Here is a 69,712-nt window from a genome sequence, read left to right as displayed (position 1 = left end):
AGATAGTAGGGGGTATCAAAGCTATTGCAGGAGCACAAAAGTCAGCATTGAACGGCACGTGTCGAGCAGTATCAAGGGACGATGTTCCCCAAGCCATGGATCGGAATGATGGCCAAATCAGAGGTCAAGCACTCACGCCAATCACTCCATCATCAACGAAGAGGACAAAACAGGGCAGGAAAGGGAAAGAATTTGCTTACAGTCGACAAAGGCAATGACCTTCCCGGTTCTTCCACCGACCTTCCTAAGAGCGCTACCGAGACCCTGAGCAGCGTTTGAGATCGCAGGACCAGCCGTCGAAGTGACACGGGAGAGACCCTCGGAGGCCTTTGAGGCCGCAGAAGAGGCAGTCTGACTGGCCTTCGACGCGGCCTCAGAGGTGTTGGAGGCATATCTGACCGCAGTTCTGCGAGTCAGGAACTGCGATTGCCGCAGCACGGCACGGGAAGCCGTGACGGGCATTGTGATGGCGACTGGAAGGGAAAGACGGTAGAAAAAGAGAGACAACTTTTGAGGGTCACCGGCGAGGGACAAAGTAGTCCAATGGCGGGAGGTCAGTAGCCAGAAACACAGGATTGTCGCGCAATTGCAAAGACCGAAGACTGAGATTTGACGCTCGGGAACTTCAGGGAATGGAAAAAGGCCGCCGCTTTGGTGGTCACGTGACGATCGTGCACTTTCAAGATTTTGGCAACGTGACTTCCATTCATCCCTACTTCAAGCAACACCACGTATGGCATTTTGCCATGAAGGTTTAAAGGCTCTCATCGTTAAGAGGATGTAAATATCTACTTTAATGCCAGAAGGATCTTGGGGACATCCCTTTTGAGCCCTCGCTTGCATCCCCTCAATGGTTTCGTACTTACTGCTGAGAGATTCAGCATGAGATTATCCTCAGAAACAGGGGAGACTGTTGCTGTGCAAAAGTTACAGTTCGTGGGCTGAGTGTCTGAGAGATACCCAGACCCGATGAAGCTTGCAGCACAAGTTTAGCGAAACATAGAATCTTCTGACTTGTTGACTCAAGGATGTCTGATTGAATTACTGAACTTCTCTAGCCTTGGACTCGCGGAAGGGCTAGATATCCAGGTCTATCTCGGTCGTTGTCAGCCAAGATTGCAGGTGATCTTTTCTACGAAGCTCTGCATATGCTATCAGAAGAAATTTGCAATGAACTCTCTTAAACCTGACACAGTCTCTGGCCTTGAAGTTACGAGCTACGACTGAGACGTAAATCAAAGTGCAATACTTGGTGGTTCGCTTTGAGGTCTGTACTCTCTAGAGGCAAGTCGACTCACTGGCATAGCGCGACTGACACCGGTATTGACTTACGGAGGAGCAAGATTGTTTGCACGTCGTCACCTTGGTGCCAGACCCGTTCTCGAAATCGCTGGCACGACCAGAAACTGTCTATTTATTAACAGTCGAGTCCGTTTTGCGGCTGGTGAAGATTCTATTAACCATCCGCATGCTTAGCCTCGAGTGACTTGGAGTGTACCAATCACAAGTACCAGCACACCTGCAAGAAACGTCATACTATCACTATGAAGATCCACAAGCCTGCAAACAAATGCTCAGTTGGGATTGGGCAGATGGCGAGACGACGCGCCCAATGTCCATGTGAGAGGCGCGGGGTCCTCGGGTAAAGTAGCAAACGGCCCATGAGATTTACTTCTTCTATCCGGCTTGGAGTGGACACAAACAAGATAAGCTTCTTCTGGAAGATATAGAGGGTTTCGATATGCGGTTGGTGTCAATATCGGCTCTGTAGCTCACGTCTACTCGTCGGTTGACCAACACCTAGAGTGGGTCTCTGGCTCGCTGACAGACGTGTCACTTACAATGCTTAACGAGTCTCAGTCTGTTCTGCCCTGGTGTGCCAATCATCCTTGTAAGTATCTTAGTTCATATTCGATGTCCCGCTGCAGATTATTCATGAGAGTCTCAGCCGCTTGGTTCTGCAAGAGCGCGATGGGTAGGCCTCAGCACAACGAGGCAGATTTCATGCTGGTTCGGACCTTTGCACAGCTGTTTTGTGTGCGGCTTCTCATTTATTGGTTCCATCTACCAGGGCTGGCTTCCTTTTGCATGTCGAAGATGACGATCCACGTCTGGTCACGTCTCAATCCTGTCAAGTAAACCCTGGTCATGTGAAGATCTGAATCTTCCATACTGCATAGCTCAGAGCAAGGTATCACTTTTTTGGCATGCTCCAGTCCACCAAAGACATGAACCGTCGGAAAGTACGGAGTAGCCTGGCTTGAGTATCATTTCGATGATGTCGGTAAGAAACAGCCCGACGCGAATGATATTCTCCACCAAAGGATGACGAGCCCGCCGGAGAATTGCCACTCTGGGCCGCAGTCCACGGGACAGGAAGCGCATTTTGGGATGGACCAATGAAACACCGAGATTTTGAGGTTCTTGTGCGACTTTTGAATGTCGTGGTTTGTTCTTTCTATTTCTTTTTTTCTTTTTTTCTTTTTTGTTCCGTAGTTGTTGGCTTTCGTGGGTCATTGACGCTTTGAGATCCACCGGGAGGCTAAAATAACCTTTTGTAAATTAATTTAACCGAGTGGGCGTCTCAATGACAGTATTCAAGATCAGGAAGGTAAAACTGTGTTTCATGTCGACTGAAGATACCCTGAGACGAATATATTGAGTAGCCAACTATGGATACTGTTGCAGGACAAGCAGGATTCTCTCCATCGGGCTATTTCCCTCATGGATCAGGGTCATTGTATAGGTCTACCATACAGCAGTTGTCGCAAAGATCCTCCGGAACTAGGTAGCTTATATTACACACTATCTACTGCACTTGAGGCACAAGTATTCCGGGACAATTCCTTCCTTCCGGTGATGTCTCAATTTTCCGACACCATAGTGACCTACCCCAAAGCAGGCCTTTCAGCAGTACCATAGAGAGTAGAGAAAGGTACTCCAATTGCAGATGGATCTTGCGTCTGGTTTCAACCAATGAAGAGAGGTCCAGATGGAAAACCCCCGCGGACTGCGGGGACAAGTTGACAACAGGAACAAAAGACACCGGCTAAACGGACCATTCGATAGAGTCCGTTCCATCCATCCCACTCCCTGTCCCGCAGGAGGTTACAACACTCAGGAGCTGAGCTTCGATGCTGATTCCTGCTGGCCACCTATGGATCTTCGATAATCATAATCATGGAGGATTATCATTCGGCCAGCGGTAGCTGAATATCCGTCATGAATTTTTTGTACTCTTTTATTTCTTAGAGGGGCAACTCGAGTATTAAAGCTTGTTGGTCCCCCTACTACCCTCCCCTCTATCCCCTCCTTGCACAATCTTTCCCTCACTCTCTATACCCTTTGATTTCCTCTTGCTTGTCTTTTCCAGTCCTTCCACCACGAGTCGGATACCATGGCTACCGCAACCACAACTGTTCTTGAGAAGCCTAACATCGGCGTCTACACAAACCCCGCGCACGATCTGTGGATCGCGGACTCAACGCCAACGTTGGAAGATGTCAAGAGCGGCAACGGACTGAAGCCTGGTGAGGTTACAATTGAGGTTCGCAGCACAGGTATCTGCGGGTATGCTCTTCTTATTCCTTGTGTGCGTCCTGCTTCCTCAAGTCGTGCGCAGTCAGCTGACCAATGACTTTCGCAACACAAAGATCTGATGTACACTTCTGGCATGCGGGTTGCATTGGCCCAATGATCGTCGAGGGCGATCACATCCTGGGTCACGAGTCAGCTGGTCAAGTGATTTCGGTCGCCCCCGATGTTACAAGCCTCAAACCCGGCGATCGTGTTGCTATCGAGCCCAATATTCCTTGCCACGCCTGCGAACCCTGTCTGACTGGACGCTATAACGGCTGCTTGAATGTTGCCTTCCTATCCACACCCCCCGTTGACGGACTGCTACGACGCTATGTCAACCACCCCGCTGTCTGGTGCCACAAGATCGGCGACATGAGCTTCGAGGATGGAGCCTTGCTGGAACCCCTCAGTGTATCTCTTGCGGCAATTGAGCGCAGCGGACTCCGTCTGGGTGATCCGTGCTTGATTACGGGTGCTGGTCCCATTGGTCTGATCACTCTGCTCAGCGCGAAAGCTGCCGGTGCTACCCCGCTCGTCATTACGGATATTGACGAGGGACGTCTGGAGTTCGCCAAATCTCTTGTCCCCGAGGTGCGCACCTACAAGGTCCAGTTTGGTCTCTCTGCCGAGGACCAAGCCAATGCCATTGTCAATGTGTTCAACGACGGCCAAGGATCCGGTCCGGATGCCTTGCGGCCCCGTCTGGCGCTGGAATGCACAGGTGTAGAGAGCAGTGTGGCCTCCGCCATCTGGAGTGTCAAGTTCGGCGGCAAGGTCTTCGTCATCGGCGTCGGCAAGAACGAGATGACGATCCCGTTCATGCGCCTCAGCACACAAGAGATCGACCTGCAGTACCAGTACCGCTACTGCAACACCTGGCCTCGCGCCATTCGTTTGGTTCAGAACGGGGTGATCAATTTGAAGCGCCTGGTTACCCACCGGTTCGCGCTGGAGGATGCCCTCAAGGCGTTCGAGACGGCCGCGAACCCCAAGACTGGAGCAATCAAGGTCCAGATCATGAGCTCGGAGGAAGACGTCAAGGCTGCTTCGGCTGCTCAGTAGCCTGACTTGGACGTGTCCATACTGGTGGCGTTTTTGGGGTTGTTTTGTTGATTCTTTTTCGATGACACCGCACATACCTGTGATGTTCTTTGCATTGCGATGATGACCATGCCATGTACTGATGTTGATGATTGATATATGTGCATCCAGGCTGGAATATAGACATTTTGAAAGTTGTCAAAGTTTGGTTGACGTCGGGTGGCTCTTTGATAAATAATGCTCCTTTCTTCATATGCGGTAATGAGAGCAAGTAGGACAGCGAGGTAGCTCATGTTAAACAACTAGGCCATGTCTTGGCTCAGGCTGCCTGGGTCTAGAAGCCTTGGGTATAAGACGTTGGCTCTAATTGATCGACTTTAGAATATCCTGGAGACGCTCTGTGACCGTCAATAGATGAATCCAGAAGTCACATTCGAGGCCACTTGAAGACATGGTGAAACCAAAGATGCCTGTTACTATATAAACTAAAATTATAGCCACGGTCGAGGTCAGGGTCCATAGGCAATATATCGCTCCCTTCACGATTCCATTCTTGTACTGTTGATGTCAATGTGAGTAAGTACACAGTGGATACAAAACACCAAAAGTACATATTTGCCCTACAGATATCGGAGATTTTGCTTCCTACTCCCAGAAGAGAACATGTACATGCCACAAGGGCCAACAGGATAGAAATCAGGAGCGATGATGGGATCTATATACGCCCTTGAAATGAGTGCCCATGTAATCTTATGCGTTCATGTTGAGTCCATCTCGGCCTGCCTGTACTCCTCGTTGCAGTATCAGGGTCTAATCTCTCGATGATTTTGGCTGACTCGAATACGATCTCCGACGAAACCGTGCCATCACTAATGCGTACTACCCTGCTTAAGCGTTCAGAGCCCCGGCCTCGACCTGCCACCACGGCCATCACAGGCTTCATAGCGGGGAGACAAGCGGGGAAAGCTCCTCTTGGCAACTGGTGATTTGTTGCTCTCCACCAGTCAGCGTGCCTGTGTAGATGCTTGGCGAGACGACGATTTTGATGTCGGGCCGGCATCGATGGCCTTGAAGCTTCCAAATCATTTGCATTTTGCAGGTTGGGAGCTCCTCAGCCTCTCCACGTTGAGCTCGCACAACTTCGTTTGACTCAAAGCTAACATATATGAAGACATGAAATCATCAACACAATGACGCATGAACAAGTCTCAGGATCAACGCGGGTGCTAATAATAAGAATAACTACTGACTGGGTGCATGATCCCTACAATACGCCAATAGAGTGCATGCTATAGTGCATAATATTCACTATGTAGTTCCCATTCCAGGACAAGATCAGCATCATCTGCACCAGAAACGGACTGGTTGGATCCCCGATATTTGACCGACTGTCCAAGACCCTGCAAATGAAGTAATGCACTTGATGACCTTCGTGTTGCTCCATTTCTTCCCCGCTAATCGACCTCATTTTAAAAGAATCCAACTGAGCTCTCTTGCCCAGCCCCAAGCCGGCCAATTGCCGGGTACTTGTAGACTTTGGCCCAGGCGTAATCTCCGCGCAATCGTCCCGCGTACTTGGATCAGATTGATCTGATGTGTCTGCTGTTTGTCATACAGTGAGATGAACGCCCGCGCCACCGGCCGTGCTCCGGGAAAGTGTAAGATGCATCCGATGGAATGTTCTGCCGCTAAGGCGCACGTCAAACGCATATAAACCTGCGCTCCCTCATTCTCGATTCACTTCATCCTCAGTAACGATCTCAAGTCTCAACCTCAACATGTTGAGATCGCTGCTACTCCTTGCCCCCCTTGTGGGCGCTGCTGTGATCGGCGTCAGGGACAATACCCAGAAATGTCCTGGTTACAAGGCCACGAATATCAAGGAGGGCGGCAACTCATTGACGGCGGATTTGACCTTGGCCGGTAAACCGTGCAACACTTACGGCACCGACTTGAAGAACCTGAAACTTCTTGTGGAGTACCAGACTGGTAGGTTTTCAGCTTTGAACGGCAATGATTTGTAGCTTACTCCTTTCTAGATAAACGTCTGCATGTTAAGATCTATGACGCCGATGAGGAGGTTTACCAGGTCCCCGAGTCGGTTCTCCCTCGCGTGGATGGCAAAGGTGGATCGAGCAAGAAGTCGGCGCTCAAGTTCGACTATCAGGCGAATCCTTTCTCCTTCAAGGTCAAGAGAGGCGGCGAGGTGCTCTTCGACACCACCGGTTCGAACCTCATCTTCCAGTCGCAGTATCTGAACCTCCGCACCTGGTTGCCCGATGATCCTAATCTCTACGGTCTTGGAGAGCACACTGATTCTCTTCGCCTGGAGACCACCAACTACACGCGTACCATGTGGAACCGTGATGCTTATGCTATTCCTGAAAAGACCAACCTGTATGGTACTCATCCCGTGTACTATGACCACCGTGGCCACGGCACTCACGGTGTCTTCTTTCTGAACTCCAACGGCATGGACATCAAGATCGACAAGACCGAGGACGGCAAGCAGTACTTGGAGTACAACACTTTGGGGGGTGTCTTTGACTTTTACTTCTTCACCGGTGCTACCCCCAAGGACGCCAGCATCGAATATGCGAAAGTCGTCGGTCTTCCCGCTATGCAGTCCTACTGGGCGTTCGGTGTACGTTTCCTCTTTCGGTCTGCCGGTCATTTTGTCTAATTCTCTTCTAGTTCCACCAATGCAGATACGGCTATCGTGATGTCTTCGAGGTTGCTGAGGTTGTCTACAACTACACCCAGGCGAAGATTCCTTTAGAGACCATGTGGACCGACATTGACTACATGGACAGACGTCGGGTGTTCACACTTGACCCTGAGCGGTTCCCTCTTGAGAAGATGCGTGAGTTGGTGACATATCTTCATAGCCACAACCAGCACTACATCGTCATGGTTGACCCCGCCGTCAGCGTGAGCGGTAAGTTACCTTTCCAGTATGGAGGGGAATCATATTGACAAACGCCTAGACAATGGCGGCTACAACGATGGAATGGAGCAAGGCATTTTCCTGCAGACTCAAAACGGTAGCCTCTACGAGGGTAAGTCTCACGTCAAACGAACGACACCCAGACGACTAACCTATACAGGTGCCGTCTGGCCTGGTGTGACTGCGTATCCCGACTGGTTCCATCCTAACATCCAACAGTACTGGAACGACCAGTTTGGCAAGTTCTTCGACAGCAACACTGGCGTCGATATTGACGGTCTGTGGATCGATATGAACGAGGCCGCCAACTTCTGCCCTTATCCATGCAGCGATCCCGAGGCCTACTCGAAGGAGAACAACCTGCCTCCCGCCGCTCCCCCCGTTCGTCCCAGCAGCCCGCGCCCGTTGCCCGGATTCCCTGGTGATTTCCAGCCCTCGTCCTCGTCGAAGCGGTCCACCAAGGGATCCAAGGTTGGTCTGCCTAACCGTGACCTGATCAACCCTCCGTACATGATCCGCAATAAAGCCGGCTCCCTCAGCAACAAGACCATCAATACCGACATCATCCATGCCGGCGAGGGGTATGCCGAGTATGACACTCACAACCTTTATGGTACCAGTAAGTAGCGTCTCTCGGCTGGTGATGAGCCCAGTTAACATGTAACAGTGATGAGTTCTGCTTCTCGCAATGCCATGCAGCACCGACGCCCTGAGGTGCGGCCTTTGGTCATCACTCGTAGCACATATGCTGGTGCTGGCGCCCACGTTGGACACTGGTAGGGGCAATCCTTCTCAATCTGCGAATCTATACTAAATGGCAGCAGGCTTGGTGACAACATCTCCGAATGGAGCAAGTACCGCATCTCCATCGCGCAGATGCTTGCGTTTGCCTCGATGTTCCAGGTGCCCATGATCGGATCAGACGTGTGCGGGTTCGGCGGCAACACCACCGAGGAGCTCTGCGCTCGCTGGGCCCGTCTCGGAGCCTTCTACACCTTCTTCCGCAACCACAACGAAATCACCGGCATTCCGCAGGAGTTGTACCGCTGGCCCACCGTTGCCGAGTCCGCTCGCAAGGCCATCGACATCCGCTACAAGCTGCTTGACTACATCTACACGGCCTTCCACCGGCAGACCCAGACCGGCGAGCCCTTCCTGCAGCCCATGTTCTACCTCTATCCCAAGGACACGAACACCTTTAGCAATCAGCTGCAGTTCTTCTACGGCGACGCCATCCTGGTCAGCCCTGTGGCCGACGGGAGCCAGACCTCGGTCGACGCATACTTCCCCGACGACATCTACTACGACTGGCACACGGGCGCCGCGCTGCGCGGCCGCGGAGCCAACGTCACCCTCAGCAACATCGACGTGACCGAGATCCCCATCCACATCCGCGGCGGCAGCATCATCCCCATCCGGTCCGAGTCCGCCATGACCACCACCGAGCTGCGCAAGAAGGGCTTCGAGCTCATCATTGCCCCAGGTCTCGACGGCACCGCTTCGGGCAACCTGTACCTCGACGACGGCGACTCCATTGAGCAGCGCGCCACCCTCGAGCTGGACTTCACGTACCGCAAGGGCCGTCTCCGGGTCAAGGGCAAGTTCGTCCGCACGGACGTGAAGATCAACGCTGTCACCCTCCTTGGCCAGTCTGCGCCAGCCTCCAAGTCTGGAAGCCAGGCTTCCTTTGGCTCCGGCCGCCAGGCAGTCACCGTCAAGACGAGCTTGGATCTCACTGGTCCTTCCGAGCTCGATCTCAACTAGCATGTACAGACAGTGAATTCGTCTAGTACTTAATTGATCTCCGCAAGGGATAATAAATTAGTCCACTCATGTCTCATACTTGTAGTCCTTGACATAGCAACCCGTATGTCTTGGAGGCTACCACACTTTGACAACCACGTAAAACATGATTCACTTCCAGGAAGGAGAACGCGGATCATTATCTCGTGCCACACCTGCATAGATGACGATGATCCATACTTCATCCACGAGCCACATACCACGCCATCTCAAACAATGCAAGGGACCGGCCACATAACGCGTCCGCGTCAATCCATCCCTAGTACACTTTCATCTATTTCAACAGACTCAGCATCTTATCACCTGCACATCCCATCTTCATCAAGTCACAACCACAACCACAACCAGCAACCAGCATATCCAAAAAAACCACACCAACAGAAAATACCAACAGAAATACCAAAATGAAACTCCAATTAAACCCCACAACCCTCCTCCTCTCCACCCTGACGCTCACCTCCCAACTCGCCCGCGCCGATTTAAGCTACTACTGCGAAATGGCCACAGACGGCAGCAGAATGATCCAACAAGCGTACTGCTGCGACGATCTCGCTCCGGCGCGGTACGCCCCGAATTTCTTCCAGGGGGAGAAGTGTATGTCCTCATCCCAGCATTTCCCCCTGCAAATGGAATTGGAAATTGGGACCGGACTAACGGACTGATGTGTAGGTACGCTTGCGGATCCGAAGACGGTGGGGGATGCGTGTCCGAATGATGGGATGATGCCGGTTTGTTGTTATACGATTGTAAGCTTTGCCTCTGGAGTTGATTTGAGTGAGGGGGGTGGGCTGGGCCGGGCTAATGTGTGATAGTTGCAATTGTTTACTTGTACTTCGAATGGGTATATTCAGGATTTGTAGGGAAAGTGGGAGGGTATGGTGGCAGGGATGTGAATTGACTGGATATGAATTGTCTATCGCTGCTTAGCTCAATAGGGCTACTGATCTAGTACCTACTACAGACACAAGCAAGGTCTGGTACTTGTACTTGAACTGCTATGCTTTATCGTTGTCTTTCAGAACCTTCCAGCCTCTTTCATCCAGATCAGGATACCTGGTCAGGGCGTAAAAATCCAACCAGAATTCACGGGCATCGGCGTGACAAGGCATGTACTGTTGCAGCAAGGTCTTCCACTCTTTATCCCCCCTGCCCAAGCCGATTCCTGCGCACGTGTATTCCCACCAGACGGGAAAGTATCCCGAAGATTCCCAGTCGATTATGCCCGTAAGTTGGCCGTTTTTGACCATGATATTGACGTAGGTTAGGTCGCCGTGGGTGAACGTGTAGGGTGTTGCGGGGGGCATCCGTTCTCGAAGGCGCAAGCGAACGGCCTCGGGGACACCCTTCAACGCCATCGACATGTCCGCCCAGAGTTCTTCGTCAGATGAAAACGGGCCGTGAGGAAGACCGTAGCCGGTTGGGAAAAGAGAGGCAGAGTAAAGCGGTTGATCACGAAGGGCGTGCATCGTCTCAGACTGCAGCTTGCGAAGCTGCACCAGGTAATCGGCCGTCTGTTTTGCGATATTTTCTCTCTCGGATGCGGGCATGTTCTCCCAGACACTACTCAGAGGCACGCCAGGGACGCGGCTCATCAGCAGGAAGTAGCGTCCATTGTCCTCCGTCCAATCGTCAAGAACATCCGGTAGAGGAATAGAAGTCTCCTTGCGCAAGAATTTGAGATTTGCAGCTTCAAAATTGGGAGGACTGTTGGATCTCTCTTTCAGGATAAATTTCGACCCTAAGGACCACACGCCACGGTCGCTCATTTCGTAGAATAACTTCACGTGGCTTTCATATCGGCAGCCTTCCTGGCGCTCAAGGGTCCAGCTACACGCTGAGCAAGAGGCTGGAATGTCCATTTTGGATGCAGAAACTGCAGTGCTTGAGAAAAAGGCTGTAATTGAAAGCTGTCTGCGGTGTATGAGCAAACAAGAAGAATGAAAATACTTTTGTCCGATTTATACTGTGGAACGTAAGGGAAGGTCAGGCATATTTACATATAGCCTGCTCCTGCTCCAGCCCCCCAGGTGAGGGAGTGAGGGACTATGGAAGTATGACTAATCAGCGCCTCATTTGTGATTGTGAAATGATTCCACTTATTCTTTTTTTTATAAGCTTTATGTAAATAGTTATGCTTGAAACCTAATAAGGACAGACAAGTCTCCAAGTTCGATAGTTATCCGGACAAAAGAGTGACATAGAAACCTTGACAGTACACAAAAAGGAGTGTTTGGGGTCCCCTTTTCCCCCAGACTGGATAGACCAAAATCGCGACTACCTCGCCCCCTTGAATCGCAAAAGATGATTCACGACGAGTTCATCTGGTGACAGGAGCCTAGATATTGCCTTTCTGTGACCAGTAAGTTTACGAAAGATCGACTGAAAGTAGGTACCTAGCAGAGTCCATACCGTTGGCAAACTAGGACGATCCATGGCTCTGGGGAGCTCAGCTCCACAGTACTCGCAGTGGATCCTCTCAGTCATGTTGCCTTTGCCGCACTTAGGACAGTTCATCGTGAATAGGCTTTTGGTCAAAGTATAGGTATATATAACCTTGCAATGTGTTTAAATGAATTGAACGTTGACTGTGATTCAAACTGGGGGCTATCGACCCAGTACTTATATATCCCAAGGACAACCATCATTCAATGTCACTTGTTCGAGCAGCTTAAGGAGCTGATCAGCTTGCGTCTGATACTTATGCGACCTGAGCGCATCCTACATGTCGCTTGAGCCTTATGCTCTATCCTCTCTAGTTAGATAGACCAGGGATTTATCCTGATGGCGCATTTGAACTCGGAGCTAACAATGAGCCAGCCGGCGAAGACGAACATAATTGGTTCGCAACGAACCCCATCACTTAAGCTATGACCATCCCCTGTCCACAAATTTTCCAGCGAGATGAGGCGATCAGGGGGAACGAGACAAGGCGGAGGAGGAGGACGAGGCCGGACAAGAAATGATGGGGCGGGACGGGACGAGACGAGACGAGAGGCTCAATCCATCCATCATTTGGTCTCGTCCCGTGCAATATCATTGGAGTGCATTTCTCAGCCTTGTCCCTGCTTGGAAGTGCATCACTGGCTACTGATCTCCCCTTGGTATGCAGATACTTAGCCAATGCTATCTAAGTCCGCCCAATGGATCAGATCTGTCAGCGCTGCCTTGACACACTTTGCCAATCGGAGGGCTGAACTATACTCCTAAATACAAAGTACCCCCAGAAACCATCACGTGTAGCGAAAGATAAGATGGAGCCATGTCCCCTGCAAGCTCGCACTGTCCCGTCTCGTCCTGTCCCGCTCCTCCTGTCGTTCCCAATCTCCAGACAACGAAAACCCGTTGTTGATCCACCAGGAAGATGGAGGAGAGCCAAAAACTGCTCGATTACGAGGTTAGGCCACGTCTCGAAGGCCAGATGCTAAGAATACATGATCCGCTCACCGACAACCAACAAGAGCAGGTCCATTCGTGGATTGAACTTCTTGCAGAAACCGAACAGTCACTTCAGGCGAGATCTAAACAACGACGAAGTGTTAGACGCCGTGCACGTTACTTTGCCATGAGGGTGCTTTCAATTGCTCAAGACCTATTCATACTAACTTCTCTTTCTTATTTCATTTCTAATTTGCCCCCCATTCCGGCGGATGCGCTTTTCTACGATCGACTTGAGCAATGGTGGGGATCAAAGGAGACTCCGAGGCCTCTCAGAAAAGTCACGGGCAGACTTTGTCAGAATTTACCGCGAAACATAACTGACGATCGTGTGGCTCATGCTCGATCTTCTTCATGGATGATGTCAACGGAGGAGTCTTCTAAGGCTCCGGAGACAGAACGTCTCGGCGGCCAAAACTTGTCAGCCAGAGCGCAGAGGGATAGGTTGTCTTTGGAAGGTTCGTTAGACCATCCACATCCCTCGGTCATCTACATCATTTCATGCTAACTCATGATATGCCCAGAGCATGATCGGAATTCAACGCAGATACATTCTTCGAGCCAGGAAGAAGCTTCAGTGCACACAACTCGGCGAACATCCAAGCACACCAAGTCAAGATATGGTGACATCGACATATCAGGCAGGTCGACTAAACGCCCACGGCGAGAGTCAGAGATTCCGGGTGCGTTATACTGAGCGTTCAAATATGAAGTGAGACTCATAATATTCAGGGCATCCGGCGACTTCCGTGGACAGTCCGTACTTGTCGTTCTCATTTATGAGGCGCCACATGATCGAAAAGCTTCCCGAACCGTTCCAGACAGGAATCCGTACAAGTAGACTTTGGAGGGACGAAAGGGAAACAGGGGGCCTGCAAGTCACCAATTGCTTGTCTCTCTATTTACCAGAAAGGGTTAACGAAGACACTTTCTTAGTTATCAGGATGGGCTACTGGGACGGGTTTAATGTCTCCAACATCTTAGGTCTAGGAGATCCAGAAGGGTTGAATGACGTGTAGACCAACGAAAGAGAAGGGTAGCCCCAAAATTGAAAAGAAAGAAGTCACTCACGTTTAGACGCTATGAGGTCCTTTTCTCAAACATCACACGTGCTAGCATCACATAGCACCTGTAGCCAGGAAACACATCTTTCTTGGTCAAACCATCGCTTTGGCCAAGCTCGCCGTGGGGGATAGGGTTTCCCTGGCTGTCTGTGATGTTACACGATCGCCCTTCGAAATGCATCACCATATCTTCCTTTATCTCAAAGCATTTATTTGATATCCTCTCCCATTCTCCATTGAGTGCTTTTTCCCCCACTTCATCGGACATCTCTTTCTTGGCGAACACTATGCAACGGCTCAGATTCAAGAGTGTAGAGTATGCTGTCTCAAAAGGTTCCTAACCGGCGAGGTGTCAGCTATCTACGGCATACGGAGGCGCATGTAACGGACTCACTGATCCTGGAGCAACAAGTGTTCAGCATTGGAAGTTTTTGCACTCGCTAGCGAGCACCCAAACTCGGAGATGTCATTAGAGACGTGGGGACAAAAAATGGTTGATGAGGCTTGCGATAAGCTACCTAAGCTGTTTCATGCCCGACCCCCACTTGGCCGGAACTTCATGCAGAATAGATTTTCCGATCAGACTACAATTGCGGAACGGGACGGGATGGGGCACTCATAAACCCTGACAACTGACATCCATTTTGGTTGCAGGATTGCAAAATAGCTGAATGTCCTTGGACCTTGGGTTTAGCAAAAGAGGTCATTACTCTTACTCTGTTGTAATGTCTGCTAACCAGTTTTTGTTTTTCGGCTAAGTACGACTGCGCCACTTGAGAAACTGAGCTCGAAGGGGACCATCACTGAGGACCCCACCATAAGTAGTGAGGAATCAGATGACCAAAGTGTGGGCAAGCAGAGCGACTTCCAAATGTGATAGTCCTGGGGGCCGTCAAGTTTGGCAGTGACCAGAGCGCCACGGTTGAATCCACCACATGGGAAATCCACTCCCAGTCAAGGAAGGAGTTCCGAGGATGCGCCTACCTATGCCACTGGCACATAAGTGACAACACAAGGTTGCATGATTGTTGGATCCAACTCCAGTCAAGATCTGTGGTTGGACTAGATCAAACTGCGCTGTGTGGACAAGGCATCATCATGTTCAAAGTTGTCATTCTATGGTATCTGATAAGAAAATTAACAATATCTACAGCCTATGTGGTGTGAATTATAACCATGAGAGCAGGTAGAATAACAGGTACACAGCATTCCCCCACTCATTCCCGGAAGGACTTTGGAGGAATCATCCACGAGATACGCCCTTCTCTATTAAACATGAAATCCTTCTGTCTTCTATCCACCCCTTCAACTCGAAGTGAGGTGTTCCGCCCTGCTTCCCAAACTGCTGCCTCTACAGCGACATCAATAGTGCTTACCCACCCCTTTTCCCAGCCCGTGTGATACACACTCGTGGGCTTTTCCCATCGCCAAACACTGTCTTCATCTGCAAACAGCGTGTCTGCAGTACTTCCAATTACCTGTGCACAGCACAGCAGCACTTCTGTGTCCATATCAAAAGACACGTCTTCTGTATCCTCTGGTGGTATTGCTGATTTTTCAATTTGCTCCTCTAACCTTCTCACTAGTTGGAGAATTGCTGCCTGATGACTCTCAGCATCATCACCTGCCGGGCAAAGTGCAACAGGTGTCTCCTGGATTAATAAAGACAGATAGTCATGTATCTCCTGCGGGGAGGATTGAGATTGAGGCAGTTTAAGACGGCTCAGCTCGCGGAACCCTTCAACGTAGCTGAGACTATCTACAGATAATCCAGTCTGGATCATTACAGACCGGCTCCGAGCTTGGACAGGATGGTCCCAGTGGTGTATCGTGCAGTTCTCAGTAGGCTGTTGCTGGCCTGAGGTTGGGGTGGTGATCAGGACAGTGTGGAGGAAGGTTGATAGGTTCTCTTCTGGAAATACGGGAGGTTCAGTCAAGAATTTCTAAGCAACCGGAAGACAGGCAGAAGGATGCAAAATCACAATATTGCTGATAGTGCATACCACAATGATTCCGCGCCCTTTGCGCCCTTGAGCAGGCCTTTCATTATCAGCAGACGCCATGGTGTTCCGAAACAGCTATTAGTTTGAGGATTTTCAAGATGCAAGGCATATACTGATAAAGTGATTGCAGTATAGGAGGATGGTTTATGTGGGCTGTCTTAGTCTAGTTAATAGTGAAGCTTGTGATTCATGAGGAAACAATGTTATATATTATGGTTCTGCGGGGGAGTAGCCCTTTATTGCTAATGTGTCCACCAATTACATAACTAAAAGCTTGGTCTAATGCAAAGGCCTGATACCCCTCAGCCATGCTTAAGCTAGAGTGCATTTACAGAGTAGGCAACAGTGCTTCCTGCTCTCTTTTAGTCAAAGCTCCGCAGCCGCGATTTGATTCTACAGATGATGAATATCCGCATCCTTGAAGATATATAGCATAGACAGATCCTAATACTTGGTACTACAACTTAGCTAGCAAGTTTGTAACCTCCAGCTCCATATTGAGACCCTTCCCCCCAACACAATCCCACTTTTTTTTTTTGGCTTTCACTGAGGTGAGCTGTGAAAAGGGTCTAACAGCAACTAGGATAATACAAAATGTCCGATAAAGGCGAACCCGAACAAGCCAAAGACGCAACTGTTGGCCTGAAGTCAGATTTGAAGACTCTCCGACAACTGACCTCCTCATCCGAAGCTGCCAAGAAGCATCGAGAAGCTTCTAAAGATGAAAGAGCAAAGCGCAACTTGGAGGAAGCGGTTGAGAGAACCTTAAGACAGCAAGACGAAGGACCCAGGTACAACTCTAGGAAATGAGATGCTAGAGACTGATCATTCGGTGGTAGTATCGCCTTCAAAGGCTTGCTGTAGTCGGATGTCATACTCTTTCCTGTCTGATAGTTTACTAGCTGCAACCTTGACCCAGTCCTGCGCCCAATACCATGGCATAACCTGTTGGAAAGTATCATGCTCAGGACAATTCTCGATGAATCTGGGCTGAATTTGCTTGTAAAAGACCGCAAAGAGACCGGTAGGGCTGGCGAGTGCAAGTGTATACCAGAATGTTCCCACCCTCCAGTTCTCTTCCATAATAGCTGACAGTTGCGGGCTTCCATGATTGCTGGCCAAAGTCCTGCTGAGCCTTTGTTCTTCAGCGACCAAGATATCCATGAACTCCCTGCGCATCATGTCATACTCCGCCGGCTCTTCAGCGATCTCATCCACGGCTTTGTTCGTGAGCCAGGTCGGAGTTCGAAGCATCTCAATTGGTCGAGTACATGCCCATTCAAGATCCACCAAAGAGGTGATGTGCCAGTCTTCATCAACAAAGATATTGCTTTGGTGAAAATCCGTAAATGTAAAAGCAAAAGGGCCACGCCGGAGTTCCGGGTTGAAAAAAGATAGAAAGACTGTTCGCATTGCCGCCAACGCTGATGTCTGGTAGATATAGTCCCCTGTATCGTTAATTGCATTTGGCTGATGTCGAAGTCGACTGTCATGGATGCGAAGGATATCGGTCACATACGAATCAACCGTGGAATAAGTGTAGTCTCTCGGTATATTTGTCGGAATCTCCTCGTTTTCCAACTCCTGAATTTCGAGTGAAAGTGGGCGATTTGTCAAGCATAAGAATCCATTATGGTCAATCACAAAAGAGCCAATCTTTGGTAAGGGAATCCTTGTGACACTCAGTATAATCCGAGACAGATCACGAAAGAAATTGGTTCTCAGCCTAATATCATGCTGCTTCTCGGGCCAAGTATTCGAGAGCATTTCTCCTTGTTCTTCTTCGATGTACTCTATTAACAAGTAGCCAACGCCCACCACTCTGTCACTAGATATGTGGCTCGAAGTTTGGTGACGAACAAACTGTGTAGGGACAGGACGACCAAACCATGATAGAAGCCGACGACGCATGTAATGAAAGCAGCGGGTGAGAAACGGTAGGTTTTGCAATCGAGTAAACTGAGAAGACCATTCTAAGTCAGCTCACACGGAACATTAGTTGCGGTTAAAAACCATACAGTTTCACCAGTAGATGTAGAAAAGCCGTATAGCTTCGGTATAGGGACATCTGGGCAGTTCTCTTGAAGCCACGCATAGGCTCCCGCCTCACATCGGATCTTTTCGTCCCCATTTCCAGGTCGAAAGGCATCACCGACCCGATACGGAAGAGGGAACCGAAGCAAAACGCGTCCGCCAGGCTGCTGTTTCCGTTTCCACCCGCCAACAACGACTGGGACACATAGATTGAAGCTTCCATGGTGCCAGTTCTCAACATCATCCATACAGCAGGAGTTGGGAGACCCTAGGTTAAGGTGATGAGCAACTATGGCTTCGATCCAGTTCCTTTTCTCATAAACATGTGCAAAGAATTTACGTCTTTCATCATGGTATCTTAATCGATGGAGAATGTTCACCTCTTCTCTTTGAGCAGTTGAGTATGTGATTTCCCCGCGAAGAAGAGGGCGCGTCTTCGGCATGTTGAGGAAAGAGGGGGCGTCACGTAATGCAACTCAGGCAGGTTTGAAGCATCACAGCTTGCGTCCTCTGTTCTTCATGACTGAGGACTCTTTCCTTTGCGTGACCTTGTTTCTACACCGCCTGGCAGATAGAAAATAAGGTAGCTAGGTAGCTGTTCAGGGGGAAACATTTTGGCCAGTCAGCATTTTGGCGCTATCCCTTGACAAGGGGCGGGCGTTTCTTTTTCTGGACAATACCCCACAAAGTAGGCATTTTACAAATGAGAACCTAAATCAGCCATGGATGATGGGACCCATTGTTTCCCGCCATCCTCGGCTTCTTCATGTCCACGATGGCTATCGCACTCGTCATGGGATTCAATGGCGCCGGTGACTAGAGGAAAAGGTGGAATCAGACGGCAACATACTCGATGGCTGGCGAGATACATTACCTGTGTTCTAGTCTCGTGTCGCCGCATTCCAGTGTGGTATTTAATTTTGATTTGTTCCTAAATTCCGAATGCCAAGATTAGTGATTACCATAGCCTCTTGTAATATGATAAACCCCCCATTCAGATCTACTTGCATATACATTTGATCCTTTGATCATCTGTTAGGACACATTTATGAGTATAAATACTGTAATCTGTGTAGCATCCTACACCCGTTAAATTCAACAAAGTCAAGTACTTAGGTTAATTGAAGCTTTGTATGTAGTATGTAGTCACTAGAGTCTGGATAAAACAGAGATATGAGTGAGTGTTGGGCATCCATTCTCTGACAAAGAGAAGTCAATCAATGGCCAAACATTCGAAGTTCTTGGATTGTTTTCAAATGTTTCTTTTCACTTATGGGTGCCATAGATACCGACTCCTTCTTTCAACCCAAAGTGCCCTAACTTCCTGGACAAGTCCTGCATCATTTTCTCACAAGCTGCAATGCATGAAGACAGGGCCGAGTTGCTTGCAAAGCCGTCCTTTGGCATTATTGCCCTTGAGAAATCCGTCAACCTTCGAAAGGGGATTGCAGTGTCTCTAATTTAGTGATCAGCAAAAGTGGAGATTCGGAAATCCCCCATCGCCATCTGCCGACATCTCGGCAAATCCATCCACTACAATTAAGGACAGAAGGAGACTAACCCACACACCGGATGACCGGATGACCGGCTAAACGGACTCTAACCGAGATTATGACGGTCTCTTTCCGTTCTTGTGATGGGAAAAATATAGGCAACTGCAAATACATCAAGTCGTAAGTCGTATATCGTATCGCCCTATCCATGCACACACATCAACTCCTCCGCGTTCGATTTGAACACCCGCTCGGTAAGTCCAGTCTCTCTAGCACATAACCGCAGGCACAGCTCTGTAAACGGCCCAACGTCAACACCATGAAACCGCGTATGCGGCCAGTCTGTCGCGTAGATTACCCGCCTCGGAGCCCTGCGTAAAAGTTCCCGCGTGATAGCCCCAAGGTCGCGCAGTTGTTTGTCCTTGCTGAGGCGGTACGGGGCCGAGATTTTGACGTAGGTCTGCCCCGCTTGAAGGAGGGAGATAAGCGTCGAAAAGCCTGGGAGGGTGTATGGGTTGAATTGACTATTGGCGATGATCGAGGGTGGAGGGAGTTGAGGAGACCCGAAGTGGTCGATGCAGATTTTGACTCCAAGGGACGGAACGATCCGCTCGAGCATGGGCATCATGTGCAGAGGCAAGTAAAGCTGGATCATCCAGCCGAGGGGACGGATGGGCTCTGCGTGTTGCAAGAGGGTCTCGGCTAGCTCGGACTCGGAGAGGACTTTTCCTACTGATTTGAGGTTTACTCGGACGCCCCGCACGCCTAGTGTATGCCATGTGGAGAGAGTCGTGGGACAGGTCGTGGCCGGGTCGATGACAACCACTCCTCGCCCGTGAGACGGGCCGATGCGTTCCAGGGCTTCGAGGAGACATGAATTGTCGGTACCGTAAATGGATGGTTGGACGAGAACGACGTTCTCGATCCCCAATGTAGATTCAAAGGCAAGCGCTTCCTCAAGGGTGTGAGAGGAGGGTATGTATGCTGCGCCTAGGGAGACCGGGTACCGACTCGGTTCCACGACGTGCATGTGGCTATCCCATGATCCCCGGGGGATACGGTGCTTGAGGGGGATGGGATGTGTGATTTGGTCATCTTTGATGATTGGCTTGGCCTTCCTAGCAGCCAGGTAAATTGAGGCTCGGGGTGAGCTGTCCACAATGCATTGCCTAGACTGGAGGGGAATGAGTATGGTTGACATGATCGGATGTCAGGTACTCCAGCGAGTAGATGCTGACGAGTGTGAACTTACAAGTGTTAAAAGTCGAGATTTCCGGACTGGTCGTCTCAGCAGATCAACGCGTAGGACTGTCATCGCGGAAACCAGCTTCGAGAATCCACGCAGTGTGCCACCTCAGCAAGGAATGTGGCTAGAATCATAAACATGAGAACTGTCCCACTCCCGTCTGCTTTACCAAAGATGCATGGTTATTAGAGAGGATAGAGAGGAAGGGGAAAAGAAAGAATTTAAAAGGTAGAAAGGCACACAATTCGCGTCAGTGCTGTGCAACACATGGAGCGGAAGGTGTCCGTGTCTGTGAATCAAGGGCTCAGCACTTCATATCGCATTCCTTGGATCCTTCCATTGACCGATGATCCATCGCCCATTCGACAGTTCCATTCAGGATAAATTCGGTGTAGCGGAGACTAGAGTGGATTGCCAGCGGATCCATCCACCAGATCTGCCAGCCCTGCCAGGCCCAACCACTGCTAAAATCGGAGGGTTCCGACGATTGATGAATTTCGAAGACTCTCCTCTTCATCAATCAATCCTGCTGATGCCATAGTGTTCTCAAGAACTGAATCAGAACCATCACACAGACGTACTATCCCTGTAAATGATGCTGCCTGCATGGGACACTACGTATCATGATTCATGAATAAGATCGGAAGTTGGCCGAGACAATAGCCGTGTCATGTGCTTTTCCGCCCCCTGCAAAATTATCCCAGGTTTTGCGGGAGATACCGACCTCACTCTTCCAGAACGAGGCCTCGGTGGATATCCGTTCATCTGATTGTCCAAATTATACCAATCAATTGGTAAATTCCAGCAAGGGATCACCCCCCGCGCGGAGCTTGAATCAGTACTTGCTCTATTATGTCCTTCCCCGCATGTCATTGAACGTTCCATCGCCATCATGGGGCTGGCGATTGACTGGTCTCGGTGGACCACCAGTCCTTATTACGCCGTCGTCATTCTGATTATTGCCTGCGGGAGTATTCCGAAAGGTATGCGCGTCTTTAATTTCTCCACCAATTCGTGCGCTGACCCTGGATGTCGTGTTAATCGGCAGGTTACGATGAAGGTGGCTTTAGCGCCAGTGTCAATTTAGAGTCGTTTGTGAACGATTTCAATCTCGCGGCTTCTGAATGGACGAACAACAAGACGGAGTTGGCCAACCGGAAGGCCAACATTACCTCGTTCAACGTTTTGGGTGCTGCGTTTGGTGCCCTGCTCGCATTGGACTTGAACGATCGTCTGGGCCGCCTGCGCTCGTGGCAATTAGCTTGTCTGATTTGGGCGGCCGGTCTCTTCGTTCAGGTCTTCTCCTCCGGTATATATGGTTTGATTCTTGCGGCGAGGCTGTGCAGTGGACTAGGGGCCGGAATGCTCACAGTTAGCACGCCGTTGTATTTGTCCGAAATTGGTATGGGTTGCGCGATCTGGACACGATTGGCTGAGACAGAATGCTGACAATCGGTTAGCGCCGACAAGAACTAGAGGTTTGGTGGTTAGTATCTACATGGTTGTATTGTTGACTGTGTTGGCATTGGGTTGGTCATCAGTTTCCAAATGCTTATCTGTCCTACAAAGCTGACCTTGTCAAAAAGGTTTCTTCATCAATTATGCCGCCAGTCTGCATATGGCCCCAACGCGGACTCAGTACCGTCTCGTGCAATCCATTCCATTAATACCAGTCGGGATTGCGTTCTTTGCGTCCTTCATCGCACCCGAAACGCCTCGCTACTTGGTCTCAAGGCACCGGCATGACGAAGGTCGATCCGTCCTCGCTCGTCTGCGCGGCAAGGAGATCTCCGACCCAGCGATCGAAGACGAATTCAACAGCATCGATGCGCAAGTGCGGACCAAGGCGATGGATCTGGCGTCCGTAACCCATTGGGAAGCTTTCAAAGAGACCCAACTCAACCCTAACTACCGGCAGCGATTCTGGCTGCTGATCGCCATGCAAACCATTTCCCAGTGGACCGGCGGCAATGGCATAACCTACTACGTCGCCACCATCTTCCAGTACGCCGGGATCGACGGCAACGCGCGCTCGCTCGTCTCCTCAGGCGCCTACGGGATCGTCAAGCTGGTCTTCACCATGGCCTTCACCTGGGGGCTGATCGACTACCTCGGCCGCCGGCGGTGCGCTCTCGCGGGCCTCAGCCTCCAGCTCGCCGCCCACATCTACATGGGAGCATACATGGGCCTGCAGCCGGGCTCGAGCACCAACCGCTCCGCCTCCGACGCGGCCATCGCCTCCGTCTTCGTCTACGCCGTCGGCTGGTCCATCGGCCTATGCACCATCCCATACCTCTACGGCACGGAGATCTTCCCCACCCGCATCCGCAACGTCAGCTACGCGATCAGCATGTCATTGCACTGGTTCTTCCAGTTCGCCGTCGTCCGCGTCACTCCAAACATGTTCGTCTCCCTCGATGTCTGGGGCGCCTACCTCTTCTGGGCGATCATTTGCTTCTCGGGGCTCGTCATCTTGGGCATCTGGATGCCTGAGACGAAGGGTGTGCCTATTGAGCGGATGGGTGATCTCTTCGAGGGACCTTGGTACTTGCGCTGGCGCGCGAAGCCAAGACCGGTCAGTTCCTCTTTACCCTCTCCGGCTGGAATCGACGCGGGCGTTGATCCTGGTGAGAAGAGGCCGGGCTGGGGGAATGTATCAGTTTGAGCTACTATCCTCAAACGTTGAGTTCCTGTTTATGCTAGGGCTGGTGTGTATATATCATCTCCTGTGCATATTTCATTCCGACATTTGACTGTATATACATGCGAAGAATGAATGGCATCTGTCCATAGAATGCCATCACTTCAGTTGAATATACTATGACGAACAGTAACAACTCCATGGATATCACAATAGACCAACAACAATACATCCAGGTGATCATCCTGGCCTGCCCCACGCCGGCTCAAAAGCAGACGCCATGTTAGCCGTGATAGGCTCAGCGTATGAGAACGCTTCAAAGACCTCGGGCGTAATCTCGTACGAACCCGGGCTGTCCAGCGTCATCGGGGCATTGGGCATGCCTCCTAGTAGATGCGTCGCAGGCATGGGCGGCACCCCCGTCTGTGACAGTCCAAAATCCGCGACGGGTTGCTGGAATGCATAGCCCTGGTGCAGCAGGGGCGCGTTTGTGACGCGCGGTGCGGGGACGGAGGTTGGCATGGTTGGTGCTTGGCCGGCTGGAGAGACGTGACGGGAGCCACTGCTTAAATTTAGAGCGGGTTGACCGGGGTGCTGGCTGGGGGATTGACTCTGAGTTCGGGAGTGTGTTTGCGAGGTGGGCTGTGAGGATGGATGTTCGGTGTGCGGTGGTGGGAGGGGGATGTGGATGTCAATCCGGAACTTCTCCAGTTCCTGGTATATGAGACCTAGAGCTGTGTTGATGACTGAAGAAAATCAGCATGGGCTTGTCGACGAGAGAAGTGCAGTGACGTACCAGGACTTGAAACCTTAACTCGCTCGAGTGCAAGGATGCAAAACTTGAGTTTATTGAGTGTACCCGGCGCGGCATATTTTAGGGCCTGAATCTCCAGCAGGAATATCGATGCAGCCGTGTACACGGAGTATGCTAATGAGAGCACGACATGCGCGTCGCCAAATGTACGACGGTAGAGGTCGTATAGTGATAATATGGCCGTCGCCGACGTCATGCATTGGACCAGGTGACTTTTATCGTATGCCTCCCGGTTTCTCTTGGAACAAAGGATCGGACGGTGAAGGAGGATGTTGATCGTATGGTACAAGCAGCTGTGGAGGAGCCCGTCAGACAAATATTGCCATCGAATCGTAACGGAGACGAAACTTACTTCAAGATCACGATATGGCTTGGTGGTGAGTATGGAGGGAGGTCCGTGGCCACCAGCCTCAGATAGTCCGGCAGCTCATCCCACCATTCTGCCAAGTTCCTCGCTTGCTCCTGGACACAACTATAGAACTCTGCCTCAGACACCTGTCGGATAGGGTCGTAAATGTGGATCAAGATCTCGTTCAGGATCTCCGCCAGTCCACACATCCTCATGAAACACGACGTCGAATGAGCCTGCGTCGGCGGATAATGAGTGCCTTCTGGGAAAATGACTCCATGGGGAGTCCAGATCTCGATTTCAGACGTATCGTCCACTGCCAGAGCTTATGAGTAACAGAACCACGCTAGGCAGGGAAAGAGAGCACTCACATATAGTTCGCGGCGGACTGACGTGAGAGTTTTGCATGGTTGGCGACCTGCCAAAGTACAATGACACCAGCTTGTCCCAGAAATAACAGCTCCAGAAGAGTCGGTTCCGAATCTCAATGTCTTCATCGCTCAATTGAGCCGAATCCGGATACTTGCGACTATCAATGGAGATGCCGAGATCATCCAACAATCGAAAGGCCATACCGCTGTACAGCCATGCTTGTGTTCGATTTCCCCGCCCGCACTCTTGTGCACTGAGTATGAGCAACGTCTGGATGGTCGGAATGCCAGCATAGCCGACTTTTAACGAATCATACAACCCCGTCACAGCGCGGTGGGAGAATTGAGCGCCGCCATCGAAGGATTCCAGGATGGGACCAATTTTGGGTTCAGCCTTGCACCATCGTACCGAATGAGAGAGAATTGCATTGAGAAGGGTATCCGAGTAATAAGGACCGTTGATTTTCATATCGCCTAGAGATCGTAAGCACTTCTGGTTTTGACGATCGGGCAATCGGGGCACGAACGAGTAAATGCAGGTCGGTAAACAAAGTTGAAAAGCGGCTGAATCCAGCACCAGTGAGAGTCAAGAAGATATTGGAATGGTTCCTGCCGAAATCCCATAATGAGCCTCTGTCCTTTTCTGGGAACAAGAGTCCACCTACCGGCATGGCAGCCAGCTGCTCAAATGCCCTCTCTCTCCAAGCATTGTTGATGAGTCTTTCCTTGCGCCCGTCCAGCTGCATGGCAAGATTGGAAGATGCCGAGGACTCGCTCAGAGTACCGCTCGGAAGCTGAAACAAGCTGGTAGGACCGTGGAAAGATATTCGGCCATCGTGCTCAATCCTGAGACCCTCAAAGTCCCCGGCCAAATTGGGCCCGTTTCCCTCTTCCTCTTTTATCCTTGTCCGAGGCCGTGGGCTCGCACTGGACTCGCCCGCCGACGACGGTGAGCCTACTTTCCGGACATCTGTCTCGGGCCGCTGCTGACCCCGCAGTTTGGCCAAAGCATCTTCCAGCTGTGCGACTCGAGCTTCTAATTGCTTGGTGTACGATAAGGTCGGAGCTCTAAGGACAACTCAACGCGTCAGCAAGGGGGACGGATCGACAGGGAAGCTGCAGGAACAGCCAGGGATACGGATCCGAGACGCACAAGCTATAAACACACGCTTCCCCACGAGCTGCACAACGCGAACACGACGGACTTGCACCGTTGCACTTTACCTAAATAGCCAAGGCCGATGAGTGTCTGGTCTAATAAACAAAATAAGGCCCAACTATAAGGTTCAAACGTCGAGGATCATATATCCCCTTCGGAATTCACCCGAGCGGACAGGGGGGAAAAAGCCCACCTTGCGCTTGCGGCAGGCCTCACATGAGAAGGCGCTCTTCCGCGTCAGATTTGTTTTCAACGGGATGTCGGCCATGCCCGATTTGCTTGGTTCAACTACCATGAAATCAACGAGGGTCGCGCATCAATATGATCGCTGAAGATCGAACCGACAGCGCGGATCCCTCCATGAGAAGGATTGGACTTAAACCACAAGAGGCGAAAAACGAAAAGGAAAACAGGAAAGAAGAAAAGGCTGTAGCGGCAGTGGGGGGGTGGTGGGAGTGACCTGAGTCGACGGCGAGTGAGAAGAGGGGGATGAGGGGGCAAAAGCTACTGCGACTCGGGAAGTTTCGCAGGCTGCTTGTCTTCTAGAATAACTTGAAAAAAAGGAGTAACCTCGTTGGTGGCTGGGCGCTAGAACATGGAACGGGAAGGTCGAATCGATGAGTGATCCTGATCGAGCGGATCAGAAAGGGAGAAGCATAGAAGCTTCTTTGAGAGACTGTCAAATAACGGCATGCCGCGATGAGGCCCAGACGGACTGTATCGGTGATACTCCGGAGTAATTATGCGGAGCAAGTTTGCAATTGGAAAGTCAAAGCTGCATTTCACCCTTCCAGGCAGTTTCGACGACTAGTCGGTACGGAGATAGATGGTCATCTCATTCCGTAGTATTTTAATATGAAACTCGAAAAGAACGTCTTCCATGCTTCCTTACAAGCCAACCCTGAAACTGATAGGAGATGAAAGAGTCTGGAAGTGAGAGCCGAAAGTCCTAACATGTAGAATGGTGGCTCCGCAGCATCCCGAAGCCAGGACGGACTTGACACTCGATTGGGAATAGGTGTGGAGCACAGTACTAACTAATGCTCCGGATATGGAACAGGGTTTGTTGGGGATATGATACAGGATAGAGACGTAGACTAGTAGTCAACATTATAGGACAAGGATGGGACGATGATACATCAGACAAATTGCTTCTCCAGCTGCACCAACAGATCATGGACCTCGTCGACCTTCAGCCTGACTGCCCGTGGATTCTGGAGAGCATTCTCCCCCAACCTTGTCTCAAGCACTTCCTTCAATTTCTGTCCATTTGCGTCCGTTTTGGTCTGCATTTGACCTGTCACATCCACAGTAACACTTGAGTCCGCGACATCTTTAGGCCCGAGGATGAAAATCAAATTGTACTTCATCTGTTTGGCCCGTTGGATCTTCTTCCCGAGTGTCTGGCTGCTCGTGTCGACATCGATCAGGTAAGTCGAGTCGACGGATGAAAGAGGCTTCGGAGAAGTTGCATTGTCCTTGCCAGCAACAAGTGGACGGAAGCCAGAGATTTTCGCGGCAGCTTCTTGCGCTTGTTTCAGCACCGCCTCATCCTGGTTGACCGTCAGAATGATACCCTGGCGGGGGGAAAGCCAGAACGGCCAGCGACCGGCATATTGTTCGATGAGCAGGGCAAGGAAGCGTTCCAGCGACCCAAAATTGGCCCGGTGAACCAGCACGGGCGTCGCTCTTCCTGGAGTCGCCGGGTTATAGTCCTCCTCACCCTCCGCAACTTGGTACTCCAACCCGAACCGTTGCGGCAGGTTCATATCCAGCTGTATCGTGGATAATTGGTGATATTTCCCTGCCTGATCCTGCAGTTGAATGTCGATCTTCGGCCCGTAGAAAGCACCGTCACCCTCATTCATCGCCCATTCCCTCCCGCTGTTGTCCAAGGCTTCCCGCAGCTGAGCCTCCGCGCTGTCCCACAGCCCCAAACTCCCGATAAAGTCCTTCTCCGGCCTAGTAGAAAGTACCAGACGGTATGGTCCCAGACCGAACGTCGTCATCACCATGTCAACGAACCCCAGCGCGGACGCGATCTCCCCCTTGATCTGCTGCGGTCGGCAAAAGATATGCCCATCGTCCTGGTGGAATCGTCGGACACGAGTAAGCCCGCTTAGGGCCCCGGAGATTTCGTTACGGTGGAGAGGGCTGAAATCGGCGTAACGGATGGGCAGTTCGCGATATGAATGGTTCTGCGACTTGAAAAGGAGACAGTGGCCGGGGCAGTTCATCGGTTTCAGGCCGTACGATTCGTCCTCGCCCGTTTCTCCGTCGGCTTCCCCCGTGGCTCCTCGACCTTTGACCTCGTACATGTCATCTTTGTAATTCTGCCAATGGCCCGAAACCTCCCATAGAGAACGCTTGTAGATTGTCGGCGTCAAAACTTCGCGGAATCCGTATTGAAGGTACTGAGTGCGGAGAAACGAGATCAGTCGGTTGATGACGTGGGTGCCGTTGGGTAGAAAAAGAGGCGATCCAGGACTGTAGATAGACGTTGTGAAGAGATCTTGAGCCGTTCCTAKAGCTCGATAATCTGTATTTGACGCGGTGGATGCTGGGGGAGGGGACTGTTCAGCCTGCGCTTCGGAGCACGAACAGGATCGACACGATGTCGTGGACAGCCATTGCAGCCTCGTGCTAGGCGCTCGAAAATATTTCACACCATTGTCGAAGGCCGGTCGTTTCGAGAACGAGCGCTGCCAGGAGAGAGTGGATAATCGACGCATGGTTGGTTGATTCATGGCAAGGAATTTTTTCTTCCGCGACACGACGCGAGGTCCAGCTGGATTGGCCCGATTGGGAAGTCCAGTGTCCACGAATGGCATGTGCGCTTCCCCACTATAACAACAGTTTCGATCGACACACAAGCGCATTCCTTCGCAAGAGCATAAACGCGATGCTTTTTATTACGAGGGCATCAAGATAGATATATCTGCCGGTTGAATTACAGCTGTTTTCAATACTCATCATCTGGCGCACTGCAGTCTTAGTTCGAAGGTCGGCCCAAGACGTCGAAGAGTGGAAACATACAAATAAAGTGAATATAAGCGCAAATACGCTCAACATGTCTCCGGACTCAGCTTGTACAGCAGAGAGCTCTGTACTGGGCGAGTCCTGGGTTGTGGCGTCAACCTCATCCTTGCAAAAGAAGCATCTACCTGAAGAATCAGATCGAAATGCACAGCCAAATCAAGACGACGAGCGCAAGGGATGCCAATCGATGACAACGTCTGCTTCTTCAATATCAGGCCCTGAGCTTATCATGCCGTCAATATGCGAGGTACCTATCTCAGAAGCCTCCTGGGTAATGCCGGAGTTGCGCTCTCGCACGGTGTCCGCGCATACGGTCAAACGGAGAGTCAAGCGATTATCTGATCGGTCAGGGAAGAAGCGAGAGTCTGAAGCGTCGAGTTTGGAAGACTCTACGACAGCGCGCAGATCACAGGAAGACGAGATTGTGCCCATCAGCTCTGGAACAACATCCAGCTCTGCGCGCATAGAAAGATACATCAGACCATTGATCAACCTCCTCCTCATGACGGCAATCTCCCACCTTCTCATTCTACCTGAGCTCGTCCATCAATATCAAACCCTCTGCAGCATCGACACAGTATCAGCCCTCTATCCAGCGAGCTGTATCCCACCTTACCCGCAACCACCATCCACAAACCCCCAATCGCAGTCCCACCCCAAGTCCATCCTCACCTCCCAATCCCGCCTCGAAACCCTCTTCAACACGACCCTCACCCAAATGTCCGTCTTACATCCCACTCTGCAACAAACCGAGTCCCTCCTCCGCGACCTCCACACGAATCTCAAAAAGGCCTACCCGGCCACCAAACACGAACTCGACCTCGAATTCGCCGGCTGCACCCAAGCCGCCCGCACAGCGACAGGCAAGTTCGCCTCCCTGAAAGCAGACATCCACTCCGCGATGGACAGCCTCCTCGCAACCGCAGCGACCGACGACAGCACCGGCACAGGCCGAGGCCGAGCCCGCAGCGGCTCCGTCGCACAGGACGCCAGACTTTCGACCCAACTAGCCCGCCGGGAAGCATACCTCGACCAGCTGACGGCGCGCATGCAGTCCAAGGCCGAGGAGCTGTGCGGGGTCTTTGCCACGCTGGACGACCATCTCGAGTCTATCCAGGAGATCGTGCAGAGGGAGCTGCGCGACCCTTCCTCATCTGGTGACTTCGAGACAACCGCTGGGAAGGGGGATAGAGGCGGCAACGCCAAGGGTCTCTGGGCGTTCATCGAGACGATCGTGCCGTTTACCGGCAGGACGTCTTCAGTGCGTACGGGGGAGGACGAGACCTCGACGTCCAAGATGCGTGCGGACACGCATCTGTCCGACTCCCTTCGGCAGGCGACAGATCACCATCGGCCTGTAGCTGATCTGATTCGGAGATTGTATACCGATCTGCAGAACCTGCAAAGGAAGAAAGGGAATTTGGTATAAGCATAGCATAGTATAGCATCAGCCTTGGCAACTTAACGTTCGAGACGAGTATATGAGATTGCCAGAGTTTGTACGAAGCTGCGCTACATCCATTACTGTTATGATTGACGATCGATAATTATACTTCAATTAGGAATACCTACGACGCAGTTGGTGTGTCCAAGTCAAAGAACGAACAGATCCCCAGAAAGGTAGCGTAGTTTCATTAAGTATGTAGTATGTTGTATGTACGGGGCATAAGGTACAGGTATGGGCATAGAATGAAATCAAATGCAAGACCAGCGGCGAAATCCCCCGATTCCAAAATCTGTAGTTGTGACGTCTCCAGCTCATTATGTGTATCGTGCATTAAATCAAGGTCATTTCTTTAAAATGCCAACACGGCAGCGACCGCGCCGAACACCAGGGCGGAGGCTGTGTACGAACCCTTGATGGAGCCGGCGGCGCCGTGGGAGAGAGCCACGGTGGCGGAGGCTCCAGCGCTAGAGGAGGAGCTAGTGGAGGAGCCAGAACCAGAGCTGTTGCCGCCGCCGCTACCGCTGCCGCCAGTGGTAGAGCCGGAGGTAGCAGCGCCGGTGGGGGTAGAGCCGGAGCCAGTAGACGATTTCGAGCTGGTTCCAGCAGGGGACGAGGTGGACTGAGCAGCCGGTTTGGTGGTAGTGGCCAGAGTGCTGGTAGAAGTGCTATGGCTCGAGGTAGCGCTGGTAGTGCAGGTCGTCGAGGTCACCGAAGGGCTAGGAGAGGTATCGACGGCCCCGTCGAACTTGATGCTCTGCCAAGAGCCGCTGTTGTCCGAGTAGGTGTAGGACTCGGCGGGGTTGGCGTTCTCAATGTGAACCGACTTGACGTACATGGTGTACGGACTCTTGCTGTAGTCGGTCTCTCCACCGGCCCATTGGATGGTGCCCTTGGGATTGCTGGGGTCGCCGCCTGCCCAGGTGCCTAGTCTCAAGCGCATAGGAGTCTGGGGGAACTGAGTGCCACCCTTGGCATCGTTGTACGTAAGAGTACGCACGACCGCGCCGTTAATCGACCAGGTAATCGCATCCTTGGTCCAGTTGATAGTGTAGGTGTAGAAAGTTTCCTGAGGAGTGGCAACGGACACAAAAGTGCCGCGGTCATATGTTGTGGTATCACCTTTACCGAAGTAGTTTGTCTGAACCTGAGTGGTATCACCGCCCAATACTTCCTGCGCTTTGTTAGTCCGGTCCAAAGGAGGACATAAGGTGAACAAGCAGGCTTACCCAGTCGACCTCATCCAGGTCATCCGACTCCAGGACGATGCTGCTCACAATGCCGGTACCAGGAGCGGCCTTCATCACCACTTCGGCCTTTCCGTAGAAGAAGTAGAAGCTGGTGTCGATGGTGGGGGAATCACCCTTCTTGGCCACAGTGAACTCAGCGCCCTGTGGGCCAACAGGAACACTGCCTGCAGTGACTTCCCATTGGGCCAAAGCTGACTTTGAGGTGAAGTCGACAGTGTAACTGGATGCGGCAAGACCCTTGTTGGACGGACAGGTCTCTGCAACGCAATCGTTAGTTAAGCTGCTATAAATCATATGCAGGAATAAGAAGACTCACTCTCAAGGGGATTGCAACTTGACCAGGTCTGTGCAGAGCAAAGAGGGAGCACCGCAGTCAAGGCTGCTGCTGCGTACATGAAATACATGTCTGCGTTATGTAGGGTAAATGAGCGCTGTGTCAAGAGAACTGTGTGCCAGATGATGATGTGCTAAGACTTTTAAAAGTAACGACTGTAAGTCAATATATGCAAGACTCCAGATAACGACAGGAAGCTCTTTGTACAGAGAATAGAGGTATGAGATGATTACGTTGCTAGAAGGACGGGGAATCGACAGCAGTAAATAGTAGCTGGTTCCTGTCGGGTAAAGGGGAGGAAACCATGAGCTAGCAGCTAATTTACCTGGGAAGGCTGAGCATGTGCGCCGTGGATTGATCGAAACTCAGAGTCATCCGGCCAAGACTATAGATAGTAGCGTTGTCGCAACGGAGCTATGGTATTATTAGTCGAGTTTTGTCCTGCCACCAAGCCGAGAATCGCCTCTGATTGGGAGCGCAGGATCTTAGCATTGTCCCCTGGTTGATGACCCAGCGTGCCGTCTCAGTCTCGAGGGGGCGAAGGCAGGAACTGAGTGCTCAGAGGTCAGCTTTTCATCATGGATGAAAGTGGTCAGAGACGGTGATTGATCGGAAAATGGAGGGGCCAGCCGACAACCAGATCCGGTGGACCAGTGGATCAAAAACTGGAGAAGGACCCATATTGCACAGTATCAGCCCATGATGATAGGCGTGAGACGACCTCAGCCGTGGTCCCTTTTTCATGAGCGGTAAGACTTGTAATGTCCGCAAATTCGGCCGGAAGGAATTTAGAAACGTAAGAATCCGGGTGTGTCTGACTGTCTGACGGAGTGACCGACCGCGGCAACCGCTGAATCGAGTTCAGATGCAACTGTAAGCGAGTGGTGTGGGTAGCGAGTTACCTATTCGGTAATGGAACAAAAAATTGCTTGAGCCGCGATGCGATGTCTCAGGCCGCAGACAGGCACCAGCACGCTAAGATGATTTTCCCAGTCCGGGTGTGATTTGGTTCAGGTCCCCGGTTGCATCGACGGAAAGTAAAAATCTCCTAGTCTAGTCAGTCTACGGCGTAGTGTCTTAACTAGTACCTTCGTATCTACTAAATAATAATAATAATAATAATAATAATAGTATTGTCCCGTCAAGTGACTCGCAGGTGCAGTGGAAGGTAGTATCGGGTGCTCCGTACGGAGTAGATATTATTTAGTATGTCTCTGGCAGAGATAATTTTAGTCGGTCAGACCTAAAAAATTGTCATTGTTGATTCAGTTGCCGCCAGGTGATAATATCCCAAGTTGGATCATAAAATCGTCAGATTAACTCATGGAGAAGGAATCGACAGACGATCTGTTGATCTCACCATCATCATGATCAAAGGGAGTGCGCAATCCGAGAACACCAAATGTTCGAACTCGCCAGTCCCGAGCCACGGAATAATCAAGAAGTGGGTGCCATGTGGAGAGACCCTGAGCACAATTTCCCATGCTGCCTCAAATATGATCTGTTTGGGTCATTCGGCGCAATAATACTACATCCCTCTCCACTATCTACTATCTAGATACTGCTCTCGAGATTAAAGAGCTTGCTTGGCTAATAACATTTCAGGACGTCAGGATGTCTCACTGATGAGAAGCTCGTAAATAACAAGGCAGCAATAATAATAATAATAATAATAATATAATAATCATGATGGGGGAATTGCAAAGCGATACAGTCCCAGCCCCAGGAAATGAAAGGTGGTCCTTCTGTTGTATGTGGTCATTGTGAGGCTGGGCAGATAGATTAAGGGGAATTTTAATCTGGGATCAACCCGTCTTCTGGAGGAAGATATTGGTTGTTTGTCGTTTGGATAGATACCTGTAGCTCAAGTCTGAAACATGACAGGCATTATCACCCGCACACAGAGAACCAGTCAGAATGCTCCTGTAATCATTGGCAAGAGCAAGCTCAAACACAATAAAACTCACAAAGAGTGGCCAAGACATACGAGTCGAAATATGATTAGGACTTTGAGAGAGCGGAAAAAAGAAGGGCTCTCAAGACGGAATCGGACCACCAGGCCTCCAAGAGATGCACACATTCATAAAATTGTGGCCAAGTCTCACTCTCACATGACTTTGTGGCTGGTGGGCAAGGCCGCAGCCACACTCACCCCGCCATTCCTGTTGGTCCAACAAACAAGAACAAACAAGCCAGTCAGTTGCCTCGGTTAGCTTAGTAATGCACAGCCTTAGTCAGCTGATCGAATCACAAGGCCAAACATTCCAGTATGATTTGTTGGGAAATGAATGTTTTGAGACGGAGGATGCACTCCGCAATTTGTTGTTGGGTTGATCATCACCGCCACGTTGAACCCATCTCACCATAACCCCTCCTTCTCTTCTTCTTCTTCTTCTTCTTCTCAGATAACTTCAACTTCAGATACTCCGTCCATACTTTGAAATTCTAGAAAATGGCCCACAAATCTACAAGATCGTCCACACGCAGAAACCCTAGCCGCTCCGTCCCCTCTTCCTCGGCCTCCTCAATCGCTAGCACGGATATGGATGTGGATCGCAAGGTCTACATTCCGCTGTGCTTCTGCCTGATGTCGTTTGCGGTTATGGTCTATGTCAACTGATTCGAACGAAAAGCATTCGAAAACAATAGTCAAGATCATCTCAAACGCTGCGTCGAATACCTATCGACCACCCTCAACGGTCGGCGACGTCATCCCCGTACTCGTATCGGCACCGCTCCTGATACACGGCCTACTCCGTAATCTGCAAGGCGATAGACATCCACGTTCACATCCACATCCATCTCCACCTCCACCTCCACCTCCCACCGTACTCATCGCCGAAATAATTCGCGACCATCGTATACAGCTCGTATGCGTTTGAGACGCTACAAAGGCAAGAATAAAGGTCCGAGTGGACTCGGCACCTGTGCTCACTACCTACAACGGCCATCACATATACCCCCACCTCGAGATTCTACCGGACGGTGTCATCCAGTCAGCCTCGCGCGCGATGTAGCGACAGCAACTCCTGAAGCCCGGATGAGCACTGAGATAGGAGACAGTTCAGTATGCATTACATACGCCGCGAGGGGAACCCGGCAGCACGGAGTTGATACAACCCCCTGCTAGGCTCCAGGGCCGTCAAGCACCAGACACACGTCTGCGGGACGACATCCGCACCCTCTTTCCTTTATATATATATTTCTCTTTCCTTTGTTCGCACGGTCTGGCTTCTGGACTTTGGTTGCTTTTAAGACCTGAATATTGGCCCTGAGCATATATTGTCAGAAGTCGATCAGTTAGTTAAGAAGATACCACATTCGCGGCTGCTGGTCGTATTCATCTCACAATTCAACTTCATTTTTCCTTTGTCTTTATGATCATACCTCAGAATACCACCCATTTCTTGGAGCATAATGAAGCTGCCTGGAGGTCACCATTCTAAAGATTGAATGTCTTTCTAAAAAATTTCCTGCCCCAGAACGCCTTGGACACGAAATCAGAAATCCCTTTGTTGGATGTATCTGACAGGTGTATATCAAACCCAGTCAACTCTCAATAATTCATTTTGAGAGTAGCACATTGGTCATCCTTACCAATGATATTGCTCTTAGGGATGGAGCACTCCTTCAAGCCATCCTATGTGAACAAAACCAGGCTCTCTTGAACATCCCAGACCTTCTGTCCGTGCCTTATCTTCTTACTGAAGGCTCAGTTTGTTTTGTGACCATGTACTAGTGGGCAAAAGAGCTAACAGCAGTCTTTTAGAACTTCCGGCGCCTAATAGGACGATACTATCCCATCCTTTCGGGCTTGTAAGTCCATAAGTTCAACAAGAAGTTATCTATTAAATGGGATCCCGAGGGCCAAAACAGACTTGTTGCCCATGTGATGCTAGATGACATATATGTGACGCCCCCTGGTGGTGAGAAGGTGTTTGTGTCTTCCAGCTCAATGTATGCCTTTCTCGGACCAAATCTGGATTGGTAGCTAATGGAAAACTAAGTCTCATGGTAACTACTGTTCATTGTTGCATCCCCAAATGCTCACGACAGTCCCCTTTACATATGGACCGGTGAGTAATGGGCGTTACCGGCCTAGGTCCAGTCTATGACGGATCATCATCCGCATAACCCAGGTCAGCATTGTAAACTGGTATCTTGCCTGGTTGCACCTTTGGACAGACATCTCTCATTAAAGATGATGAGCGCAACTCTACCGTCAGCTACCAAAGTGTGTCAATCTCAACTCACATAAACCCATAATAACCCTCAAAAGTTCCCTGGTACAAACATAGGATCAACCATAGTAATAAATCCCATCCTTGGCCCACCCCCGTGCATGCTCTCCGCTGGCTCCTCAAAAGCATTCACAATTGAATCTAAGCAATGCTGATCAATGACCAGACACACTGTGTACCGAGGCACGACCTCCCCTATTATAGCACCCCGAGATGCAACAAGGTTCTTAAAATCCTCATGAATCTGCTTAATTAATGCACCATCCCAGTGTTCTTTATCCTCAAGGATAACATTTTTGTACCCCTCATGGACAAGCCTCTCAGGGAAGCCATGGTCCTCAGCTCCTGCATATCAGTCACCATCAACATGGTCAATTTCCCAGTGGATATAGCGGTCGATTTTCTCCAGACAGGCAGACCAGACCTGATCAGACTCAGGGGTGTAGACCGTGCGGTAGATGAAGAAGCCCCAGGGCCAGCCTTCATCATCAGCCAAACTAACTAGCTGCACAGCAGAGCAATCATCATCTTTATACCAGGGCTGCTGACTCCAGCGCTTGTAACGCTCTGTATGGCTATCAGTGAATTCTAGGTGCGACCACCGTGCTGGCCAAGAGGAGTGATAAAAGAAATGGTTTTCAGAAGTATTTTCATCTCTGGAGTCTGTTGATTGGGCCATGCTGAGGCACTAGGCTTTGAATGTAATAAAATAGCAGGTTGTAATAGAGAGGGAAAAGGGTACTTAAGAGTAGGGGGAGAGCTTTTGTAACTGGTGGCAATGAGGGGAATGAAGGGGATGCTGAGAGAGACCAGCAGTTAGCCTACTTTAGACTAATCATATAACCAGTCTAACAAAATCCCATTTACAGCAAGCACATGTCTATCGTTGCATGAGTCACTTGTGGTTAACCTTCATTCCCCTCATTGCCACCTGGAGATCATTAACTGCAGTTGTGTCTGGTTTATAATATATTTAGTAGTTGGCTGGCTAGAAGGGGAGGGCCTTGTATTCTGACCATCTACCTCTATTAGTTTAAATAACACAGTCTAGCTGACAGAGCTATAGCAGTAAAGCCTTATCCCAAGCTTAGATATTCACTAGCTTCTTTAATCTTTTATAGGCCCTTTTAACGAGCTGGAATGCTTCCACATGGGTAAGGCTAGATAGTATGGATATATACTCCGTACATTATCCGCAATCCAACTCGCATGGATATGAGGGTGGGTTAGATAGGTGGTGGATCAACCCATATCAATAACACGACCCGTCTACAAGAGCTGAATTCGGTTGGTTGCCAGCCCCCATAGTAAAAGCTACTAAATCTCAGTTGGTAACGAACGAGGGCAGCCTGGTCCCTAGCCTGAAACTCGAGACAGTAACAACTGACGCCTGGCCAGCAGCCACCTAACAGATCACGCTACGTATCCTGGCAGGGATACGCCGCGGCCATAAGAGCATAAAACAGGTAGGCTGCCCTCTACCACTGTCAACCACCTTGGATCCGTGTCTTGCATTCAATTTATCCAATCTGCAAACATGGGGGAAATCTCTCCCTGGCCCTCCTCGCCTGACTCAACCATAAATCATGGCCAGAACCATGGACCTCTCCGGACTTTCCCGCGGACGAGCCCTGGAAAGAGCGAGACCGCCGCTTTCAGAGCTATCCATGGTGGAATGCTGACAAGACAGCGAGGTTCTTCGCGGAGTATTATGAGTACATGTGGCCGTGGGGCTATTTCATCTACCGGACTTGTTATGAGAATGTTTCCGAAGCCGATTGGAAGGAGGCGATGCGAAAGCTTGATGCCTGTGTTCATTGCTTCCTCCAATCCTGCCGGACATTCAAGCATCCAGAACCCATCCGGCTTATTTGTGAGGGTTACAGGAATGTAGTCATCGAGGATCGAGAGCTCCTTGAGGGTGCTTCTGTCCACTAGGTCCGGCACCTATTTGACGATTGGATGACTCGCCATGACCAGGACGGCACTCCACGGTCCGAGTTTTGTCTGATGATTGACTATAAGGCCCTCCAGTCCATCCTCAAGACCCCGGAACCCTCCGAGGATGATAGCTTCTTGTTTGGATTAGACGCCGGATACGTGATTCTTATTGATCGGAGGTTTCACGAAGGCGGAATAATGGACTATGAAAATTATCAAGGATTTTTGCGTCTGGACATCACCGGACTGTGGACTTTCATGGATGACTATCGGAATGATGTCTTTTGGAGAAGAATGCCCCATATACCGCGTCCTGGCCTGATTCCGTGCACTGATGGGGCTGATACACATGTAGAGGACGAGGATGGGACAGTGGTGGCAGCGAGTGCGTTTTCGAGCAGGTCCAAAGTAATCGGGAAGAAGCCTCGTGCGATATCTTAAGGGCCTTGTCTAGATCCCTTATGTCTATGCTTGGTCCAATTCAACTAGGGATTTGTTGAATCTGTTGCGGAGTTCTCTAGGATCAGAACCCAGTCAACCAGTCAGACATTCGATATACAAATTCCAGACCGGATCACTATTTATCTATATCAGGGGCCAGTAAACAGTCACAGGATTCCTGGTCAAGAAAACTAGGTGAACAAATACAATTCAAGGGTATTGTGCTACAGTCGATCTTGAGTTGAAAATTGCGTCGATGATAACGGTTCCTCTATTCGCAGCATGTTGACTCTTAGTCAGGGGCCACGGCCCACACCACACCCCAGAATCCATCTCATTGAGAGGGCAAGTATCCGTGCCTTAGGCTCACCACCGCTCCGCGTTGAGGGTGAGCCACAGGGGAACCGCCAAGTTGCCAACCACACCGAATCCGCCAATTTTTGATATTTTGAATATTTGAAGCTATTCTAACCACCAAATATGCCCAAATCTTCTAAAATCAATGAATCTTACCTCCTTGAGGCCTGCAAGGCCGCTCAGGTGCAAAAAAATCCAAATATCTCCAAGATTGCGCGTGAATATGGCGTTCCTTATACCACCCTACGTGATCGCGTTAAGAAGCATGTGCATCCTCGAGTAGCTAATAAACCAGTCAATAGAGCCCTTACGGGATGCTAGGAGGAGGCTTTGATCCAGTACGCGCCTGATCTTGATGAGACTACTCCCTCTACGCCCTCTCGGCCGCCATCTTCATCTAGTATTGATATCTCACCTCCAACGATGATTCAGGCCCTTGAGAAGAATCAGGCGAAGCTATCTAAACATACAGATCTCCTTACACCAAAGCTGCAGCGGAATCTCAAACAGATATTTAAACATAATTGAATTGCTGCTGAGCACCTGGCTATGGCGAACGAAATTATTAGTCGAATCAGGGCCGCGCAGGCCCCTCTATGGCTGCAGGTTAAGCTGCTTAGCCAGTCTGGTATATTGAAATTACGGGATGCAAATCAATCAATTGCTTCAAGGAAGGTCAAAGATGCTGCCGCGCAAGAGAGACGTTTACAAAAGCAATGGGAGAAAGTGCATGGTAAACCCACCACACCACCAATTCTACAAGAGAATGAGGTATCAAATGCATCAGCAGATGCAGCAGATGAGACTAGTCATTTTTTTTAGATAGATAGCCCCTAGTGTAGCCTCAAAATCATGATTTCGTTCGAAAATGGTTGGCGGTACCGCTGTGGCTCACCCTCAACGCGGAGCGGTGAGGGTGAGCCTAAGGCATGGATATGTAACAGAGGGAAAATTGTTATTTAATAGGAGAGTAATTTGGTATCTTGCAGAGAAAAATGATGATAACATTGCAATCCCCTTGGTTGCCTGTATCTGAGGTATATCATGACAACAGACACCAGACCGGGAACTCACACATTTCCACTGGGATTATCCTTTAACTTGGCCACGCCTCGAGCTACGTTCCAATCCTGCACCTATGATATTCTATGGTTAGGCCATTATTGCCTTCGGACCTCAACACATAATACCAGCCTGACCTTTTTCACTGGCGGATCCCACAGTTCTAGCACATACGACCATAGGGTGTGGAAAACAGGGCTTCCCGTCTGCTCAGCCGTACTTAAGCCCATTGTAGAACGTGGTCAATCGCCGGAAAGCCCTTTTGCCTCTAAGGCGGCGGCATGATGCTTTTAGTATGAGTGCTGGTGACGTGGGTGAGAACTCATCACCCCTGGTGATGATAGCTCATCAGTGGTGATGAGGGCTCCAGAGGGGTGATGAAGGCCAACTCAGCAGTCGACCGCAGAGATTTAATGAGTTCTGCGCCCCGAGGGATAGATTTGATTTTTATCCTCACTGAATTCATTCATACTGACTTGATCTTTCGACTTCCCCAGCGCACGTGACCTTTTATGACCATGGCTTTCCAAGACACTAAATTTCAAAAAATGCTAGAGAAGGAGAAGGGCATACATAAGGAGAACCAGAAGCTTGCAAAGTCACGTGGCTTTACTCTAGACTATCAGAAAAAGCAAGAAAAGAAGGAAAATATCATAAGTCACCCAAAACTAGCACCAGCAACTCATGAAAAGTATGAACAATCAATACTCATCTGGTTTTTGTAAGTATCTATGTTTGTCAAGTTTATGAGGCAACTTTTAACTGGCTATTAAACTACTCCTTAATAATCTTTAGATCCTCACATTGAGCTTGGCTATGATTATATTGTCAAGTATATTAACTTTTAATCTCCTCATGCTAATTGGTAAAGGTAGAGACCCAGTTCCTACCAATAGGTTTAAATCCAGAGGGCCCATCTGCCTGGAGAAGGATATTAGCTATTTCTTCCATATAAGATAGCCTAGGAGGCACTCCACGTGAATCCCTAGATAGTATCTATTCCACTAATGATTCTTCCTGCGTAGGAGATAGCCTATGGCCATTGGCGCATTTCTTAATTTGATACTAGCATCTATAGAGTCAGTCACAAAGGGTAGATCTAGGCACGTTGAATATCTCTGCGGCGCGGTGGATATTAGGAATTCCCTTTTTTTTTTAAAGCAGATATTGCTAATTGGATCCTTCCCTCTTGCTCCACTGAATTTCCAGAGGTTTGACGCGATTTTGGTGGCATAGTAGCTGTTTGAATAGCTTCGAATTGAACGCGTTGGAATCGAATGGGAAAAGTGGCGGCTCGGTTGGGAATTACGTTAGTAGGGGTCGGTTACCACACTATGTACACTGATCTACGAGCATTCCCTAGGTGCTCTTACAGTTGGGTCAGCCAAGGGATAGGAGGGGCTTTGAGGAAAGGAAGTTGGAAGAGATGAGATGTTATTATGGTTCTTACCCTGGCTATATATAATTTCCTCTATATTCACTTTTATCCCCAACTCTGCTTGATTTTCAGGGTGGATCGCCAGGTTTCTTACAATAGCCCTTTGTCTGACTCTCCTTTGCCCTGAAATGTCCCAGGCCCATGTTTGTCAACCCTCCTCAACCACCCATTGCCCCTAAAACCTCACATTTTCATGTACTTCCATGCCTATACCTCCCCTGCCCGTAAGCCTGTAACCACACTCTGTGACATGGCAGTACAGCAGGTTAACCATGACTAATCTGTCCTATTTCCCATCTAGTGTATCTAACAGCAATCCCTGATAGCTGTTTGATCTAAGCTGGGGCCTTTACAATGTGGATATACTGGTGGAATCCCGTGTCCTGACGCCCAATGTTCTGTGTTCTGATATTTCTCATGATATCTAGTGTTTGCCCAGCGCGGCTGGCCCTACTGGTGTGTGGCCTTTGAGGTTATCCTTATCCTGTGAGAGAAGCCCATCTAGTCACTGTATGTGAAAAGATCTTAATGATGTGAATAAGTAATGACTCACATGACCAGTAATAGTGGAGTCTAAACTTCTAGATGCAGAATGTGTAGCACACTATCTCAGGTAAATAGGGTTATGGATGGGCTATTATAAGGATATTGAATTTAGCTTTAGTGATGGTGGAATCAGACATGCCTTGCAGGTCATGCATATAGTTAATATAAGACAGAATGAGGTAAATCTCCTTGTAGGACATGCGGTTCCCACTAAAGGAGGTGGTGACTTAAATTATAGACTTAAAGCATGCAGTAGAGATAAAAGGTCCTAACTTAAGTCATGTAATTCATAAGTACCGTGCAGCATGAGGTATGAAGCATAACACTAATAAATACCAGTGACCCAGGGTTTCATTTTAAAGATAGATTCAGGATGTCAACTCCCATCATCAGACAGGACTATATCTATTAGAGCTGTATGGAAGGCATAGGTTTAAAATAGCAATGGCAGAACCAAAGGTTGTGTCTGGTGGGCTTCCTAAGAATACAGTGCTATAATGAGAATGCCTTCCTAGCTCTCATACCTGGTATAATTCAAAATCCCGAGTCCCTAGCCTTCACTTCTTGCTGCTGAGTATTGATCAGACTGGATATGCTCACCTGGATCAAAGCTGGAGAAAGAAAACCTCCACAGAGCCAGACTTTCTTCTTGACATGAGGTATTCATAAACTACAGACCTCTCGACTTCGCAAACACCAACTTGAGATTTCCCCAAGGCAAATTTGCACCATATTCCATATCATTTCGAATCCTCTTACTCCGATTAAGGGTGCTTTAGTTTCTTGATCCTTCACCTCATCTTTCTTCAATCGTCCACTTCAGTCTTACTCACCTTCCACCTTCCACCTTCCAGCTCACCCCCCACCCTTGTGTGAGAGCTCACCTTTCTCTTATCACGGACGCCTCTACTAATGCCGCATATCATTCATACATAAGTCAACTACCACATCCAGAAGCTCGTTGAGGATTTCTCTTGTCTTGCATTTCACTCATCACCAGAATGAGGTATGTGTTACAAGTACGCACCCTAAAAGCAAGTACCAGAGCTAACTTGAACACTCATAACAGTGACCTAGCTATCTCCACATCGTCGGACAATCCCATGGGACGACCACTTGTCGTCACCGGATGCACCTTTTCGTCACCGGAAGAGATTTTTGCGCAATTGCGGACTTGGGCCGCGGAACTCCCAAAGGAGACATACGTACAGCATTTCCATGAAGCCCTTGGCGAAGGGAATCGTGCGGTGAAAAACTATGACCTTATAAGGAACACTTTCCTTATACACCTATGGTCCGTGGGCAAAGACACCCTCGGGGCCGATTTCGCGAAGATAAGGAAGAAGAACCGACACATATGGTCTAAGGCTGAACAGGCTGTCCACACAACAGCAAAGAATCAAAGAGCCTGTAATGCAGCCACGAAGAAGGTCATCAATAGATGGGGAGAGGCGAAAGCAGCGGAGTTTCTGGGCATCAACACAGCCCAAGGCTGGCGCGGCGCAGCCGGCCGCTTGGCCACGGTCTGTACAGATTACGACAAGGCCATGGACTATCTAGTTCATGCCTTAGTCCAACGGCTACAGCACGTGGGCCGTGGAAAGTCCCGATATCTTGATCCCGGCATTGTAGACATCCAGACGGCCATCAACCTCTACAAGGAGGACCCCAGCCGCCCCCCTGTGGCCAGCGAGGTTCTTGCTGAGCTTGGCATCCGGAGGAATGCAATGGGGCTGCTCAGCACTGGGGCTGAGACCATTGAAGCTCCCATTGCCGGCCCTAGCTTTGAGTGGGCGTCTACCGAGCCCCAGCTGTCACTACCTCAGGCGATCATAGAGGATCTCTCAGACTTGTCATCGGACGCAGAACAGGAAGATGCGGAACTCGAAGACGCGCAACTCGCCCGAACCCCTTTTGCTGACGCGGCGCCCAGAACTGTTCCCAATGTGGATGTAGAAGGATCTCCGCGCGGAAGAGCAACCCGAGCCTTGGACCTGAGCGATGCATCCCCACCACAACGCCATGCGGCTGGATCACCAGCACGGGATCACTCTGTCCTCTCTACCGCTACCCGGGAATCATCTATGACCCGGCAGTCTGCTGCAGACGAGCTGCGCAAGCGACTGGCCGAGTCTTCCCAGGTAATGCCACAGCCAGAACAGTCCCGAATCGGAGCAGATGGGGATGGAGATACCGAAGAACCAACAGCCGTTCATACAGACGCCTTGGATGTGGCCGCCGGCTCAGCGGCTCCAGCCCCATCCACGGGGACTGGGTCCTCTTCAGGTGCCCCAATGACCCTGCAAACCCAGCCTACCAGCACACAGCGCCAAAAGCGGAAGAGGGAAAAGGCACCAGTGTTCACCCCAAGCAGAGAGAACATCTCCCAACGAAAAGGAGAGACGGCTACGCATGTGGCTGTACCAGTTGCTCAAGCACAACCCACAGCGGCACCAAGCGCTCTGGAAAAGTCAGCTGGACCTATTCCTGCTATTACTGACCCCGTCAAAAGAAAAGACAGCCTGGTTGAGGGGGCGTCCGACTGGGAGGATGAGGATTTAGGGTCGCGTGTGGGCCTTCCTCTCCCGTCTGCTCATCATCCTGAAACCCGGATTCAGGATGAGGCCGCCCGTAAACTAGGAATTATAAAAGACTTATGGAATCGTCTCAATGCCTTCAACAACATCGATCCCGAACATGCATTAACAGAGAAAACCCTTCAAGGGATTCATATCTACGATTGGTGGGATCATACATTCGTCAACAAGACGCCAATGACTACCTGCGCACTGCTTGAGCTGAAACGCTTTGAGCACCACTATGGAAAGCAGCTGGATAGCTACCAGTTCGCACTCTTCCAGCAGCTGGCGGAGAGTGACCCCGTTTTATGGCTTTTACAGGCCCTTTTCTGGTCTGACACCGAACTTCTTGCCTTCCCGCAGGGGGTGGAAAGTGTCACATCCCATGATGGCATCCTCCTACCATCTGCCAACGCGCAACTTTGCTTCCATTCGAGAGTTACGCGCTGAGCACTGCTATGGTTATTAGACCAACTCTACTCCCAGTGCCAGTGATAATAGAGCTATCAAAAGGGGCTTTGAGCAGCAAGCTGGAGGTAGTTGAGACACTCCAAAAGCTCCGCTTGGAGAGGCAGCCGATCCCTTTAGATATTTGAGAAGAGTCACTGCAAGAGGTAAAATTCATTGAAAATGCACCCATCCTACAGGGCATTAGCCCATTATCAGATGCTATCTTGGGCCGGCGCTCCTATCTGGATTCTGAAGTACAAGAAGAGATCAAGATTCTCTTAGGTGAAGATAGGAACAAGGCATGGGAATGGATCCTTAATTGGAGAATGGCCGCCCGTGCATCTATTCAGCTCAGCTATAAGCTGTTGATAGAGACAGAGAGGGGTAGATTCACCGAACACGCGTTTGTGTTCTGAGAAGTCATTCCTCTAGACTTTCTTCAACTTGCTGTCTTGCACTCCTGCTTTCCTTTACAATCTGCATGCCGATTCGAGCCATTTACAGCACTATTACATGTAACTACAGAATGATTTTCTCTCAATAGTCTACATATGACTTGAATCAAATTTGTTTTCATCCTATCTATACAACCTGAACGTAGTTAATAAATCGAATTCCGCGATAGCAGTTTCTTCCATTCATCCTAAAGCCAGGTTTCAAGATGAATTCTACTCGAAAAGAATAGGCTGCCCAGGCTGGAAAAAGCAGGACATGCATTTTCCATTACAAACTGAAGCCTTGATACTAGAAGAGAAGAATAAAGTTGCTTTTTGTTATACTCATTCCGAAACCAAGTTTCAGAATGAATTCTGTCAAAAGGAATAGGGTGAACTTGAGAAATGAATAAGGGCGGCTCTCATTTTCTCGCAGGCAGAAGTAATTATCAGGATCAATGACAACCGGCGCATAGCCGTTCACATAGTTGACGTCCATGTTCTCTAGGTCCTGGAATGGGTTCGTCGTCAAGAGAGCGGTCATGAAGAAAGCTGTCAAACAGTCGTTAACGATATTTGCGTATACTGAACAATTTCTGAACTTTGCCAGAGATTTAATGAAGATGCTATTCGGATCTGCTAGGACGCTAAGCAGAGGCCTTCCTGTATCTCGGAACTCATCCACCATGAACATCTGCCTGCCGGACGTGGACAGCGTCCGGGCGCCTTCCGATCCGCCCTAGATAGTCTCACCAATCATACACCCTTCGCCAGATACCATCAGGACGGAGGGAACGATCAGAGAACAATAGGTCGACCAAAGACGGAGTATGAGAAGTCTCAAACGCCATTACAAGACTTAAGCATGGGTAGTTCTGAGCGACTGAGAAAGAATAGGTGCAAACTGACGAACCGCTTCCTCGGCCGAAACATCTGGTCCTAGGGTCCAATACGCACGCACTTCTCGTTGGAGGGTCGGACAGAATGTAGTTTCTCGGCTAGAACTCCCACTATCTGCCTGAGGGCCTTGGTGCCTCTTTGAATGAGGCTCACCTGTGGAATCACCATACTGGCGTTTCTTTCCGGATTGCGTTGGGTGGTCGGATAAAGTATTGGACAATGGAGAGGAGTTATCATTATTGCAAAAGTATAGCTCATATAGGCGCTGCAGCTTATGGTAAGCTGCCGGGTTCCTCATGCCAAGACGGGGGCTACCAAGTGCGTGGATACACCTGCGAATAGAAGCCATGGGGGCGCCGTGCCACTCTCTGGGTTTTGAAAATGCTTCATTTGCTTCGGTAATGTCGAAATCAAGTAGACCAACATGCAGATAGGATTTGAGGAATATAGGTAGATACTTCCCGCCAATAGCATTGGCGGTGATGATACCCTGCTTGACTTGATGTTGCTTGTAGTCTTCAAAAGTAGGGGCCATTCGCCTTGAGGGAAACCCCTCCTCAGCTGCTTTCTTGCAGCGGTCTCTGTCCATTATCTCAAACTTGATGAAGAAATCGAGGTCTAGTGGCATAAGAACCAAACCCGGGTCGATGGAGCAGTCAAACTGGCTGTGGCAAGTCGGGCAAAGAGGAACTGCGTTCAGATATGAATTTATTGGGAAGTCTATGAGCCCAAGTTCACTCCAAAGCGGAGCCTGCAAACTGTTATTATCATCTCAACACCGAGATAATATGATATTGTCTTGCCTACCTGTCTATCTTCTTGTGCCACAACATAGCAAATGTGAGGTGACACATTACCGCACGCCCAGCACGTATCCCCATGTATTTTTTTGACTTGTAACTTGGTAGTGTCTGAAAATGCGCTAGACTTGTTTGATGACGCGCCTGATATAGAAGCTGACAGAGCGGGATTTGCGTGTACCACGGGGGAGGACGGCGGAGGCATTAGGATTCGGTCTCGTGCAGGATCTGCCATTTTTAGTTCTCTTCCTGACACGATAGTTGAAGGACATTTGACATACAGTCAAGGTACAGTCAAGGGTGTTTTGACTACACGAGGTGTTGTCGTTTCCTCTTTCACGGAATGTTCCTGCCTAAGTGAGGTTCTTGAGCCTCCTTGTACAAATGGAAGGTGCACTGGAGTCCTTAGGTAGATGATGAGTAATTATAATGACAGAAGCAGCGGCAGAACACCCCTGGATAAGGTAGATGCTGTCTACTGCAACTTACAGTCAGTCAGCAGCGTAAGATATGCTGTGTATTGATTTCGCAGTGAACATAGATGGATAGATGGATAGAGTGAAAAGACTTCTCCTCACTATGGTCGGCGAGGCTAGTTAGACATGGAGTGGCTGTAGAAGGCAGTCCATGACAACTTTTAGAATAAGTCAATTGGAGCAATAAATACCAAGAGTTCAAGACGCCAAAGTGCAAGGTGGAGTGGTGGACAGTTGTGGATTGCTTGATTGTGCTTCGATCACTGATGGTGGGTTCGACAATCACGTGACGGCGAGTATGACATCACCTCTACTAGGCAAAAGATGAGGTTGTGGGAGACTTCATGAGCACTGTAACAAGAGTAATAAAACCTGTCTGGACACTCTTTTTCGGACTCAAACTGAATCCCGGATTCAGAATGACAAATGAGTAAGATAAAATGATAAAATTTAGTAGATATACCAAGGGGCAGCTGTGTCGCCGTTGGTACTGAAAATGGGAAAATTGTCAAGAGTCAAACTGGATAAATGTGTTTCTAAGATACAGAAGTAGCTGTCAGCTGTTGCTAGTCATGTGATGCCCCTGTTCTAGTCTGCTGCCTGATACTCCATAATCCATAATAGAAAGCACAGCGACATGTCTGGCAGTATGGTGTCAACACTCCCAGCAGGAGAAAGAGAGATAACTCATCAAGACCTGAGAGCAAGAGCTTCGCGTACTCCATCTCTCCAGATCTGGCTGAAGCTGCCCGCATACTTGCAAAATCCACTCCTCCTTCACCATCATCTGGGAAAGAAAGCGCCTCTGCAGCCAAGATGTAAGCCAAGTGTGGCCTTAAGGGCAATGGCACAAACGTCGCCAGCCAGAGCCTACGAGTCCCAGACGGATTGCTGGAGTATGCGCCATTCGCCGACGAAGAAGCCCCGATTCATGTGGCGAACAAACGCTGGAGAGAAGGACCATATTGGGATCCGATTACTGGATGGCCAACATGGATCAGCGCGGCACTAGCCCTTACGCCCCGGGAGGATACAAGGTTGGTCTGCTCGCTCATGTATATAGGGTGGAGTAATGTCAAGGGCTATGGTGCCAAGGGTAAGCACCTGGATCGCGCTCTCCCAAGTCGCACAGAATGAATGCTAACATTTTGCCCAGCAGGGGACGGACTGACTGACGATACCAGTAAGATCACAGGTGACCCGAGAATTGATCTTAAGGAGGAATGACCAGCTCATGCAAGAAATACAGCCGCTATCGATAAAGCAATTTCCGATGGCGGGAGATGCGGTGCCGACTGTGGCTCAAGCACAATCTTCCCTGCTATGGTCTACTTCCCTCCCGGCACCTATCTTGTCAGCAGTCCAATCATACAGTACTATAATACCCAATTTCTTGGTGATGTAAGTTGCCGAACAGTCTTGCTTTCCCCTTCATCAGGTAGCCCAATCTGACCTGATACTCTGCCACAATAGCCCACCAATTATCCAACGATTCTCGCAGCCGCCAGTTTTGTCGGTCTAGGGGTGATCACATCCGATGTCTATGTTGGAGACCAACAGGAATGGTAAGATTCTGAAATAGATGCCCACCGTCTTATGTTCCTACGTCGACCCCCAGCTCCCATGAACTAGGTACCTCAACACAAACAATTTTCTGCGAAACATTCACAACTTCAAGATGGACATCACCCGTACTGACCCGCTGCGTACATCTGTGTCATTCAATGGCAGGTGGCTCAGGGGGCCTCGCTCAAGAATATTGAGTTATACATGTCTCAAGATGCGGGCACAACCCAGCAGGTGTGTGAAGTGTCAGATCCCGTCTTCTGCTGGAACATATCGGTGTTTACCTTCTTGTAGGGGATCTACATGGAAAATGGAAGTGTGGGCTTCATGAGCAATCTGACTTTTGTTGGCGGAAACTTTGGGTGTGTGCTATTTTTCGTAGTGCAGCTTCAACCTCTGCTCGAGTGCTTACCGTCAGCTGAATAGTGCTTATCTCGGGAACCAGCAATTTACCACACAGCATCTCGTGTTTGTTAATTGCAAAACTGCCCTTCACATCCACTGGGACTGGGCATGGACCATGCAGGACGTCTTGATTGAATCCTGCCAAAAAGGAATCATCGTCACTGGTGGTATGAGTGCATCCTGTTTCTCGACCTCACAGTAATGAGATGCTAACAATAAAACTGTCTTACCAGGCAGGCGGCCCGATGAGCAACGGCCAGGGCGTGGTTCAATTATCCTTGTTGACGCCTCGATCGCGAACACCCTGACAGGCGTCTTGACGTCGCTGTACAGTGACAATTCCACCGCATTCCTCTTGGAGAATGTTGGGTTCTACAACGTCAAGAAAGCCATCATGGCGGATATTCTCGCTGGAGGGAATGAGGTACTGAGTGATACAGGGGGCTTTGGGCTGTATAGCTGCTTTGTTACTGCTCCGTACCACTTCTTCTGCTTCTGCTTATCTGGAAAACGTGTGGGCATGGACAGCAGACCATGATCTCGATGTGAAGTCCCAAGATCAAATCGATGTTTTTTCTGCTCGATGGATCTTGGTTGAGAGCCACGGACCGACGTGGATGTACGGCACCGCATCCGAACATAATGTTCTTTACCAATATCAGCTTTCGGGAGCGCGGAATATTGTGATGGGAATGATCCAGACTGAAACGCCATATTTCCAACCGCTTCCTGCGGCGCCAGAGCCTTTTAAGCCCGGCCTGTTTCCCAATGACCCTGATGTCGCCAACTGTGGCCACAATATAGCTGGCTGTGCCATGGCCTGGGTTGTGAGAGTCATCGATTCTTCGACTGTCTATATGCTAGGATCCGGTAGGACATCCCCCGCGTTTGCCATTGTGTTACGTGCATACCTATGGATCTAACAGTCTATCTTAGGCCTCTACAGTTGGTTCTCGTTCTATATGCAGGATTATGTCGAGACCGGCAACTATCAGGACCGGGGCTTCTACGTTGAGCAGAGCACTGATACCTGGGTGTACAATCTTGTCACCAAAGCAATTGTGGAATCTATCAGCCCGACAGGGGAAGTCCCACTCTATTCCCGAGATGTCCGGAATGGCTATACCTCATCTCTCCTGGCTTGGCTCCACACCGGAACTGGGGCCATTGGAAAGCGCAAATTCCCCGGCTTCTACCTGTGGGACGATGAACAGGACCAGGATGTCTTGAGCGGCGTTTCGTCTACCTGCAAAGCATCTCTGACCCGTCTGATCGGATGTGATGATCAAGTGCAAATGCTCAAGGCCTTACAATGGAGAGGGCCCACGCACAACGATACATTGACTGATTTAATGTGCGACAGAACCTGCGGACAGCCTCTCCAAGCATGGTTCGAGAGTGTCTCAGTCGCCTGCCCCCGGGAGGATGATCGTGTTGTCCTGTCCGAACCCGGCGGTATCATTTGGGCTGGATGGAATGAGACGTGTGTCAAGACCCCGACACGGGGAAATACTGTCGCGGTAAGTTAAACTCCTTCAAGTAGCTGCGGAGAACATGGCTGACTGACTGTTAAATTTGTACTCATTTATTACAGATGTCATTGATGGTTTCACTGTTCATCCAGACCATCACCAATATGCCACAAGGTGAACTGTGCTTACACTGCTATGTCACCCACTACAAGATGATGCAGGCGACTCCCTACTCCATTTATAACAAGACTTACCAGTCTGACCTGGAGTTCATGCACTCGAAATGCGGCTTCAGCGGGCCCACAAATATCCTACCACCACTGCAAGAGTTCCCAGATCCATACAAGAACAACCTCACATTCTGCATCTCCGAAACGACGTATACGGCGGTCTCTGGGGATACCTGTGATTCGATCTCGCTGAAGTAGAAATCGGCAGAGAGATGACTGCGCGGAGTGAGGAAGGTGACAAAGGTAGAAATCAGCAGAGAGATGACTGCGCGGAGTGAGGAAGGTGATAAAGGTAGAAATCGGCAGAGAGATGACCGCGCGGAGCGAGGAAGGTGACAAAGGTCCTGTAGTTAATATCACTAGTAGTTCTGTCTTCCTACTTCTAAGGAGCTGGTTGTCTTCTTTCTCTTGTGTACTTCCTTTATGAACTTGTAAGTGCTCATTCACCCTTGTATGGATCTTAAATACCTATGTTAAGTTCACTGTGTGGAGATTCTTCTGAAAGAATCGGTCCCCAAAGCTGTCGAGATGTGAATCCTGGGTTTATTACGTACATGAATCTCCATATGGATTACTGTCATCTCCTTGATTAGCACATACGACCACAGGGTGTGGAAAACAGGGCTTCCCGTCCGCTCAGCCGTACTTAAGCCACACGCCGGCCGGTTAGTAGTTGGGTGGGTGACCACCAGCGAATCCCGGCTGTTGTATGTTTGTTTTTGATCTTTTGCTGTCTTTTAAGAAAGATTTCCTCGCGTGCTGCATGGCTGGGAAATCTATAGGCTTGCCTACTGCATGTGGGCGAACCGTCACGCGGAGCGCTGACAGAGGAGCTCAGGGAAGGGCAATTAGGTGGACAGAGGAGATGCAAGAGGAAACTGGAAATCAAGCATTTCAATGAGAAAGGCATCTGAGTGGGCCAGGATCTGTATGCGGTCAGCCCTGAGGTTGCTAGACAGTCTCATTATCGAAGATGAGTAGGCCTTGAAGCATTCTTATGGGCAATGAGGTTGAGGTGGATTGCTGTCTGTACTGGAAATCACTTAGATAGCATCCTTAAAAGATGCCTCCGCATGCCTCCCTCATCTCTCTGTAGATAAAGTATATTCTTAATAGTACTTTATTAGGGCATGTGTGCTGATGCTATAGGTCAAGGTGTATATAGGTAAGACTTAAGTTTATTATATTATAATCCTAAGTTAACATAAGGTATACTAGTGGTATTATTAAGCCTCTTATCCCTTTTAGCATGCCACTTAGGAGCTGACTAATGATTCTACTATATTTCTATCACTTATGGTTTGGGATGCTTTAAGGAATGATTAGCAGAGAGCCCTATATCTTATACTATGCTGCAGTTATATCTCTCTTCAAAGGCTACCTTAATGTGTGGTAGTATCTTTCTAGGAACATGTTGAGCAAACTGTGGCATTGCGCTATAAAAGTAGAGTTCTGGACGCGCCGAGGGACATGTAACCTTGCCTAGACAACTGGCCTAGATTGCCTGCCTTTTGATACTTCAAACGCCCACTCTAAGATCAGCAGCCTGTCTCTCGACTCTTTAGTGTTTGAGCCTCGAGAAGGCGCGTAAAACCCGCTGGTAGTGGTGGGTTCCAAGTTCGCTTCGGGGACCACCTGCATATTTCGTCGTTTCTAACTGGAGGATACTCTACGTTAACTCCTAAGACTCCCCCATCCGAGCGCTTAGGAGGTCGTTATTTGTATATAGCTTGTGAACATCACAGAAATAAAGCCTAGTGCTGGATAGTGATGGGAGAATATAAATACCCGCGCCTTCGCTGGTCATGTCTGTCTTCCTCATTACAAATCCCATACTCGTGCTTTTCTTGATAATCTGCCAATCCTCTACCTACGTTGCTTCCAAGCCTTACCTCCATCCGCCAGTGACAGAGAAATACAGTGTTCACATTCGTCCGTCGCTTTATTTTCGGTTCGCGCAAATACTGCCAAACATGACAGCAAGCTCTGGACAGGCTGGTTCCTGTAGGAATGCGAAATGTAACCACTGGAACGATGGGCACAATCGGTTCACCTGCAAGGAAGCTGGTTGTCGAAAGCAGTGGAAGATCTGCCAGACTGGTGACCACGGAATCGCTGGAAAATACGCTATTTGTTCCAAGTGCCAGGACCACCCCGCTGGAGGACCGGATGGTTTCCAGCAAATGATCGACCTGACGCTTTAGCTATGGTTGCATTCATTGAACCTTACCAAGCCATTCATCGACAGAATGCTTGTAGTCAGGTCCTTCCGCAGTATCAGAGTCAATGTCGTCCATTTCTTCTTCGTCTGAGCTTTCAAGATCGATCCATGAGTGTTGGTATATAGGCTTTTCATTGGCTGGGTAGCCTGTCGACCGTAACCAGCTAAATATTCCGCGCGTCGCAGTCTCTGACAGTGACTGCGAAAAAAGCTCGTGGTTGGTCGGAGTTTTAATACATCGTTCCCCATTGTTGTCCCCGGTCTGGTTCCTACCGTTAGCAATGACGCCAGTACCAGGGTCATCAATATCGTCACCACTTGTGAGACTCCATTTCCAGGAGATGTAAGTAAGGCAATGACAACCGCAACAGGAATGTTGCTGCACTGTAGTTTCTGCGTCACACAGCCGCGTTTCCCCGAAAGGCTTCCAAGGGCAGATAGGTACCCTAGAATATCCATCCGTGCTAGTGATGAATAAAAGGCGACACTCGTCCTCGCGACGGATCGTTTCTCCGCCAGTAACACCAGGTTCCAAGGTGATGAATGATTGATCAGTCCCAGTCCAGGCAGCCGCGGTAAGGTCTATTGCTGTCAACCCGGTCCGGATATCCCTCAGTGTGGACTTAGCAATGCCCGCAAGCATCGCACCAAGCCACAAGCTGCCCAAGTTGGGCTGCCGACTGGTGAGAATCTTGGTAAGCATAGGCACTTTATCTTCTTCTATAAGCGGATCAAGTACTGCAAATGCAGGGTTGAGCCAAGCGCTGACAAGGTTACATTCAATATCAGCATTGAAAAAGGTGCCGCAGAGCACAGACCGCAAACCCCACCCATTGGAGCTCAATGTCATATATTGACCGAGAAAACGAGAATGCTCCGCAACAAGGGTCGAAGGTTGCAGAGTGTCGACATTGTTCGTGGCTGGATGGGGTCGTGGTATCGGTTTCGGCGTGGGCAGTGATATCGAACTTCCACTGAGAAATGGTATATAGAGTGCTGCAGATAGAGCAGCGGAGCATTGACCATAGAGCCGATGATGATTGCAAAAGCGGCTCAGATACGTAAGAGCAGTGGTGGATGATGGTGGATCATGGCTCGCAACTGAGGGATCACCGGCAACAGCGATGCGCACACCATTAGGGATGAGAACGGACCATGGAGAGAGGTATGTCCGTTGGTTAAAGACCGTTGATATCTCGCAGCCGGGCCCCGGTGATAATATAGCTTTCCACCAACTAGCTTCATCGTCGTTTGTATCAGCTCCTAAGTTCATCTCAACGTCACAATGTTGGTTCGGTGCCGCAGAAGGATATGTATCACCAGTAACCCTGATTCTGCAAAGATGATCGGGAGACTTTTTGAGCAATTCTGCCCATCGTGCCGATAATATATAGGCCCAGGCAAGGAATAAAACTGTGAGATAATTGCCTTCATCATGATACGAGATGCCTTGTACGCCAGGCCACTCTGCTAACGGGGCGCAGTCAGAGACGTGCACAGCTAGTGGAGTTTGTACCCCCAATAACAGGTCAAGGAGCATGGCCTTAGGCTCGAGGGAGCATCTCCCCTTAGATGTCGACCACATTGAGCGACCCCTGGCAAGGAGGGCATAATCCCCTTGTTTGAATTCCTTCTCTTCGCAGCTAAAGGAAACTTGAGCGGCATCGGGTACCAGCTCGCCTCCAAGGAAGGATGGGGTTCGCTTCAGAAGCCTTTTCAGATCAATACACTCAAATGGAAGTAGGGATGTAGTTTCAGCGGCATCGAGGTAAGACGACCAAAGTCTGAAGCTCTCGCAAAGAAGTCGGTCAAAAGCTATTTGGCACGGACGAACAGCGTCGTCCATAGCTTGGCAATTAATATGACTTGAACGCTGGTCGCCGCAAATTCACTGAAGTAGGACTCGTAATGTATAAAAATATTCTTCATCAACGGGGAAAGAGAAAGATAAAGAAATGGTAGTGTCATGCAGATGTGGAATGACAAGTGTTTTGGAGGCGAGCGAAGGCAAGGTATATATGTGTACCTTAATATCTCGGGTTCTGTATCCACAAGCAAGTTAGTGGCGCTTTGTGGGCCTGCTGAGTCATTCATACAGTGGACTAACGTAATTCCCAACCGAGTCAGACACCCTAGCGAGCCGGACACCTCTGTATTCCATATAAAATGGCACACATCAAGGCTTTAACATCTCAACAACCAAGCATCTACAGGGTCTAAGTTTAGGTAGGAGGTATTAGTATAGTCATATAGAGTTATAGTTATAACCTATAGCCTCCTAGTTTATGTGAATACTCAGGTAACATAAATTACATCTATATTTTTAGTAATATTAAATTTTTAGATATTAAGAGAGAGGAATAGCATTTTAGGGCCTTATAAAAGAGTATTTATATACTTTAATCTATATATAGTCTAAATATCTTACTTACATTATAGCATATATGGACATGGTTGAGATATCACGGCCTTAAAGTGTGCCATTTTATATGGAATACAGAGGTGTCCGGCTCGCTAGGGTGTCCAACTCAGTTGGGAATTACATTATTTATACAAACTAGCCAAAATGAATTTTTACTATTAATACCTCTTACCACGCCACTACAGCCACACACCACCTAGTTAGTAATTATTATTATAGTTATAGATAATAATAATATACTATTTCAACTGCCTAGGGCCTGCAGGCTATGGAGTAAAGTAGGAGGCAGATATTTAACTAAGAAACTTTAATATTTAACTAATTACTAGGTAGTCTAGTTAGTAAAGCACCTATGCAAGATATCTAGGTACCTAGTAGATAATTAAATATCACTGCTAGCATGCCTAGGCATAGTATGCCTGTGATAACTTAATATACTAATATAACACCTCTTAAAGGTATATAGATATCTATACTTTTTTATATAGTAAGTAATATAGCTAGGTAGGAGGCCTTAGTACAGAGGATCTAGGTCTAGAATAGAAAAAGATTTATTCTAAATAGGTCTAATTAGGTTTAAACTTAAGGCCTCTAGATATAAATGTTTTATATAGAGGTACCTTGCTAGTGATAGTCCCTAGCCTAATTATACCTAGATATATTACTAAGGTATAGTATAATAATAGAGGGTAATATATCTATAGGAAATAAAGGAATCTAGATATAGAGGATGCCTATATAGTAGCTATTTACCTAAGTATTATATACTAATCTAACCTATTTAGTAGTATGAATGCATCTATAATGAAACTAAATTAATCTATACCCTATAGACTATTAAGAATAGACCTTTAAGAAATAGATTCCTTTATAGATATATTATATTGGGATTTTCATTGTTATTAAGGATGTGGAGTCTTTAAAGAGTATAAGGGTAGGGGGTAGGCTAGTAGCTACTCTATATATATCTTCTTTACTTTAAGAGATTCTAGTTATCTTTTATATTTTAATCTAAGCTAAGAATAAATATAAGATCTAATCTAACTATATAAATAGAGATAATAATTACTAGATATTATTATATACCTAATATAGCTTTARGGAAGCTATATATCTAYTATTAATATTATATYYTTCCCTACTTAAATTAAACTTTATYTATAGAGTTCTTAGTTAGTACCTATTAATATAACTATATAGATATAATTATTACTAAGAGATATTAATTTCTAAATCTAGTATTTAGATATTATTATTCTTTATTAATAATCTATAGAATTAACTAAATTATTCTTTATATTATTATTTTAAAATTACTATAGTAGTAACTAAGTATATTTTTTATCTAATATATAAGAGATATAATTAGATCCCCTTACTTAATAATATTAATAAGTAAGTTATCTAAGTAATTARTAATTCTTAAATACTATATAAAGAATTATAATAAATATTATTATTTATATATATATATAAATAATTAAATTAATAAAGATAGAATTAACTAATAAATATAGATAAATAAGTAAGTATTTACTACTAGTATATATAGCCTATATAAAGGCTTAGCTATAGCCTAGCTACTTAATTATATAGCTACCCCTTATATYCTAATTATTTTTAACCTYCTATTTTTATACCTTAAGCTACTTTTAAATYATTACTAAATATATCTARGATAGATARTAAAGATAAATAGTATTCCYCTTATCTAATATTTAAGAAGATAAGGATTARTTTTATTATAAAATAATYTACTACTCTYTATTATTCTTTTCTATTAATTATTATTAYTAATTCTTACCTAGTTAATAGACTATCTAYCCTATAATATAGATCCTTATAGCYTAGATATAAATATTCTTAATTTTTCTTAYTTAATATATAAGATATTTTATAATTAAGTCTTAATATTAGATCCCCTAGCTTAGCTTTTATTTATTTAAATTAATAGACTTTTATAGTCTCTCTTTTTTATAAAGTATATTTATCTTTTATAACTTCTTAGTTATTATATTTCTATTCCTAATTTAAAGATACTTATTCCTAATTATTATAATACTATTAAGTAGGTAATAGAGAAGTATTTTTTCTTATTAATAAAGTAAGATAAATTCTATATTACCCTTCTAGATATAATATATAATATTAAATAATCTTATAGTAAGAGTAGTAAATTATTAATTAAGCTAATTATTAATTCTTCTTAGTAATTAGCTATTATTCTCTATTAGTAAGATATTACTATAGATCCTAGTTATAAGTAATATATAAATTCTAATATATTTTTTAAATATATTATATCTTATAAATATAATTTAAATAATATAATTTAAATAATATAATTTAGATATTATTTTAGAGTACTTATATAAATTATTTATAGTATAAAAAAGATTTAAACTATAAATTTTACCTAGATTATAGTAAGTAATAGAATTCTAAAAATAATATATAAGTTTTTTATTTTAAACTTTTTACTAATAGTTATTTATTTATATAGGATAATTCTATAAGCTAGTAGTCTACTAAAAGTTTAAAATAATAATTCTATCTTATAAGATATATCTCTAAGTAAAACTATTAATATATTTACTAAATAATAATTAAATACTTTATATTAGACTTCTCTTAAGCCCTTTACTAAATCTAGCCTAAATTATTATAATTACTATTTCTTTTCTTTTATAAGTAAAGCTATTCTATCTATACCTAGTATTAATTTTAAGTATTAGACTAGATTAAGTTAGTTAAATAGTTCTAAAAAAAATCTAATTTCTATATTAAGTATTTATTATTATTATACTACTATTAAGAAAGCTTAAGCTAAGATAATATACTTTAATATTCTAATTTTTCTAATATTAGATAATAGTTCTCTAACCTCTAGTACTACTCTAATTTTAAGTATTATAAATTTCTTTATTTCTAGTATAGATCTTATAGTAAAAGTTATTATTATTAATTCTTATTTAAATTTATTTTAGTCTAGCTCTATTACTTCTACTCTTAATAATCTAAAGAGTAAATATTATCTTATTTTAAATAAAATATCTTTAACTTTCTTTAAGAAATATTATTTTAATTATTTTTTTAATAGTATTATTCTTTCTTAGCTTATATTAATATCTAACTTTAAAGATTTTATTATACTTTAAGTAATTTAAGAGAATTTTACTTATTTCTTTAAATTTATTAATAAGAAAATTTTAAAGCTTAAAGAAGCTCTTTACCCTAATAAAATAAATAAAGATAATAAAAAACTTAATTTAAAGAATAAAATATATTAGAATAAATAATTTTCTAGTCTTATTAGTCTTTAAAATAGAGATAAAGGCTAAGATAGTTAAATATTACTTCTATTAAGAAAGTTAATAAAATTAAAAAAGTCTAAAAGATTTTTTTATTTAATTATATTCTTTTATATTTAGTTATTTTTAAGTAGTTTTAACTCTAATTAAATAAATCTATCTTCTTCTATTTAAATATTTTTATAATATTAGATAATTTATCCTTCTCTAATTACTCTTAATAAGTTAGAACTATTACTATAAATAGTTTATTAAAGTTTATATCTCTTCTAATAATATATTATTAAATTTAATTATTCTTTAATAAATTATATAGTATTCCCTTATTTAACTTATTATTTAAAGAAGTTAAATTAATTTTACTTTAATTATTTTCTAGAGTTAACTTCTTTAGATAATATATAAAATAGCTAGTTTCTATTAGTATATTATTAATATATTCTTAAATTTTTATTTATTAAATATATTACTTTATTAAGATATCCTTTTCTATCTACTTTAAATATACTTTTAAATATTTAGTAGATTCCTAATCCTTTTAAGTTATCTTAGAAAGATTATTATATAAAAATAAGGGTTCTTTAACTTCTTTAAGTATTTTATATATTTTAATTAGTATATAAATTAATAATTCTACCTTCTATAGTTATTATATTAATATAGCTAATATCTATAGTTTCTCTAGCTTATTATTAAAATTAGCTTCTATTAATTATTAGCTATTAATTAAGTTTTCTACTATATATCTATTAGGTTCTAAAATAGTGTATATACTAAGTAGGTATAATTATTTAATCTTATATAGGCTAAACTATTTATATTAGAACTTCTAAGGAGACTTATTCTAAATAAGGATCTATTAATCTTTTATAAAATAAGATTCCTTTATATTACTATCTTAAATTAAGTTTTATTTAATTATATATACTAATAGCTTCTTATTAGCTAGAGATTATATATAATTAATATATTATAATTAAGTTTTAATACCTTAGGTAGTTAGTTAATTAGTTTATAGATAACTAGATAGTAATAGATATATACTATAGAGAAGGTAGAATAGTAATAGCTTTATCTAGGTATAGATATATACTTAAGTAGTAAAGATAGCTAGAGATAAGTATTTATCTTATAGATATATTAGTTTATCTATAAGATACTTTATTAATATTTTACCTAGTAAGCTATTTATATTTTTATTCTTACTATTAGTTCTAGGATAGTTTAAAGTTATTATATAATATTTTACCTTAAGAATCTTAAGGTAAGCTACTATAATTTAGGATAGAAGATTTAAACTATTATCTAAGAGTAGTTTCTTAAATACTCTATAATTAATAAAGATATCTTTATAGAGAAAATAGGCTAATATATCCTCTTTTATATTAGGTATAGCTTTTACTATAACCTAACTAGTTATATAATTAATAGCTATAATAATCTATTAATTATTATTTAGTATTATAGATAGATATCTAATAAGATTAATTACCTAATATTTAAATAGATAAATACCCTTCTTTACTAAGTGCTATATAGCTTTATATTAAGATTTAGTCTTAAAGACTTTACTATTTAATAATTTAGATAGCTTTTAGTAATAGTCTAGATATCTTTATATATTATAGGCTACTAGGTATAGGTATAAATTACTCTAAGTAAGGCTAGATAAGCTAGATAGCTAAACTAGTTATATAGCTATAATATAAAGTTCTTTTAAAAAGGAATTTTAAGGTATAGTATTTTAATATCTTTATTAATATAATATAATTAATTAGTAGATTATTAGTTAATAAATTCTATCTTAAGTTAAAAGTTTAGTATTAATATTTTAATTTTTATTTTAATATTATTAAATACTATTAGATCCTCACCTTTTAAGAATAAGATTATTAATAAATATTATTCTAATTTATAGAGATTTAGTAGTATATAAAGGTATTCTTTACTAATTATCTACTATAACTATATTATAGATAGACTAAAAGTAGGTATTTATACTTAATTTACTAGACCTTCTTTAATAAAGTCTAATTAATAATTTATTATATTAGGGATAACTACTTTAGTTCCCTTATAATATTTAATAACTAGATTATATATTTAGAATTCTTTAATTTATTATATAAGATATTTTAAATACATCTTTATATAGATAAGATATTAAAGACTTTTATAATCTATTATAATTATAATAGACTAACTATTATTAATATAGTAGTCCTATTATTAGAGTACTTCTTTAATTATAAAAAGTTCTTTCTTATATATAGGATAGTTCTTTTTAATATTATTAAACTTTTATCTATTAAATACTATAAGATATTACTACCTCTTTTTATCTTATTATAATAATACTATACTAAGAGCCTATTTAGATATATTAGTCTTAATTTAATATAGTAGTAAGGGATTAGTAATCTTAAGAATAGATATATAAACTATTATATTCTTTAGTATTATAAATACTTACTAATATTAAGTATTCTAGACTATAGGTTAAAACTTTCTTTTATAAAGTAAAGTATCTAATTTCTTTAAAAGTTTATAAAAAAAAGTTATAATTCTTATAAACTTATATATAAATTAGTAATAGTATATAGCTAGTCCTAAGAATTATTAAACTTTATAAATATTTATTAGTTTTAGCTATATCTTTATAACCTTAATCTTTATAGATATTAGTTAAACTATTCTATTACTAATAATATAATTATAAAATTATATTTCTCTCTTAGTAAATATATACTTAGAGAGCTTTATATATAACTAATATTCTTAGAGTTAATTAAGTACTTATTAAATATACTTCTAATATTCTTAGAGTTAATTAAGTACTTATTAAATATACTTCTAATATTCCTCTTCTAAGTTTAAGAAGATTAAGATATTATTAAGATAAACTATTATAAAGTTAAGGTCTTATATAATACTATTTATTATTATCTARAATAATATAGAAGTATTATAAAGTCTAAATAATATTATTAAYTACTTAAACTTAYTAAATAATATATTAAAAGCTATCTTTAAAATTAATAATTTACTTATTTATAACTACTAATAACTAGAGAGAAGATTAARCTTTAAAAAATACTTAGCTTAATYTACTTAATYTAAGAGTTCTTAAATTCTTAGTAGTAGATAGATATTCTTAATAGTTATCTTATTAAGTAAGTAGTAGTTAATATAAAATTATTATTTTCTATCTAGCTTTAGAATAATTATAATAGGAAAGCCCTAAGTACTAGTTAATAGATAAATAACTATTTTTTTAAAAAGTTTTTTAACTTACCTTTTTATCTTACTAAACTTCTCTAGTAACTAAGGGTAAGAGTTAATATTTATTAGTAATAAATCTCTAGTATTAATATAATATTCTAAGGCTTAAACTAGAGGTATTCTTATAACTAACTTTTCTTTAAATATATCTTTATATTAGGCTAGAAGAGGACTTAATTATTATAGATTAGTTAATACTTCTTTACTCTCTTTTTATTTTTAAATAATATATAACTAAGCTTCTTATTAATTCTTTTAAAGAGTATATTAAAGCTATTTAGTAAAGATAAAATTAAGAGAGATTTCTAAGTTAATCTTAATTTAAGTTCTTAGATTAATAGAATAGATAGTTATATACTTTATTCTATATCCTTTAATAATTATCTATTCTATAACCTAATTAATATTGTTAGAGGCATCCAGTAAGCCTTAAAGATATATATATGGAAGCCAGGCATGTTTGACCATAGGGGTCAAACATAGTAGGTCTTTTGCCTCAGTTAGGAACTCACGCAGCCTGGCGCGGGGTCTCACAAATATCTAGATTAAAGTATTTTAACTAGTCTTAACCTAAGATAATATTATACTCTATTATTTTAAGGACCTAGGAAGTAATAATATAGTATTAATTATCTAGCTTAAATAGGATTTAAACTTAACTTAATATATATATAAATCTACTATTTAGTAGATGAATCTATAATTAATTAGTTATTTATTAAAATTAAAATTATAAAGAGGGTAATAAATTAGCTAGATATTTTAATATAAATATATAACTAGAACTATAGTCTAATAATACTTAGAGATAGACTACTATCTAAGAAGCTTTAAGTATAGTAGAGAAATAGAGAATATTAGATCTAAGAGTATTTAAATAAGTATTAATACTATCTAGATCTTTCTATTCTAAATCTACTTCTATTATATTAAGTAATCCTTCTTATAGTAACTAATTTCTTTTATTATTATTATTATTAGAATTATTATAATCCTTTAGTAATTTAAGATTATTAAATACTTTATATTCCTTAACTTTAGAAATCTATAATAGTTAACTAACTAGTACTTCTATATCTAGTAGTCTATTATATTTCCTAATTACTTCTTATAATTAAATTATAGCTAGTTTAGTATAGTATAAGCTTAGATATTATAGCCTTTTTATCTATAGTTAAAATAAGCTTAATTAATTTAATACTATACCTTTTATTTATATATTCCTTTCTTTAGTCTATTAGGAGATATAGTAATAGTATTTAAATTAATATTTATTATATCTATTTAATAATTATTAACTTTACTAAAGAATTAAAGCTATATCTAAGTATATAAAGCTACTCTCTATTTATACTTAATAAAATAATAAATTATATTATTAAAAGTAGTTAATTTATTATAATCTTCTATCTAATAAGTATATAGAACTAGCTTTAAATCTATAATAAACTTCTAGATTAATATATTATTAGGAATTCTAGATTTAATATATTTAGTAACTTTAATTAAGAAAGTAATATAAGATTATATAATTTAATTTCCTTAAGTATATTTTTTATATTTTTCTTAATATTTATTCTCTTCTTTAATCTCTCTAAAATTATCTTAGATCTACTATTTAAAAGTATCTAAGATAATAATTATTACTATTAAATTATATTTAATCTTTTATTTATAAGTATTCTAATATTCCTTAGCCTATTCTATAAAATAATATTTAATTATTATAATCTTTTTAAGTTTAGTAGCTTTCTTTTAAGTAAGAGTTTACTTATTCTAAAAATATTTATTAATCTACTATAACTACTTTATTATAGCATCCTTACTATACTTATTATTATATATAGAGATTAGTTTAAGATTAGAAATCTTTTAATATAGCTTAAGTATTTTAGGAATAATAGTAGAGAAAGAATTAGAATTAAAAATAATATTTATAGTTTCTATAGCTTTATCTATATTAGTATAATCTAAATAGTTATATTAATCTTAGAGAAGTTTAACTAGCTATTTATATAGTTAGATTAGTTTAGTCTAGGTATCTTTATTTATACCTTAGATAGTAAGAGTAAACTATTATTAGAGTTAAAGATATTCTATCTTAAAGTTATTACTATAATTAGTAGTCTAGGTTTAAGGGGTCTTTATACTAGAAGATATAGATTTAATATTATCTATTTTATTAAATAAAGAATAATATCTAATTAAGAGTAGAAGTTAGATTTAATAATTATTAATATTAATTTAAACTTATTAAAATAACTTTAATAACTCCTAATTTATCTTTCTTTAAGATTAAATTATTAATCCTATATTTATTACTATTTTAAAAGACTTTAATAGCCTATAATATCTATAACTTATAATATTACTATAGGGAAGAGTTAATAAAAATATCTTTATAATAAATTATTACTATCTTAGATATCTTAATTAGTCTAAGGAGGTTAAAAACTATTAATCTAAGATATTTTCTATTAAATTAGAGATAATTAATATAAGGTATTTTATTAAAGTTAATTTATTAATAATATTTCTAAGGGTTAGTAGATTAAGGCTACTATAATTTAGATTAATTCTTTATAAAAGATTTTAAATCTTTCTAGGAATTAAGTATTATATATTTACTTAATCTAGATATACTACTAGATAGGATTTTTATTATTATTAAGAATATAGAGTCTTTAAAAAGTATAAGGATAGAGAATAGGCTAGTAGCTACTCTATATATATCTTCTTTATTTTAAGGGATTCTAGTTATCTTTTATATTTTAATCTAAGCTAAGAATGAATATAAAATCTAATCTAACTATATAAATAGAGATAATAGTTACTAAATATTATTATATACCTAATATAGCTTTAGGGAAGCCATATACCTGCTATTAATATTATAATATATAATAATTATTATATATATTATTATATATATATAATAAGATATATATAAGTAGCTACTAGCCTATCTCCTACTCTTATATTATTTAAAGGCTCTAGCTACTCTATCTTAATTATAATAATTATATCTTTAGGAAGGGAAGTTATAGAGATATTAGTCTATAGAGCTAAAATATAAGTTTATTTAATAAGTAGAAGATTAAATATTAAATTATTAACCTAGAACTCTAGAAGGTTAAGCTTAAAGAGTCTAGTAACTARAATATAAAAYTAAAATATAAAATTATTACTAATCTCTTCTTATTTCTCTAAATCTTATATATCTAGTAGATATATTAATTACTTAATTATTAGATACTTTATAACTAGATACTATATTACTAGATACTATATTACTAGATACTTTATTATTAGACACTAGGTAGTAGAAATCTATTAATTATTTTAATAATATATATATCTAAATTATTATATAACTCTTATCTTCTACTTTCTTTACTTTAGGGTTTACTTTTACCTATATAATATTATCCTTCTTAACCTTAATAGATTACTTCTATCTAGATATTTTTAGTATTTTCTTCTTTTTAATTATCTTCTTCTTAATTATCTCTCTCTTTTTTTTTTATAGCTTCTAAATATTCTTATTCTTTAAATTATTATCTAAAGCCTTATCTCTTTTTATAGCTATATTACTTTATTACCCTAGATATATATTTATAATAAAGGTAATATTTTAACTAATTTTAATAATTTAATTTTTTATTAGTTTAATTTTACTAGAATTCTTTAAAAGGAAGTTATTATAGAGGATAGTATTAAGTAAATTATTTTAAATATTTTTTTTAAGTAATATAGGACTAATATCTTTATTAAATATAGCTATAATAAAAACCTCTATAGATTACTTTATTATAAGAATTAGTTCTACTTTCTTATTATATTTACTAAATAAGATCTTAAGAAACTCTTCTATAGTTAAGAAAGCTATATTAATAGGAATAAATATTTTTATAGATTCTAATAAAGTTAGAATATTAGTATAGTAGATATACTAGCTAATAATAATAATATATAATCTATCCTAACCTAAGAATCCCTATTATAATACTTTATACTAGGGTTTTTAAATTTACTTAACTAGATCTAAAAGTATATCTTTTAGATTTATCTAGCTTATAGACTTAGGTTTCCCTACCCTATATTACTATATCTACTAACTAGAGTACTAGTAGTATTTAGGTATTTAGATATAATATTTTAAGTYTTTTATATAAATTATTACTAGATTAGGCTRCTAAYCTTATTAAGTAGTAGATCTAATAATATAGACTTCTAAGTAGAAATTTCTATAGTAGRTATAAATTACTARCTAAATATTATARRAGGAYTATTAAGAGTAATTACTTCTTCTAGRTATCTAGATTTAGRTAARGAATAGATTATCTATAGCYTATTTAGATTTAYTTTACTATAGTAAGGATAGGTATTATAGTTAGAACTCTACTAAGAGTAATTATAATTTAGTTTCTTTATATAATATAGAGTCTATCTAGATCTATAAGAAGGTATTATAGTAAGGGGGAGAATATATARAAGARTAAYTATATAYTAATTAAATAGRGGTATAATAATYCTATTTATAATTTTATCTAGACTCTAGGGTTAGTATATAATAAGGTTAGCTTATARATTATTATATTTTTATTTAGTCTAACTACTTAACTTATTATATATATAGGTCTTTTTTCTTTTAGCTAGCTAAAACTAGTATTATTTTAGTATAGTCCTTTCTATTTTACTATATATACTAATTTAGGAATAGTATAGACTACTAAAATCTCTTATCTTAGAAATATTAATAGTTAAGATATCTACATCTATACTACTCTTATTATTATTATTATTATTTAAAATAGCTTAGCTAGAGATTAACCTCTTCCCTTATAAAGATGAAATTATTTAGAAGACTAGGTATTATATATTAGATGCTAAAATAGCAGAGTATTTATATTATATATATAGAGTATTAGTCTAGGAGAGGATAATTAGATATTAACTTTTAGAATAAGGTATTTAAAGAAATATTATAATTAGAGAAAATCTAATTATCTATTCTTAAATAGTAGTATTATTCTATTAATACTACTTATCTAATAAGAATATCCTAACTATCCTATAGTAGAAAGGTTATTAGATTAGCTCTAAAAGTCTTAGTAAGCTCTATTAAAAGATAGGCCTTATATAATAGATTAATCTATAAAACTAAGAGAAAGCTAAGAAGGTACTTCTTACTACTATATAAAAAGAGCTAGATAATAAAAATATTAAAGAACTAGGCTATAGCCTTTTATATATATATTTTAGAACTTACTAGTATCTAGCTTCCTAGTATATTATTTCTTATTATTACTATAATAAATATATTTAGCTAATATATCTAGTAATTATCTTTTCTCTACTATATAGAAGCTAGATCCTAAAGAGGTTATCTACTAATTAAATAATCTTTAATACTATTAGGGTAAATATATTATACCTAGACTAAATTATCTTTAGTTAATTAATAGATACTATAAGCTTTAGTTTTAGGATATAGATATCTATACTACTATTAATACTTACTCTTACTATATTATCTAGATATATATTAGCATCTTAAATTAGATAGCTATTAGTATTCTTTAATAGTATCTTAATATTCTAGAGATATAGAAGGTACTTCTATAGATCTTATATATTAATAGAAGTATAGAGACTCCTCTTATTATATCTATCTATTATATTTTTATTAAGAAATTATAACTAGATACCTYTTTTAAAGACTATTTTCACTATAGAACTAGTACTAYTAATTAATAAATTAAGGTATAGTAGGRTTAGTTAATAAAAARTATTCTATTTCTTTAGTAGATATATTAGCTYCTTAAGAATAGAAARCTTAAAAYTAATAATATCTAGGACTACTTCCTATAATTATTAATAAATAGTTAATTTAATAATAACTCCTAAGCAGACTATATTACTATCTTAGTAATATATATATCTATTCTTTATAAAGAGATCTATAGATTTATTTACTTATAGAATATCTATTCTATCTATTATTAGCTTAGGTAGCCTAACTATATATTAAGGCAGCCTATAATATTATTTTATTAGCTAGGTAATAATATTAAAGACTATAGCCTAAAACCTAATATATTAACCTTAGAAGACCTTTAGAGTAAAGTAGATACTATATATAAGCTCTATCCTTAGTAATTATATTAATTACTTTATTAATATTCTAAAGGTATTAATAACTACCTACTATAATTAATAAGAAAGTAATATTAAAATAAACTTAGGGAGCTTAATTATCTAAATTATATTAATAAATTAATAGTACTCCCTAATAGTACTACTTAAATATATTAGTAGGCCTATCTTCAGCTATATAGATATATATAATAATATATTAAATCTAATAAAGACCCTGTTTTAGAGCTACTAAAAGCTCTAACTAGTATATAGAATTAGGAAGGCTTTAGGGTAGATAAAGTAGGTAAAATTAATATTTATAATAAGRAYCTAGATAGRTATATAACTAATAATAATTTTATATTCTAGTAATAAATTCTTATATAAAGAATAAATTCTAGATTTATATTCTAGTTATATAGTAACTTATAAGCTAACTAAGAAAGATAGRTATATAACTAATAATAATTTTATATTCTAGTAATAAATTCTTATATAAAGAATAAATTCTAGATTTATATTCTATAGTTATATAGTAACTTATAAGCTAACTAAGAAAGAAAATAATCTAGTAAAGAATAAAGAATTATTAGCTCTTTATAGCTAAATATAAAGTTACCCTAGTTTACTAGGACTCTATTARTAAATAGAAAGTCTAGTATATTATAGTATTCTTATATAAGTACTATATCTTTATTATAAACCTCCTAGCCCTAGTAAATAAAATTATAATTATCTAGTTATTACTTTATTAGTCCTAGAAGATCTATCTACTTATTTAACTAGATATTAACTAAGTATTATAGAGACTAGAAATAAGTATAATTAATTACTATAAAGTATTTATATAATAGCTTTATAAGGATCTACTCTTTAGATATTTTATATAGATTAAGTACTCTTATTATAAAGTTATAAATAGCCTTCTTCTAGTATACTAACTATTATTAC

The 69,712-nt window shown here is 43.7% G+C and overlaps 18 protein-coding genes and 1 non-coding gene across 19 annotated transcripts in view; 10 read left to right on the top strand and 9 right to left on the bottom strand.

Moving 5' to 3' along the window:
* Positions 1-462, bottom strand: part of Aspvir_008994 (F1F0 ATP synthase subunit g) — a gene marked incomplete at both ends in the record, with an annotated part of 834 nt that extends 372 nt beyond the window's left edge. The window contains 2 exons of the mRNA XM_043272147.1: positions 1-21; positions 201-462. The exon at positions 1-21 is cut by the window's left edge and continues 64 nt beyond it. Coding sequence (XP_043128082.1) covers positions 1-21; positions 201-462 — 283 coding nt within the window. The remainder of the gene's footprint in view (positions 22-200) is intronic.
* Positions 463-3,397: 2,935 nt separating this feature from the next.
* On the top strand, positions 3,398-4,641 carry Aspvir_008993 (NAD(P)-dependent alcohol dehydrogenase; the record flags this gene model as incomplete). The annotated part of the gene is made up of 2 exons (XM_043272146.1): positions 3,398-3,570; positions 3,654-4,641. 2 exons carry the CDS (start codon positions 3,398-3,400, stop codon positions 4,639-4,641), a joined length of 1,161 nt encoding a protein of 386 aa, XP_043128081.1.
* A 1,757-nt stretch (positions 4,642-6,398) lies between these two features.
* agdC (putative alpha-glucosidase) lies at positions 6,399-9,331 on the top strand (the record flags this gene model as incomplete). The annotated part of the gene is made up of 7 exons (XM_043272145.1): positions 6,399-6,609; positions 6,660-7,264; positions 7,315-7,558; positions 7,608-7,679; positions 7,728-8,186; positions 8,235-8,343; positions 8,392-9,331. The coding sequence occupies 7 exons, from the start codon at positions 6,399-6,401 to the stop codon at positions 9,329-9,331; spliced, it is 2,640 nt and encodes an 879-aa protein (XP_043128080.1).
* A 443-nt stretch (positions 9,332-9,774) lies between these two features.
* Positions 9,775-10,179, top strand: Aspvir_008991 (uncharacterized protein; the record flags this gene model as incomplete). Its single annotated transcript, XM_043272144.1, has 2 exons — positions 9,775-9,964; positions 10,040-10,179. The coding sequence occupies 2 exons, from the start codon at positions 9,775-9,777 to the stop codon at positions 10,177-10,179; spliced, it is 330 nt and encodes a 109-aa protein (XP_043128079.1).
* A 186-nt stretch (positions 10,180-10,365) lies between these two features.
* Aspvir_008990 (uncharacterized protein) lies at positions 10,366-11,229 on the bottom strand (the record flags this gene model as incomplete). The annotated part of the gene is made up of 1 exon (XM_043272143.1): positions 10,366-11,229. The coding sequence occupies one exon, from the start codon at positions 11,227-11,229 to the stop codon at positions 10,366-10,368; it is 864 nt and encodes a 287-aa protein (XP_043128078.1).
* Positions 11,230-16,466: 5,237 nt separating this feature from the next.
* Positions 16,467-16,682, top strand: Aspvir_008989 (uncharacterized protein; the record flags this gene model as incomplete). The annotated part of the gene is made up of 1 exon (XM_043272142.1): positions 16,467-16,682. The coding sequence occupies one exon, from the start codon at positions 16,467-16,469 to the stop codon at positions 16,680-16,682; it is 216 nt and encodes a 71-aa protein (XP_043128077.1).
* A 15-nt stretch (positions 16,683-16,697) lies between these two features.
* Positions 16,698-18,349, bottom strand: Aspvir_008988 (uncharacterized protein; the record flags this gene model as incomplete). The annotated part of the gene is made up of 2 exons (XM_043272141.1): positions 16,698-17,663; positions 17,891-18,349. 2 exons carry the CDS (start codon positions 18,347-18,349, stop codon positions 16,698-16,700), a joined length of 1,425 nt encoding a protein of 474 aa, XP_043128076.1.
* Positions 18,350-19,601: 1,252 nt separating this feature from the next.
* Positions 19,602-20,714, bottom strand: Aspvir_008987 (putative TIM barrel metal-dependent hydrolase; the record flags this gene model as incomplete). The annotated part of the gene is made up of 2 exons (XM_043272140.1): positions 19,602-20,573; positions 20,652-20,714. The coding sequence occupies 2 exons, from the start codon at positions 20,712-20,714 to the stop codon at positions 19,602-19,604; spliced, it is 1,035 nt and encodes a 344-aa protein (XP_043128075.1).
* An 823-nt stretch (positions 20,715-21,537) lies between these two features.
* Positions 21,538-23,310, top strand: Aspvir_008986 (putative MFS quinate transporter; the record flags this gene model as incomplete). Its single annotated transcript, XM_043272139.1, has 4 exons — positions 21,538-21,628; positions 21,694-22,047; positions 22,106-22,174; positions 22,232-23,310. The coding sequence occupies 4 exons, from the start codon at positions 21,538-21,540 to the stop codon at positions 23,308-23,310; spliced, it is 1,593 nt and encodes a 530-aa protein (XP_043128074.1).
* Positions 23,311-23,526: 216 nt separating this feature from the next.
* On the bottom strand, positions 23,527-26,274 carry Aspvir_008985 (putative C6 transcription factor; the record flags this gene model as incomplete). Its single annotated transcript, XM_043272138.1, has 7 exons — positions 23,527-24,032; positions 24,083-24,393; positions 24,453-24,765; positions 24,821-25,294; positions 25,348-25,429; positions 25,486-25,839; positions 26,173-26,274. The coding sequence occupies 7 exons, from the start codon at positions 26,272-26,274 to the stop codon at positions 23,527-23,529; spliced, it is 2,142 nt and encodes a 713-aa protein (XP_043128073.1).
* An 844-nt stretch (positions 26,275-27,118) lies between these two features.
* Positions 27,119-28,711, bottom strand: Aspvir_008984 (threonine--tRNA ligase MST1; the record flags this gene model as incomplete). Its single annotated transcript, XM_043272137.1, has 1 exon — positions 27,119-28,711. One exon carries the CDS (start codon positions 28,709-28,711, stop codon positions 27,119-27,121), a length of 1,593 nt encoding a protein of 530 aa, XP_043128072.1.
* A 338-nt stretch (positions 28,712-29,049) lies between these two features.
* On the top strand, positions 29,050-30,447 carry Aspvir_008983 (uncharacterized protein; the record flags this gene model as incomplete). The annotated part of the gene is made up of 1 exon (XM_043272136.1): positions 29,050-30,447. The coding sequence occupies one exon, from the start codon at positions 29,050-29,052 to the stop codon at positions 30,445-30,447; it is 1,398 nt and encodes a 465-aa protein (XP_043128071.1).
* Positions 30,448-30,814: 367 nt separating this feature from the next.
* Aspvir_008982 (glycoside hydrolase family 16 protein) lies at positions 30,815-32,116 on the bottom strand (the record flags this gene model as incomplete). The annotated part of the gene is made up of 3 exons (XM_043272135.1): positions 30,815-31,636; positions 31,692-31,969; positions 32,029-32,116. 3 exons carry the CDS (start codon positions 32,114-32,116, stop codon positions 30,815-30,817), a joined length of 1,188 nt encoding a protein of 395 aa, XP_043128070.1.
* Positions 32,117-38,249: 6,133 nt separating this feature from the next.
* On the top strand, positions 38,250-38,669 carry Aspvir_008981 (uncharacterized protein; the record flags this gene model as incomplete). The annotated part of the gene is made up of 1 exon (XM_043272134.1): positions 38,250-38,669. One exon carries the CDS (start codon positions 38,250-38,252, stop codon positions 38,667-38,669), a length of 420 nt encoding a protein of 139 aa, XP_043128069.1.
* A 4,404-nt stretch (positions 38,670-43,073) lies between these two features.
* On the top strand, positions 43,074-45,101 carry Aspvir_008980 (uncharacterized protein; the record flags this gene model as incomplete). Its single annotated transcript, XM_043272133.1, has 2 exons — positions 43,074-43,078; positions 43,142-45,101. The coding sequence occupies 2 exons, from the start codon at positions 43,074-43,076 to the stop codon at positions 45,099-45,101; spliced, it is 1,965 nt and encodes a 654-aa protein (XP_043128068.1).
* A 1,293-nt stretch (positions 45,102-46,394) lies between these two features.
* Aspvir_008979 (uncharacterized protein) lies at positions 46,395-47,024 on the bottom strand (the record flags this gene model as incomplete). Its single annotated transcript, XM_043272132.1, has 1 exon — positions 46,395-47,024. The coding sequence occupies one exon, from the start codon at positions 47,022-47,024 to the stop codon at positions 46,395-46,397; it is 630 nt and encodes a 209-aa protein (XP_043128067.1).
* A 1,336-nt stretch (positions 47,025-48,360) lies between these two features.
* Aspvir_008978 (putative 1,3-beta glucanase) lies at positions 48,361-51,582 on the top strand (the record flags this gene model as incomplete). Its single annotated transcript, XM_043272131.1, is given in 12 exon segments — positions 48,361-48,529; positions 48,595-48,807; positions 48,868-48,894; positions 48,961-49,112; positions 49,185-49,256; positions 49,443-49,511; positions 49,572-49,639; positions 49,665-49,849; positions 49,916-50,106; positions 50,123-50,552; positions 50,619-51,202; positions 51,277-51,582. The coding sequence occupies 12 exon segments, from the start codon at positions 48,361-48,363 to the stop codon at positions 51,580-51,582; spliced, it is 2,466 nt and encodes an 821-aa protein (XP_043128066.1).
* Positions 51,583-51,978: 396 nt separating this feature from the next.
* On the top strand, positions 51,979-52,098 carry Aspvir_r0015. The gene has a single exon (XR_006253205.1). It is a non-coding gene; the product is annotated as a 5S ribosomal RNA (ribosomal RNA).
* A 1,502-nt stretch (positions 52,099-53,600) lies between these two features.
* Positions 53,601-55,451, bottom strand: Aspvir_008977 (uncharacterized protein; the record flags this gene model as incomplete). Its single annotated transcript, XM_043272130.1, has 1 exon — positions 53,601-55,451. The coding sequence occupies one exon, from the start codon at positions 55,449-55,451 to the stop codon at positions 53,601-53,603; it is 1,851 nt and encodes a 616-aa protein (XP_043128065.1).
* Positions 55,452-69,712: the final 14,261 nt, after the last annotated feature.

Source organism: Aspergillus viridinutans (assembly GCF_018404265.1).
Source record: "Aspergillus viridinutans IFM 47045 DNA, scaffold_7, whole genome shotgun sequence".
In the NCBI taxonomy this organism is placed as follows: domain Eukaryota; kingdom Fungi; phylum Ascomycota; class Eurotiomycetes; order Eurotiales; family Aspergillaceae; genus Aspergillus; species Aspergillus viridinutans.
Note: the sequence above shows the minus strand (reverse complement) of the source record. Positions and strands in the feature narration are given on the sequence as shown.